The sequence below is a fragment of the Triticum urartu genome, chromosome 4, assembly GCF_003073215.2.
Source record: "Triticum urartu cultivar G1812 chromosome 4, Tu2.1, whole genome shotgun sequence".
Classification (NCBI taxonomy): Eukaryota; Viridiplantae; Streptophyta; class Magnoliopsida; order Poales; family Poaceae; genus Triticum; species Triticum urartu.
Window position 1 is genome coordinate 48,501,746 of NC_053025.1, and position 72,089 is coordinate 48,573,834.

Consider the following 72,089-nt stretch of genomic DNA (forward strand, 5'->3'; position numbering starts at 1 on the left):
CAAGGATGATTGTGGAATACTAAGACACAAAGACACAAATAATACAAGACGCTCCAAGCAAAACACATATCATGTTGGTGAATAAAAATATAGCTCCAAGTAAATTACCGATGGAAGTGGACGAAAGAGGGGATGCCTTCCGGGGCATCCCCAAGCTTTGACTTTTTGGTGTCCTTGGATTATCTTGGGGGTTCCATGGTCATCCCCAAGCTTAGGCTCTTTCCACTCCTTGTTCCATGATCCATCAAAAGAATTCACCCAAAACTTGAAAACTTCACAACACAAAACTCAAAATAGAAAACTCGTGAGCTCCGTTAGCGAAAGAAAACAAAAGACCACTTCAAGGTACTGTAATGAACTCATTATTTATTTATATTGGTGTTAAACCTAATGTATTCCAACTTCTCTATGTATTATAAACTATTTTACTAGCCATAGATTCATCAAAATAAGCAAACAACACACGAAAAACAGAATCTGTCAAAAACAGAACAGTCTGTAGTAATCTGTATCTAGCGCAAGATCTGGAACCCCAAAAATTCTAAAATAAATTTCTGGACGTGAGGAATTTATCTATTAATCATATGAAAAAAGAATTAACTAAATATCGCTCTTCAAATAAAAATGACAGCAGTTCCTGTGAGCGCTAAAGTTTCTGTCTTTTACAGCAAGTTCAACAAGACTTTCCCCAAGTCTTCCCAACGGTTCTACTTGGCACAAACACTAATTAAACACAAAAAAACACAACCAAAACAGAGGATAAATAATTTATTTATTAAATAACAGCAAGGAAAAATATTGGGTTGTCTCCCAACAAGCGCTTTTCTTTAAAGCCTTATAGCTAGTCATTGATAATTTTAATGATGCTCACATGAAAGACAAGAATTGAAGCACAAAAGGAGCATCATAAAGCATGTGACAAACACATCTAAGTCTAACATACTTTCTATGCATAAGAATATTATAGGCAAACAAATTATCAAGGTAAGCAAAAACTAGCATATGCAAGGAAACGGAAAGAAACAATAGCAATCTCAACATAACGAGAGGTAATTTAGTAACATGAAAATTTCTACAACCATATTTTCCTCTCTCATAGTAATTACATGTAGGATCATAAGCAAATTCAACAATATAGCTATCACGTAAAATATTCTCAACATGATCCACATGCATGCAAAGTTGGCACTTTTCCGAAATAGTGGGATTAACATTAACTAAAGTCATGACCTTTCCAAACGCACTTTTATCAAAAACTTCATAAGATTGAAAATTCTCCAAATATGTGGGATCTAAAGTTGACATTCTTCCAAACCACTTTCAATATTATTGCAAACATTATAATCAATCTCATATTCATCATGGGGCTTAAATAAATTTTCAAGATCACAAGAAGAATCACCCCAATCATGGTCATTGCAACAAGTAGAGGACATAGCAAAACTAGCATCCCCAAGCTTAGGGTTTTGCATATTATTAGCACAATTTATATTAATAGAATTTATACTATCATCATTACAATCATGCTTTTTATTAAAAGATCTATCGTGAATCGCTTCACACTTTTCAGATTCACAAATTTCAAGCAAAACCTCATAAAGATAATCTAGTGCACAAAACTCACTAGCAATTGGTTCAACATAACTGGATCTTTTAAAAAGATTAGCAAGCGGATGAGGATCCATAGATCTTTATGTTCTCTGTTTAGTAATAAATAAATGACTATTCCAACCATACGAGCAAACAAGAAACGGGCAAAAGAGGCAAATAGAGAGGGAGGATAGAGAGAGAGAGAGAGGGCAAATAAAATGGCAAGGGTGAATTGGGGGGAGAGGAAAACGAGAGGCAAATGGCAAATAATGTAATGCGGGAGATAGGGATTGTGATGGGTACTTGGTATGTTGACTTTTGCGTAGACTCCCCGCCAACGGCGCCAGAAATCCTTCTTGCTACGTATTGAGCTTGCGTTGGTTTTCCCCGAAGAGGAAGGGATGATGCAGCAGAGTAGCATAAGTATTTCCCTCAGTTTTTGAGAACCAAGGTATCAATCCAGTAGGAGCCCACGCTCAAGTCCCTCGTACCTGCACAAAGCGATAGCTACTCGCAACCAACGCGATTAGGGGTTGTCAAGCCCTTCACGGTCACTTACGAGAGTGAGATCTGATAGATATAATATTTTTGGTATTTTTGGTATAAAAGATGCAAAGTAAAAAGTAAAAGCAAAGTAAAAACAAAGCAAGATTAAAGTGATGGAGATTGATATGATGACAATAGACCCGGGGGCCATAGGTTTCACTAGTGGCTTCTCTCAAGAGCATAAGTATTCTATGGTGGGTGAACAAACTACTGTTGAGCAATTGACAGAATTGAGCATAGTTATGAGAATATCTAGGCATGATCATGTATATAGGCATCACGTCCGTGACAATTAGATCGAAACAATTCTGCATCTACTACTATTACTCCACTCATCGACCACTATCCAGCATGCATCTAGAGTATTAATTTAAAAACAGAGTAACGCCTTAAGCAAGATGACATGATGTAGAGAGATAAATTCATGCAATATGAAATAAACCCCATCTTGTTATCCTCGAAGGCAAAGATACAATACGTGCCTTGCTGCCCCTTCTGTCACTGGGTAAGGACACCGCAAGATCGAACCCAAAGCTAAGCACTTCTCCCATGGCAAGAACTACCAATCTAGTTGGCCAAACCAAACGGATAATTCGAAGAGACTTGCAAAGATAACCAATCATACATAAAAGAATTCAGAGAAGATTCAAATATTATTCATAGATAGACTTGATCATAAACCCACAATTCATCGGTCTCAACAAACACACCGCAAAAAGAAGATTACATCAAATAGATCTCCACAAGAGAGGGGGAGAACTTTGTATTGAGATTCAAAGAGAGAGAAGAAGCCATCTAGCTACTAACTATGGACCCGAAGGTCTGAGGTAAACTACTCACACTTCATCGGAGAGGCTATGATGATGTAGAAGCCCTCCGTGATGACGGCCCTCTTCTGGCGGAGCTCCGGAACAGGCCCCAAGATGGGATCTCGTGGATACAGAAAGTTGCGGTGGTGGAATTAGGTTTTTGGCTCCTGTTCTGATCGTTTGGGGTACGTGTGTATATATAGGAGGAAGAAGTACGCCGGAGGAGCAACGAGGGGCCCACGGGGCAGGGGCGTGCCCTAGGGGGGAGCCCCCCCCCCACCCTCGTGACCGCCTCTTTTGTTCCTTGGAGCAGGGTCCAAGTCTCCTGGATCACGTTCGGTGAGAAAATCATGTTCCCGAAGATTTTATTCCGTTTGGACTCCGTTTGATATTCCGTTTCTTCGAAACACTGAAATAGGCAAAAAAACAGCAATTCTGGGTTGGGCCTCCGGTTAATAGGTTAGTCCCAAAAATAATATAAAAGTGGAAAATAAAGCCCAATATAGTCCAAAACAGTAGATAATATAGCATGGAGCAATCAAATATTATAGATACGTTGGAGACGTATCACCTTGTCGTCCACCCGCTCCATCTTGCTCTGCACATAGCGCGAGCTGAAGCGCAAATTTTTCTCAGTGACTAGGGGAGGAGTAGGGATCACCTCAACACCAACAGTCAACTCTGGGGACTCCACAATGTAATCGTTGGTCTTCTTGATTCCAGCATCTTGTGAATCACTTGCCTCCAACACCTGATGGGATATTCTCACAGCATCAGAGTAGGTTTTCTTTTTATTTTCACTAGAAAGGAGTATCTCATCAGGGTTCAGATCTGATCTACTTACTTTGCCCTCACAGGCCATATGATCGAACACCATGGTCTCAATCAGGAGCGAATTACGCAGTGAGCCATCAGATTCCATGCTCTCTTGCGACTCCTGAATGGGGCCAGACGCCTCCCCCCGGGGAATGCAGAGAGATTTCCCCCCAAGCCCGGAAGAGGAGCTGCCCATCTGAGCTCCAGGAGTTGTATGCACCCCCTTATCTCTAGGATTTTATTTTCCAGGCTTAGGAGACACCTGAACTGTTTTTTTCTCTTTCTGGATCTCTCACAACAACTTGTTCCACTTCATACAGAATATTGTAGAAGTGTCCACCCAGGACAGCTTCAGCAATCACAGGAATCTCGTCCACATTACGGCATCCCAACTTAACCCTAGTAGAAGCCGGACGATGAAGAGTAGCAGCATCAATTTCAAGCGGTACCCCTGTTGGCGAATGTAGTAATTTCAAAAAAAATCCTACACACACGCAAGATCATGGTGATGCATAGCAACGAGAGGGGAGAGTATGTCTAAGTACCCTCATAGACCGAAAGCGGAAGCGTTTATCAACGCGGTTGATGTAGTTGTACACCTTCATGATCCGTCCCGATCAAGTACCGAACGTACGGCACCTCCGCTTCAGCACACGTTCATCTTGTTGACGTCCTCTCCTTCTCGATCCAGCAAGAGGGGCGAAGTAGTAGATGAGTTCCGGCAGCACGACGGCGTGGTCACGGTGTTGGTGAAGAACAATCTTCGCAGGGCTTCGCCTAAGCACTATGAAAACTATGACGGAGGATAAACTAGAGGGGACGGGGTAGCCGGCACATGGCTTGGTGTTTCTTGATGTGTCTTGGGTGCTAGCCCTACCCCTCTATTTATATGTTGAGCCTTGGGGTCGAAACTTGGAGTAAAAGCCTCCACGAAGTCGGTTTCACCTGAAAGGCAAGAGTCCTTCTCGGACTCCAGGGCCAGACGCCAGGGTTACCAGCATCTGGACCCAGACGCCAGGGACCCTGGCGTCTGGCCCCTGGACTCCGTAAAACTTCCTTTTGCGCTCTCCAAAAACCTTGTGGTCTTTCCCCTTTGGCCCAAATAAAGTGTTCTCGTACCCAAACATTTCGGGAAACATCCGGAACACCTTCCGGTGAATTCCGGAACCCTTCCGGAGACCAAACACTATTATCCCATATATCAAACTTTATCTCCGGACCATTCCGGAGTTCCTTGTCATGTCCGTGAACTTATCCGGAACTCCGAACAACATTCAGTTACCAACATACATAACTCATAAATACTATATCGTCAACGAACGTTAAGCGTGCGGACCCTACGGGTTCGAGAACTATGTAGACATGACCGAGACACTTCTCTGGTCAATAACCAATAGCGGAACCTGGATGCCAATATTGTCTCCTACATATTCTACGAAGATCTTTATCGGTCGAACCACATAACAACATACGTTGTTCCCTTTGTCATCGGTATGTTACTTGCCCGAGATTCGATCATCGGTATCTCAATACCTAGTTCAATATCGTTACCGGCAAGTCTCTTTACTCGTTCCGTAATACATCATCCCGCAACTAACTCATTAGTTACAATGCTTGCAAGGCTTATAGTGATGTGCATTACTGAGTGGGCCCAGAGATACCTCTCCGACAATCGGAGTGACAAATCCTAATCTCGAAATACACCAACTCAACAAGTACCTTCGGAGACACCTGTAGAGCACCTTTATAATCACCCAGTTACGTTGTGATGTTTGGTAGCACACAAAGTGTTCCTCCGGTAAACGAGAGTTGCATAATCTCATAGTCATAGGAACATGTATAAGTCATGAAGAAAGCAATAGCAACATTTAAACGATCAAATGCTAAGCTAACGGAATGGGTCAAGTCAATCACATCATTCTCCTAATGATGTGGTCCCGTTAATCAAATGACAACTCATGTCTATGGTTAGGAAACATAACCATCTTTGATAAACGAGCTAGTCAAGTAGAGGCATACTAGTGACATTCTATTTGTCTATGTATTCACACATGTATTATGTTTCCGGTTAATACAATTCTAGCATGAATAATAAACATTTATCATGATATAAGGAAATAAATAATAACTTTATTATTGCCTCTAGGGCATATTTCCTTCAGTCTCCCACTTGCACTAGAGTCAATAATCTAGATTACACATTAATGATTCTAACACCCATGGAGCCTTGGTGCTGATCATGTTTGCTCGTGGAAGAGGCTTAGTCAACGGGTCTGCAACATTCAGATCCGTATGTATCTTGCAAATCTCTATGTCTCCCACTTGGACTTGATCCCGGATGGAGTTGAAGCGTCTCTTGATGTGCTTGGTTCTCTTGTGAAATCTGGATTCCTTTGCCAAGGCAATTGCACCAGTATTGTCACAAAAGATTTTCATTGGACCCGATGCACTAGGTACGACACCTAGATCGGATATGAACTCCTTCATCCAGACTCCTTCATTCGCTGCTTCCGAAGCAGCAATGTACTCCACTTCACATGTAGATCCTACCATGACACTCTGTTTAGAACTGCTCCAACTGACAGCTCCATCGTTCAATATAAACATGTATCCGGTTTGCGATTTAGAATCGTCCGGATTAGTGTCATAGCTTGCATCAATGTAACCATTTACGATGAGCTCTTTGTCACCTTCATAAGCGAGAAACATATCCTTAGTCCTTTTCAGGTATTTCAGGATGTTCTTGACCGCTGTCCAGTGATCCACTCCGGGATTACTTTGGCACCTCCCTGCTAAACTAATAGCAAGGCACACATCAGGTCTGGTACATAGCATTGCATACATGATAGAGCCTATGGCTGAAGTATTGGGAACATCTTTCATTTTCTCTCTATCTTCTGCAGTGGTCGGGCGTTGAGTCTTACTCAACTTCACACCTTGTAACACAGGAAAGAACCCTTTCTTTGCCTGATCCATTTTGAACTTCTTCAAAATTTTGTCAAGGTATGTGCTTTGTGAAAGTCCAATTAACAGTCTTGATCTATCTCTATAGATCTTGATGCCTAATATGTAAGTATCTTCACCGAGGTCTTTCATTGAAAAACTCTTATTCAAGTATCCTTTTATGCTATCGAGAAATTATATATCATTTCCAATCAACAATATGTCATCCACATATAATATTAGAAATGCTACAAGGCTCCCACTCACTTATTGTAAATACAGGCTTCTCCAAAAGTCTGTATAAAACCATATGCTTTGATCACACTATCAAAACGTTTATTCCAACTCCGAGAGGCTTGCACCAGTCCATAAATGGATCGCTGGAGCTTGCACACTTTCTTAGCACCTTTTGGATCGATAAAACCTTCAGGTTTCATCATATACAACTCTTGTTCTAGAAATCCATTCAGGAATGCAGTCTTTACATCCATTTGCCAAATTTCATAATCATAAAATGCGGCAATAGCTAACATGATTAGGACGGACTTAAGCATCGCTACTAGTGAGAAGGTCTTATCGTAGTCAACTCCTTGAACTTGTCGAAAACCTTTCGCAACAAGTCGAGCTTTGTAGACAGTAACATTACCATCAGTGTATGTCTTCTTCTTGAAGATCCATTTATTTTCGATGGCCTGCCGATCATCGGGCAAGTCAACCAAAGTCCACACTTTGTTCTCATACATGGATCCCATCTCAGATTTCATGGCCTCAAGCCATTTTGCGGAATGTGGGCTCATCATCGCTTCCTCATAGTTCGTAGGTTCATCATGGTCAAGTAACATGACCTCCAGAACAGGATTACCGTACCACTCTGGTGTGGATCTTGCTCTGGTTGACCTACGAGGTTCGGTAGTAACTTGATCTGAAGTTTCATGATCATCATCATTAGCTTCCTCACTAATTGGTGTAGCTGTCACAGGAACCGGTTTCTGTGATGAAATACTTTCCAATAAGGGAGCAGGTACAGTTACTGTCGTGGTTTTGTCACGACAGATGTCCTAGAGAAAGGACTTAGTCATGGAGCCATCGTGACGGGTTAGCTTGAAGGGGTTAAAGCGGACACAGGGACGCAAGAGAGTTTATACTAGTTCGGCCCCTTCGATGAAGGTAAAATCCTACGTCTAGTTGTGATGGGATTGATGGGGTTTCGATGACTAGGGAGCAAACAAGCTTCGCCTACGTCTCGAGTTGTTGTCTCTTGTCTGAACCGCCGCCGGGTCGTCCCCTTATATACACGGGTGACGCCCGTCGGTTCACAGATTCCCAATACCGGCTCATAGATGTGTCCGGTTTGGTCTCTACTTATTCCTAACTTACAATACAAGTTACATGCCAACGCCGGTTTACGGCTACAGGCCTTGAACCGACTATGGGCCTTGAGCCCTCATCTGCCTTCTTGGGTTTCAACATAGTTAACTACTGAAGAAGTTAACCCGGCCCAGATAGGCCGGTTTACGCCCAGTAGTGATATCCTCAACATTAGGCCCCAGATTGATTTGAACAGTTTCATGTCAATCCTTAGCAAAAATCTTCATCTTCAACACCTTCTTGTAGTTTGTTGAATCGCCGTGATGTCATCTTCTCTGGTCGTTGTAAATCGGCATGACGTCACCTGTTATAAAGAAACTTATCCATGATACCTTTTTTGTTTAATAGGTCTGCGACAATCGAGGCGACAGCTCCGTTTCCAGACCCACGGTTCCTTGATTTCCGCGCCTGACACATGCCCCTTGCCTTATAAATAAGACCGAAGGGTCATTTCTTTTTTTCCCTTCGTGCCCTTCTGCTTCGTCTTCCCCGCGTCGTCCAGCTTCGGAGCTCCACCGCCGTCGACAACTTCTGCTCCAACCTTGGCCGCTGCATCACCCTGATTGTACCAGAGCATCGCGGCGACCTTCTGTTTCTTCCTCGGCTCCGGTGAGTTCTTCACCTTTTCCTCCATAGATCCGTTCTAGGGTTTCCAAGTTCTTCAGTGTTCATCGTCTGCTTCGTACTCATATGATAGATCCTAGATGAACATGTGAACCTTTGCTCTGTGTAGCGGTAGTTCTTAGCATCCGCCTTTACTTATATGCCTCAAGACCATAGATCTACCTGTATCTCTGCCCATTGATTCGGTACTGTTCTTTTTTGAACCTTGAATATTTTCCTTCTTTTCTGAACTTGCTTCAGATCCGTCGCTCTAGAGAAATCTTGTGAAATCTGTTTCTATACACTTATCTATCCGCAATCTCAACTGTTTCAATGCTTAGATCCGGCGGTTTAACTTTGTAGAAAAATTGCCAAACCGCTATATACCATTAGTCCCCTTGTTGAACCGCCAGATGTTGTTGCTTCATAAACTCCGGTTTAGATAGAGCTGTCTCCGGTTTAACATTGTACATACCAGTGCACTTTAATAAATGCATTCTTGAACCGGAATTACCTATCTTGTAGATTTCATCATGGCCAAGCAAGTATATGAGTGCAACTGGGTTCCTTCTCGCGTCACAGAGACTCAACTGAATAATTTAGTCCTGATCGGCGCTTTAGGCAGCAAAAACACCATCCATTGGAGAGCTCCTGGCAAAGAATGCCCTCCCACACCTCAAGAAGGAGAGGTCGTCGTTTTCGTAGATCACTTAGTGCGGGGCTTTAAGCTGCCCGGTTATAAATTTTATCGGGTCGTTTTAGCCGATTTTCAACTCCACCCACAAGACACTGGTCCCAACTCTGTTACAAACATGTGTCACTTCCAAGTGCTCTGTGAGGTTTTTTTTCAAGAGGAGCCCACAGTGGAATTGTTCAGAGACTGTTTCCATCTAAACCGCCGTACTGAGTTTTCTGACGGTTCCAATACGGAATTGGGCGGTGTGGCGATTCAGAAAAGGAAAGAGGTCACATACCCTCACGTCAAGCTGCACAGCCACCCCAAAGAGTGGAATCAAACATGGTTCTATTGCAGAGACACATCCCCTGCTGGTGAAAATCCTTTGCCTAGCTTTCGTCCGGAGCGGCTTAGCAATACACACCCCTTTCCGCAAAGGTTGACTGCCAAGGAGAGAAGCAAATACGCTCCTCAACTGTCCAAGATCAGAGCCTTCATGGCCAATGGTTTAACAGGAGTTGATCTCGCTCGCTGTTGGATATCGTGGAGCATAATGCCCCTTAGTCAGCGCTCCGGTTTGATGTGCGAGTATACTGGCAGTGTTGATGACCCATTGCGACATGCTAACATCCAACTTACCGACGAAGAAATCACAGAGGTTGTGAATAAAATGCTGAATGAACCGGAACACGTCTGTGCTCGAACCGGCCTGCTTCCCTTCTGTGCCACCAACAAACCGCCAGCTGTAAGAGTTTGATTGTTCTTTTTTATGAACCTGTTATTGATATATCTGGTCATTGTTTAATATCAATGCCTGTTTAAACATGGCAATGATCCGTTTTGGAGCAAGAAACTGCCGCAGGAGAAACCAGAAAAACTAGACAAACCGGAAAGATCAATCCGGCAAAAGACTAAAGTTGTGAAGAAGACTACCCATAGGAAAAGAACCACTGTATCCTCTGATCCGGCCGATGATGACGATGTGGGTAACCCGGACCTTGAGGTAGAACTTGATTCACTTGGCTTATTTCTCACGCGCCTTCTTGATGATGATATTTGTCAGGATGATGCTGAAGCCAGTCATGCTGATGTTGCAGAGGTAATTATTCTTTCCTCCGACTCAGATCCTTTGCCTTCACTAAAAATCCGTCAGGAAAACCGGAAGGTTAAATTTTCTCATCCTCTTGCTTACGTGGATCCCAAATTTTTTATGAAGACCCAACAGCACGAAGCTCGCCGCACGACCCGGCATAGTGGCCAGGTGGTTACCTCCGCCGGTTTACCGAATAGTCCGGTTCGGAAACGCCATTCAGAGGTCTCTAATTTGCCTATCAGTGCTTGTCCTAAAATGGGCTGTTTTCGTCAACCTCTTAATCTGTCTGACTCCGATTATCAGGTCACTTCCCATTCATCATCTGGCGAGTCATTAGCTACCCAGCTGCCGTCGCTCAAAACGGTGCTTGGGTAAGCCATACTTATCATAACGCTTCTGGTGTATTACTTTGTAGCATATACTGTACTGACCTTTGTTACTCCTTTCAGGGCCAAGCCTAAGCCAAGCAAGAAGGCTTGCCTAGATAAAGCGGCTGAAGAAGATGCTATTCCTGAACCAGACAGAGTACTCAACCCTGAAGCAGCCATCCGTGAGGATGTGCCAAACGACCCACCACCACAAGATGATGAATTTATTACTGAAGAGAGACCTGTTGATACCTCCGGTCCTGTTGACCAGCCCAGAAGCCCCATCCGGATTGAGAAATCCACCAGTCCATCCAAGTCTACTGATAAACTGACGGCCCCAATGCAAACCGGCGACGCCAAGGATGATGAAGTTGTTATTACTGGCATTGGCCATACAGAGCCAAGCAATCATGTCGCTTTGTCTAAACATACTGCCAAGGAAGAATTTGCTGCCTTTGGCAAGGGCAAGTGGAATGTTGATCTGGCGACTTACGCTGCTCTGAACGCCCAAGACATCCATTCCGGCTATCTGAACCGGCTGTATACCAGTCGTGACTATGAAGCCGGTCTGGTTAACATGATGAAAGATAAATATGAGGTAACTTCCATATGCTCTTTCCTGCTTGTATGCTTCAATTCTTGCTGACTCGCCTAGCCCCCAAGAACCGGTTTGTAATCTTCTTTCAAACCGGGACTTACTAATATAAATCTTAATGCCTCGAAATTCGCTAATGTATCCCCCAAGGGCCGGTTCAACTTAGTGTAGTTAAACCAGGACTTAAGTAATTAATATCGCCGCATCAGAACTTATTTGAACAAATAGCCTTTAGCCCCCAAGTGCCAAGTTGAATACTTGTATTGAGCTTGGGACTTTATAATCAAGTGAAATATGAAGATCAAATAGGCATTAGCCCCCAAGCGCCAAGTGCATAACTTGTTATGTGGTTGGTGCTTCAATTCTTGCATTGCTTTCTGAATCATATAACTGTCTGTATGCAGGCTGAGCTAAAGACAAAAGAGACCCAAATCGCCGATCTCCAAGAAAATCTGAAGTCCCAACAGACTGAAACCTCAAAAGCAAAAGAGGAGTTGACCAGCGCCTTAAGCGTCATGGAACAGCTTAAGAAGGATTTCAAGAAGGAGCGGGCGGATTGGGCTACTAAAAATCCGCTTTAACCAAACGAGCAGAAGACGCCGAGGCTGCACTAAAACCGGTGGTGGATGAACTGACCAGCATAAAGCGGCACGTGCATGCCATGACCGCTGCTATCTTTGGTAAGCCGGTTTGATTTCTGAATTGATTTTGATGTCTTACAGAGCTGCCGGTTTGTTAACCCTTTGTGATATTTCAGGGACACGCATTGGTCATTTGGGGTCAGATGTGCGGAAGAAATTGAAAGCCGCCTATACATTGATCGAACAACTGTACATTAGTGCACAGCGGATCATCTGTACTGCATCCCACAACAAGCCGGCGCCCACTTTGATTCAGGACACTCTGCAGAAACTGTCGGTGCTTCCTGCCCGGGTGGAAGAGCTGAAGAAATCTGTTGCTCGAACCGGTGCGATCAATGCCTTAATCCAGGCAAAAGCTTGGGTGCCGGATTTTGATCCTATTGAAGCGGTTCAGGGCTATCCCAGCTTGAAGGAAGACGGGTCAGAGTTTAGTGAAGCGGATCTGCAAGCAATAAATCGGGAGGTGCGTCCGCTAGCTTGTCAATTGGCTGAAGAAGCAGACTTGTCTCATTATCAAGCCCAATATGACAATCAAAACAAGCGAGTAGCTGCACCAATTCATGAAGCGGAAAATCTTATCCCTCCAATCCGTAAGCATACTTACGCTCCCGATATTGAACCGTCGTTGCTGATCCATGATGAAGCTGTCTTTCAAGCATCAATGGGAATCGACTGGACAACTGTTGATTTCCAGCCGCTAGGTAGAGAAACTGAAGTTGAAGCGGCGCGGGATGACCCACAACCATCAGGCCAGGCTGGTGACCAAGCTTGAACCGTAAGCCGGTTTAAACTGCTTCTCCTTTGAAAAACAATGATCTTGTTTTGGGCACCGTGTTGCCTTGTAATAGGCTAGCCGATACTCTTGATTTTGATATGCCTTCGTGCATAATTACTGCAACTTGTTCTTCCTTTGGGTGATGAACTTTCCAAAGTATTTTTTTCAATATAAAAATCTTAAAGTGCCACCGCGGTTGTACCGTCAGACGGAGTATGATGTCTGCATATGTGAAATCAAAATATCTGAAATGTAAGCATATGATCAAATCTTTGAGATACATGATACCTGCCATCGTTGGGCATGAAGTTGGCTTAGCCAATCTTGAAATGGAGGAATAGCATCTCCTGTATATATAATGCCGGTTTACCAGTAAACCGTGCCGGGTTATAATAAAGCACCGTGTTACTCCGTAATAGGATGTTAACAAAAAATCAAACCGGGCAAATAGTCTCCGGATTAAAAATGAACCGTGTTCCGTCAATTGACAGTGTGAACCGGTTTTAAAATTTTGTCGGTTTAAAAAACGCAACAAAAAGAAAGAAATATCTATCAAAGAAAATTGTGAAACAAAGGCAATGATAAAACCATTTGCAAAAAGAGCCTTATTTGAGCCAATCAGATGGCGTTACCATGGTCGGACATGACCAAGCTCCCGATAGGTGTAGCTATGGTTCAAGTCAGCCAGGTCCCCAAATGAAACCGTGGCATTTATGCCGATCAAGAGGCGTGGCAATGGTTCGGGTTCGACCAAGCCCCCAAGTGATTCTGTGGCCTTAGGCCGATCAAGAGGCGTGACTGGTTCAGACGTGACCAAGTCCCCAAGTGATCTGGTGGCTCTCGCCTATCAAGAGGTGTTGCATTGGTTCGGACACGACCAAGCCCCCAAGTGATATAACATGATGCTTTTGAAAAGCTAACTCAAGGGGTAAACCGGAGGTCTCTTTAGAACAACTCCGTGTAACCACACATGATGTAAAAGAACAGATACCCCGCTTTAGCTGAGGTTCCGGTTTATTATATTTAATCATAATATATACATCGTCGTAATATGTACATAAGTAGAGCCAATGGCTCAGGTATAGTAAGGCCGAAGATGAGCTATGTTCCACGGCCTGTTGGTCTCCTCCTCTGATGTACGTGAGTCTTTATGCTCTCGAATATCGATCAGATAGTATGACCCGTTGTGCAGATTCTTGCTGACCACGAAAGGTCCCTCCCAAGGTGGGGATAGCTTATGCATATCAGTCTGATCTTGGATGAGCCGAAGCACCAAATCTCCTTCCTGAAAGGCTCTGGTTCTGACTCGGCGACTGTGATAACGACGAAGATCCTGTTGGTAAATCGCCGAGCGGGCGGCTGCTATGTCACGTTCTTCATCCAACAGGTCCAAAGCGTCTTGCCGTGCTGTCTCGTTGTCCGCTTCAACATAAGCCGCCACACGAGGTGAGTCATGACGGATATCACTGGGAGAACCGCCTCCGCTCCGTAAGACCATGAAGAACGGCGTGTATCCTGTTGATCTGTTGGGTGTAGTATTGATGCTCCATAACACAGATGGTAACTCTTCTACCCAACAACCCGGCGTTCTCTGCAAAGGAACCATAAGCCGGGGCTTGATGCCTCTCAAGATCTCTTGATTAGCCCTTTCTTCTTGACCATTGGACTGTGGGTGTGCCACTAATGAAACGTCAAGCCGGATGTGCTCCCGTTCGTAGAACTCCTTCATGGCACCCTTGGATAAATTGGTACCATTATCCGTGATGATACTGTGTGGAAAGCCAAACCGGAAAATCACTTTTTTGATGAACTGAACCGCCGTGGCCGCATCACACTTGCTAACAGGTTCTGCCTCCACCCACTTTGTAAACTTGTCAACCGCCACCAGGAGGTGGGTCTTCTTATCTTTGGACCATTTGAAAGGCCCAACCATATCCAGCCCCCAAGTCGCAAACGGCCAAGTAATTGGAATCATTCTCAATTCTTGAGCCGGCACATGAGCACGTCTTGAAAACTTTTGGCAACCGTCACATCGTCTGACCAGATCCTCCGCATCAGCATGAGCAGTTAACCAATAGAAGCCATGGCGAAACGCTTTAGCTACCAAAGATTTTGAACCGGCGTGGTGACCACAATCTCCTTCGTGGATCTCACGCAAAATTTCACAGCCTTCTTCAGGAGACACACGGCGTTGAAACGCCCCTGATACACTACAATGATGCAACTCGCCATTGACAATAGTCATGGACTTGGACCGCCGGATTATCTGTCGGGCCAGAATCTCATCCTCTGGTAACTCGCCCCGGTTCATGTACGCCAGGTAAGGAAGCGTCCAATCCGGAATGACATGAAGAGCTGCCACCAATTGAGACTCCGGATCAGGAATAGCCAAATTCGCTTCACCAGGGAGCTTGACCGACGGGTTGTGCAGCACATCCAGAAAAACATTGGGCGGGACCGGTTTGCACTGAGAGCCCAGCCGGCTTAAAGCGTCCGCCGCTTCATTCTTCCGTCGGTCCACGTGGTCCACCTAATAGCCTTTAAAGTGACCTGCAACAATATCCACCTCACGACGATATGCTGTCATGAGTGGGTCCTTGGAGTCCCAAGTGCCAGATACTTGTTGAGCCACAAGGTCCGAGTCACCGAAGCACTTAACACGACTTAGGTTCATCTCCTTAGCCATCCGGAGACCATGGAGCAAGGCTTCATACTCAGCTGCATTGTTAGTACAAGGGAACATTAAATGGAGAACGTAACAAAACTTATCACCTCGTGGGGAAGTTAATACGACTCCAGGCCCCAAGCCTTCCAATTTGCATGGATCCGTCAAAATGGATGGTCCAATATGTGTGATCCGGCTTTTCTTCAGGTGCTTGCATTTCCGTCCAATCATTGATGAAATCAACAAGTGCTTGAGACTTAACCGCCGTCCGAGGCACATACTTCAATCCGTGCGGCCCAAGCTCTATAGCCCACTTGGCAATCCGGCCAGTCGCTTCCCGGTTCTGGATGATATCCCCCAAAGGAGCAGAACTGACCACCGTTATTGGGTGCCCTTGGAAGTATTGCTTAAGCTTCCGGCTTGCCATAAAAACTCCGTACACCAGCTTCTGCCAATGCGGATACCTTTGCTTGGACTCAATGAGTACCTCGCTGATATAATAGACCGGACGTTGAATCGGATGCTCCTTACCTGCCTCCTTTCGCTCCACCACAATAGCCACGCTGACCGCACGAGCATTAGCAGCAACATATAGCAGTAACGGCTCCTTGTCAATGGGAGCGGCGAGCACAGGCGGATTGGCCAATTGCCTCTTTAAGTCCTCAAATGCTTCATCAGCAGCGGAACTCCAGACGAACTGATCCGTCTTCTTCAACATCTGATACAAAGGGATTGCCTTCTCACCAAGGCGGCTGATAAACTGGCTTAATGCGGCAATCCGGCCTGCCAGGCATTGAACATCATTGATACACTTCGGTTTAGCCAGGGAGGTGATGGTTGTGATCTTCTCCGGATTAGCCTCAATTCCCCTGTTGGACACCAGAAAACCCAATAACTTGCCTGCCGGTACACCAAAGACACACTTGGCCGGATTAAGCATCATCTTGTACGTCCTCAGGTTATCAAAGGTTTCCTTCAAATCGTCAACCAGAGTCTCCTTCTCCCTGGACTTAACCACGATATCATCCACGTAAGCATGTACATTACGGCCAATCTGCTTGTGAAGACAATTTTGTACACACCGTTGATAAGTTGCCTGGGCACTCTTGAGCCCAAAGGGCATAGACACATAGCAGAAGGCTCCAAAGGGAGTTATGAATGCCGTCTTCTCCTGGTCCTTAAATGCCATTTTGATCTGATGGTAGCCAGAATATGCATCCAAAAAACTTAAACGCTCACAACCCGCCGTAGCATCAATAATTTGATCAATACGGGGGAGGGCAAAAGGATCTGCTGGAAAAGCCTTATTAAGATCTGTGTAATCCACACACATGCGCCAGGTGTCGTTTTTCTTAAGGACTAGCACCGGATTGGCAAGCCACTCAGGGTGAAAAACTTCAACAATAAAGCCAGCTGCTAAGAGCCTGGCTACCTCTTCTCCAATCGCCTTGCGTCTTTCTTTGTTAAACCGGCGGAGGAACTGTTTCACCGGTTTGTATTTAGGATCCACATTAAGGGTGTGCTCAGCGAGTTGCCTCGGTAAACCTGGCATGTCAGAGGGCTTCCATGCAAAAATGTCCCGATTCTCACGGATGAACTCGATGAGCGCGCTTTCCTATTTCGGATCCAAGTTGGTACTGATGTTGAACTGCTTGGACGAATCGCCAGGTACGAAGTCAACAAGCTTAGTTTCTGCTGCCGATTTGAACTTCAGGGCCGGATCATGCTCCGTAGTTGGCTTCTTTAATGGAGTCATGTCCGCCGGATCAACATTGTCCTTATAATACTTCAGCTCCTCGGTGGCACAAACCGACTCTGCGTAGGCCGCATCTCCTTCCTCGCACTCCAAAGCAATTTTACGGCTTCCGTGAACCATTATTGTCCCCTTGTGACCCGGCATTTTGAGTTGCAAATACACATAACAGGGCCGTGCCATAAACTTGGCGTAGGCCGGTCGCCCAAACAGGGCGTGATATGGACTTTGGATTTTCGCCACTTCAAACGTCAATGTTTCCGACCTGGAATCATGATCATCTCCAAAGGCCACTTCCAGAGCTATCTTACCAACAAGATATGTTGACTTGCCAGGTACCACACCGTGGAACACCGTATTAGACTGTTTGAGATTTTTATCTGTTAGTCCCATACGACGGAAGGTCTCATAGTACAAGATATTAATGCTGCTCCCTCCATCCATGAGCACCTTGGTGAACTTGTAACCTTCCACCTGAGGCGCCACCACCAGAGCCAACTGACCCAGATTATCAACCTGGGGAGGGTGATCCTCTCTGCTCCATATGATTCGCTGTTCAGACCAGCGTAAATAACGGGGCATGGCCGGTTCAACAGAGTTGACTGCCCGCCTCTGAACCTTCCGGTCTCGCTTGTCCAAGCTAGTGGTGAAGACATGGTACTGCCCACTATTCAACTGCTTTGGGTTGCTCTGGTAGCCTGACTGTTGCTGCTGCTGGTTGTAACCACCCTGGTTGTTCTGATTATTTTGATTATTATGTCCGCCCGGATTACCATTAAATCCTGAACCGGAATTTCCTCCACCGTAACCCGGCCCGGATCCTGAGCCACCGCCGGAGCCGTGATCATACCGGAAGGCATTGGAATTCTTGAACTCCTACATAATGAAGCAATCCTTCCAAAGGTGGTTTGCCGGCACCTCCTTCGTCCCATGTCTTGGACAAGGCTGGCTCAGTAGATAATTTAGGCGGTCCGGGTTAGGGTTGGGTGCCCCACTGCGATTTGGCGATTTACCCCTGTGTCGCTGGCCCTTGTCCTGCGCGTTGGTATTAGCCACAAAGTCCATGTTACCATCTGCTTTACGCTTGCCTCCGCCACCATTGTCTGCCAAGTGATGCTGCTGACCTTTGGAGTTGTTGTTCCTCTTTCCCTTCCCTGCCTTGTCATCATCAGATTCGGGATCCTTGGTACTATCAGAATCAGCATACTTTACCAAAGCCGCCATGAGGGTCCCCATGTCAGTGCAATGGCGCTTCATCCGTCCCAACTTCAGTTTTAGGGGCCCAAACCGGCAGTTGCCTTCTAGGGTTAAGACTGCAGTGTCAGCATTGATGCGGTCTGATGAATGCAACACTTGTGAGACCCGGCGCACCCAATGAGTCATCGATTCTCCTTCCTCCTGGACACAGGCAGCTAAGTCCACTATCGACATAGGCTGCTTACATGTATCCTTGAAATTACTGATAAACCGGGCTCGCAATTGGGCCCATGAACTGATAGAGTTGGCCGGTAAGCTTTTTAACCAAGTGCAGGCCATTCCTTCAAGCATCATGGTGAAGTACTTCGCACATGCCGCATCATCCACATCAAGCATCTCCATGGCCATCTCATAGCTCTCCACCCATGTCTCTGGGGGTTGATCCGCCGTGTAATTTGGGACCTTGCGCGGGCCCTTGAAATCCTTGGGCAGGCGCACATTGCGTAAAGCGGGGACAAGGCAAGGCACCCCCAAAGAGCTAGAAGTAACACCGGGTTTGACCGAAATAGTTGGACGAACCAGTGTAAGCTGCCGAGCCTGATATTGTGCGGCTAACTCGGCCTCCCTGCGCGCTCGGGCCCGGTCCACCACTTCCTGAGCGTTATCAGCACCACCCGCCGGGTTGTTGCCGCAGGGTGCTCCGCGTCGTTCATTACTTGATACTGCTGGTTCATCCATACGCCTGCTATAGCTCCGGCTTGGACGAGGGGTCGAGTGGATCCGGTCGCGACTGTACGAGTATGCTTCCTGTTGGACCAAAGCTATCCTAAGAAGCTCTTTGACCCGTCGTGTCTCTACCGCCTGCGGCGAGTCACCTTCAATTGGAATGGCCTCCAGCCGTGCAGCAGCGGCAACGAGATTGTCCATTGGGTTGGAGTAGTGACCCGGAGGTGTTGAAACAGCCTGAGGTATAACAGTGTTTTGACGAGGCGGATTCATCAGACGGGGCTGAACCGGCGCACCGGCCCCCGGAGCTTCCGGCTGGTTTCCCTCCAGCGGATTACTAGTTCCTGCTCCTGGGGTGTTGAAAAGGTCTCTGGCCTCGAAAACCGAAGGCAAACGGGATCGGTACTTCCTCTTCATGACTTCATGCGACGCGTTCTGGTCCAACATGAGCCTGTAGGCCTGTGCGTCTAAAGCGGCCCGCTCTGTGGTCATCCTGGCATTCTCAGCTGCCAGGTCCGCCTTGGCCTGGGTGATCTATTCATTCACCTTTGCAATCTCCGCGTTGTGGACTTACTGATCCGCCGGATTAGCTTCTGCCATAAGCACAGCCAATGCATCAAATAGATCTGATAGAACTTGAGCCGGCGGGCGTGCGGAGCTTCCTGCCCCGGCAGCTGTCGCCGCTGCTGAACCGGAGGTTATTGGCGCGGCGGTTGAAGAATGAAGCGTTGCTTGTGTGCCGGCCATGAATATTCCAACTCGGTTGGGTAGATCAGAGGGGTCCGGAATACTGTCGCCGTCGGAACAGCCCCCAATCCGGCCATCTTGTAGCTGATATAGAGATTCGGTTTCTCCGGTTGATGACTCGTCGCCGGAATAAACGACGGTCTCGCCGCGAGATTCCGATCCATCCTCGTAACTTGCTCCATGGATGACTCCCACGAAGGCACGCTTCACGGCCGGTTTAACCCGGGCGGACCGCGCACGCTGAGCCGTTTCGACGAGGTCGGTGCAGATGTTCGGCTCAGGGCCCGGTTCACCGATCTTGCCGATGAAAACGTGTATGCCACCAAAGGGGACCCGGTACCCGTACTCAACTAAGCCGGCCTTGGGGCCCCAGCCTGCATCATCGATGTAGAGCTTGCCGTGACGACTCTTAGTCATCCGGCCCACAGCGTAGCCCTCGAGTCCTTCAAAGCGGCCCTCCAAGAACTTGAAACCATCGTGCGATAGCCCCACGGTGGGCGCCAACTGTCTGGTTTTATCACGACAGTTGTCCTAGAGAAAGGACTTAGTCGTGGAGCCATCGCGACGAGTTAGCTTGAAGGGGTTAAAGCGGACACAGGGACGCAAGAGAGTTTATACTAGTTCGGCCCCTTCGATGAAGGTAAAAGCCTACGTCTAGTTGTGATGGGATTGATGGGGTTTCGATGACTAGGGAGCAAACAAGCTTCGCCTATGTCTCGAGTTGTTGTCTCTTGTCTGAACCGCCGCCGGGTCGTCCCCTTATATACACGGGTGACGCCCGTCGGTTCACAGATTCCCAATACTGGCTCATAGATGTGTCCGGTTTGGTCTCTACTTATTCCTAACTTACAATACAAGTTACATACCAACGCCGGTTTACGGCTACAGGCCTTGAACCGACTATGGGCCTTGAGCCCTCATCTGCCTTCTTGGGTTTCAACATAGTTAACTACTGAAGAAGTTAACCCGGCCCAGATAGGCCGGTTTACGCCCAGTAGTGATATCCTCAACAGTTACCTCATCAAGTTCTACTTTCCTCCCACTCACTTCTTTTGAGAGAAACTCCTTCTCTAGAAAGGATCCATTCTTAGAAACGAATGTCTTGCCTTCGGATCTGTGATAGAAGGTGTACCCAACAGTTTCCTTTGGGTATCCTATGAGGACACATTTCTCCGATTTGGGTTCGAGCTTATCAGGTTGAAGCTTTTTCACATAAGCATCGCAGCCCCAAACTTTAAGAAATGACAACTTTGGTTTCTTGCCAAACCATAGTTCATAAGGTGTCGTCTCAACGGATTTTGATGGTGCCCTATTTAACGTGAATGCAGCCGTCTCTAAAGCATAACCCCAAAACGATAGCGGTAAATCAGTAAGAGACATCATAGATCGCACCATATCTAGTAAAGTGCGATTACGATGTTCGGACACACCATTACGCTGTGGTGTTCCGGGTGGCGTGAGTTGCAAAACTATTCTGCATTGTTTTAAATGTAGACCAAACTCATAACTCAAATATTCTCCTCCACGATCAGATCGTAGAAACTTTATTTTCTTGTTACGATGATTTTCCACTTCACTCTGAAATTCTTTGAACGTTTCAAATGTTTTAGACTTATGTTTCATTAAGTAGATATACCCATATCTGCTCAAATCATTTGTGAAGGTGAGAAAATAATGATACCCGCCACGAGCCTCAATATTCATCAGACCACATACATCAGTATGTATGATTTCCAACAAATCTGTTGCTCGCTCCATAGTTCCGGAGAACGACGTTTTAGTCATCTTGCCCATAAGGCATGGTTCGCAAGTACCAAGTGATTCATAATCAAGTGATTCCAAAAGTCCATCAGTATGGAGTTTCTTCATGCGCTTTATACCAATATGATCCAAACGACAGTGCCACAAATAAGTTGCACTATCATTATCAACTCTGCATCTTTTGGCTTCAACATTATGAATATGTGTATCACTATTATCGAGATTCAACAAAAATAGACCACTCTTCAAGAGTGCATGACCATAAAAGATATTACTCATATAAATAGAACAACCATTATTCTTAGATTTAAATGAATAACCGTCTCACATCAAACAAGATCCAGATATAATGTTCATGCTTAACGCTGGCACCAAATAACAATTATTTAGGTCTAAAACTAATCCCGAAGGTAGATGTAGAGGTAGCGTGCCAACGGCGATCACATCGACTTTGAAACCATTTCGCACGCGCATCGTCACCTCGTCCTTAGCCAGTCTTCGCTTAATCCGTAGTCCCTATTTCAAGTTGCAAATATTAGCAACAGAACCAGTATCAAATACCCAGGTGCTACTGCAAGCTCTGATAAGGTACACATCAATAACATGTATATCACATATACCTTTGTTCACCTTGTCATCCTTCTTATCCGCCAAATACTTGGGGCAGTTCCGCTTCCAGTGACCAGTCTGTTTGCAGTAGAAGCACTCAGTCTCAGGCTTAGGTCCAGACTTGAGTTTCTTCTCCTGAGTAGCAAATTGTTTGTTGTTGTTCTTGAAGTTCCCCTTCTTCTTCCCTTTGCCCTTTTTCTTGAAACTGGTGGTCTTGTTGACCATCAACACTTGATGCTCCTTCTTGATTTCTACCTCCGCTGCCTTTAGCATTGCGAAGAGCTCGGGAATTGTCTTGTTCATCCCTTGCATATTATAGTTCATCATGAAGCTTTTGTAGCTTGGTGGCAGTGATTGAAGAACTCTGTCAATGACACTATCAACAGGAAGATTAACTCCCAGTTGAGTCAAGTGATTATGATACCCAGACATTTTGAGTATATGTTCACTGACAGAACTATTCTCCTCCATCTTGCAGCTATAGAACTTATTGGAGACTTCATATCTCTCAATCCGGGCATTTGCTTGAAATATTAACTTCAACTCCTGGAACATCTCATATGCTCCATGACGTTCAAAACGCCGTTGAAGTCCCGGTTCTAAGCCGTAAAGCATGGCACACTGAACTATCGAGTAGTCATCAGCTTTACTCTGCCAGATGTTCTTAACGTCATTAGCGGCATCTGCAGCAGGCCTGGCACCCAGCGGTGCTTCCAGGACGTAATTCTTCTGTGCAGCAATGAGGATAATCCTCAAGTTACGGACCAAGTCCGTGTAATTGCTACCACCATCTTTCAACTTTGCTTTCTCAAGGAACGCATTAAAATTCAACGGAACAACAGCACGGGCCATCTATCTACAATCAGCATAGACAAGCAAAATACTATCAGGTACTAAGTTCATGATAAATTTAAGTTCAATTAATCATATTACTTAAGAACTCCCACTTAGATAGACATCCCTCTGACCATCTAAGTGATCACATGATCCAAATCAACTAAACCATGTCCGATCATCACGTGAGATGGAGTAGTTTTCAATGGTGAACATCACTATGTTGATCATATCTACTATATGATTCACGCTCGACCTTTCGGTCTCAGTGTTCTGAGGCCATATCTGCATATGCTAGGCTCGTCAAGTTTAATCTGGGTATTCTACGTGTGCAAAACTGGCTTGCACCCGTTGTAGATGAACGTAGAGCTTATCACACCCGATCATCACATGGTGTCTCGACACGACAAACTTTGGCAACGGTGCATACTCAGGGAGAACACTTTTACCTTGAAATTTAGTGAGAGATCATCTTATAATGCTACCGTCAAACAAAGCAGAATAAGATGCATAAAGGATAAACATCACATGCAATCAATATAAGTGATATGATATGGCCATCATCATCTTGTGCTTGTGATCTCCATCTCCGAAGCACCGTCATGATCACCATCGTCACAGGCGCGACACCTTGATCTCCATCGTAGCATCGTTGTCGTCTCGCCAACTATTGCTTCTATGACTATTGCTACCGCTTAGTGATAAAGTAAAGCAATTACAGGGTGATTGCATTGCATACAATAAAGCGACAACCATATGGCTCCTGCCAGATGCCGATAACTCGGCTACAAAACATGATCATCTCATACAAAAAAATATAGCATCACGTCTTGACCATATCACATCACAACATGCCCTGCAAAAACAAGTTAGACGTCCTCTACTTTGTTGTTGCAAGTTTTACGTGGCTGCTACGGGCTGAGCAAGAACCGTTCTTACCTACGCATCAAAACCACAATGATAGTTCGTCAAGTTAGTGTTGTTTTAACCTTCGCAAGGACCGGGCGTAGCCACACTTGGTTCAACTAAAGTTGGAGAAACTGACACCCACCAGCCACCTGTGTGCAAAGCACGTCGGTAGAACCAGTCTCGCGTAAGCATACGCGTAATGTCGGTCCGGGCCGCTTCATCCAACAATACCGCCGAACCAAAGTATGACATGCTGGTAAGCAGTATGACTTGTATCGCACACAACTCACTTGTGTTCTACTCGTGCATATAACATCTGCGCATAAAACCTGGCTTGGATGCCACTGTTGGGGAACGTAGTAATTTTAAAAAAATTCCTACGCACACGCAAGATCATGGTGATTCATAGCAACGAGAGGGGAGAGTATGTCTACGTACCCTCGTAGACCGAAAGCAGAAGCGTTTATCAACGCGGTTGATGTAGTCGTACACCTTCATGATCCGTCCCGATCAAGTACCAAACGTACGGCACCTCCGCGTTCAACACACGTTCAGCTCGATGACGTCCTCGCCTTCTCGATCCAGCAAAAGGGGCAAAGTAGTAGATGAGTTCCGGCAGCACGACGGCGTGGTGACGGTGTTGGTGAAGAACAATCTCCGCAGGGCTTCGCCTAAGCACTACGAAAACTATGACGGAGGATAAACTAGAGGCGACGGGGTAGCCGGCACATGGCTTGGTGTTTTTTGATGTGTCTTGGGTGCTAGCCCTACCCCTCTATTTATATGTTGATCCTTGGGGTCGAAACTTGGAGTAAAAGCCTCCACAAAGTCGGTTTCACACGAAAGGCAAGAGTCCTTCTCGGACTCCAGGGCCAGATGCCAGGGTTCCCAGCGTCTGGCCCCTGGACTCCGCAAAACTTCCTTTTGCGCTCTCGAAAAACCTTGTGGGCTTTCCCCTTTGGCCCAAATAAAGTGTTCTCGTACCCAAACATTTCGGGAAACATCCGGAACCCCTTCCGGTGAATTCCGGAACCCTTCCGGAGACCAAACACTATTATCCCATATATCAAACTTTATCTCCGGACCATTCCGGAGTTCCTCGTCATGTCCGTGATCTTATCCGGAACTCCGAACAACATTTGGTTACCAACATACATAACTCATAAATACTATATCGTCAACGAACGTTAAGCGTGCGAACCCTACGGGTTCGAGAACTATGTAGACATGACCGAGACACTTCTCTGGTCAATAACCAATAGCGGAACCTGGTGTAACACCCTCGATGCGACTATAGCTCCCACGTGTCGAGGCACGACTTAGAGACATAATCGCATTGAAGGCATATGTCGCAAGTTAGGCAATCTTCACAACATACCATGTAATATAAATAATAAAGGGGAGATAACAATAGTTGGCTTACACTCGCCACGTCAATCAAGTACATAAATAACATTACATCATCCAAACACTCATGGCCCGACTACGGCGCCAAAATAAAAGAAAACCCAACATGCGACAACGGTCCCGTTCACCCCCAACTGGGCACCACTACTGATCATCGGGAAAGGAAACATAGTAACGTTGAGAGTCTTCGTCGAACTCCCACTTGAGCTCAGACGCGTCTCCTGGAGCGGAATCATCAGGCCCTGCATCTGGTGTAATAGTAATCTGTGAGCCACAGGGACTCAGCAATCTCGCACCCTCGCGATCAAGACTATTTAAGCTTATAGGTAAGGCAAGGTAAATATATGTGGAGCTGCAGCAAGCGACTAGCAAGTATGGTGGCTAACTTATTCGCAAAAGAGAGCGAGAAGAGGAGGCAAAGCGCGAGCGTGAAACTAGAGAGCAACCTGCGCAAACATTACTCCAACACCGTGTCCGCTTCCCGGACTCCGCCGAGAAGAGGCCATCACGGTAACACACTCAGTTGATTCATTTTAGTTAAGTTAAGGTTCAAGTTATCTACAACCGGACATTAACAAATTCCCATCTGCCCATAACCGCGGGCACGGCTTTCGAAAGTTCAAATCCCTGCAGGGGAGTCCCAACTTAGCCCATGACAAGCTCTCACGGTCAACGAAGGAATAGACCTCCTCCCAAGACGTTCCGATCAGACTCGGTATCTCGGTAATTCAAGACACTTCGACAGGTTAAAACAAGACCAGCAACACCGCCCGAATGTGCCGACAAATCCCGATAGGAGCTGCACATATCTCTTTCTCAGGGCACACTCAGATTGTCTTAGGTACGGGTAGGCCAGCCCAGAGTTGCCCCTGGTGGCCATCGGCAGCTGACAGGTGGACCAACACTCAGAGGAGCACTGGCCCGGGGGGGTTAAAATAAAGATGACCCTTGAGTCTGCAGAACCCAAGGGAAAAAAAGGCTAGGTGGCGAATGGTAAAACCAATGTTGGGCATTGCTGGAAAAGCTTTAATCAAGGCGAAATATCAAGGGGTTCCCATTATAACCCAACCGCGTAAGGAACGCAAAATCCGGGAACATAACACCGATATGACGGAAACTAGGGCGGCAAGAGTGGAACAAAACACTAGGCGAGAGGCCGAGACTTCCACCCTTTACCAAGTATATAGATGCATTAAGATAACACAGCAATATAATGATATCCCAACAATTAAATAAAATTTCCCACAAGGAACGCCTTCAATCTTCACCTGCAACTAGCAACGCTATAAGAGGGGCTGAGCAAAGCGGTAACATAGCCAATCAACGGTTTGCTAGGACAAGGTGGGTTAGAGGTTTTACATGGCAATATGGGAGGCTTGAAAACAAGTGGTAGGCATCATAGCAATGGCATAGCAAAAGAGCGAGCAAACTAGCATAGCGAAGATAGTAGTGATTTCGAGGGTATGATCATCTTGCCTGCACAGTTGTCAGAGTTGACTGGATCCTCGAAAGCAAACTCAACGGGCTCCTCGTTAGCAAACTCGTCTCTCGGCTCTACCCAAACAAGACAAACAAGCAACAAGGATACAATCAACCACGTGCAAGGATCAAGCAATATGATGAAATGATGATATGCTATGCGGGATGCGATGCGGGATGCAAAATGCAAGATATGATAGGAAATGCATGAACCTGGCCTCAACTTGGAAATCCAAGTGTGCCACTGGAAATATGAGATGAAATCGCTTGAAAACGATATAAAGAACGTCGGAATCGGAGTTACGGTTTGGAAATGGCAAGCGATTCAAAAATGGCACCGGTCTGCGATTTACAGCAAGTAGGCATCTAAATGCAATGAAATGAACATGATACAGCACCCAAACATAACAACAAAATATATGGCATGGATTCACACAAGATGCTTAACAAAAGTCTAGCACTGAGCTACGGCCAATTCATCCATTAACAGGTTTAAACAAGCATGGCAAAAATGCATATGGAAAACAGATCTCAGACTTAGTGAAATTAACACTTGTCTGCATTTCAGATCAGGTAGCCCTCTTCGGAGCAACAAAACTACATGCTACAGGATCTGAACATGGCAAAGTAAAGCATGGAATGGAGCTACTCAAAGAGCTTAACAAAAGTCCCTTAGTGACCTTGAGCCAAAAGGGATCAGAAAATACAATTGCAAGCACGTGAACATGGCAAAAACATAATCAGATCACAGACTTAGTGAAAACTGGCACATGCTGAAATATAACTCAAGTATGCATGTTTACGAGCTCGATGCACTCACTACAGTGCAAGTCATGGCAAGACAAGCATACACCCATCAAGAAGGCACAAAAGGAAAGCTAGACATGGCAAGAACAATAGCATGGCATACACGGATCAACTACAACATCATCGGCAAAATTGCAAACAAGTTGACAATCTGCCCAGATTCACAAAGTAGCAAAAGTAGAGCTCGATTGACTTAAGCTAGGGTGCTCCATAATTGCAAACAAAGGCATGGATGGATAGAGTACTACAACATTAACAAAACATCCTTACTGATCATCCTCAAAAGAGGCACGGATCACTAGGAAACAACATGAACATATGGCATCATGAGATAAACAGATCCAGGACTTGGTGATATTACTAAGTCCCTGAAAACAGAATTAGCAAGTGCACCACTTTGCAAGCTTGCACAAGACACCACACACATCACAAAAATACATGGGTTGCACCTCTGGAAAGATGACAAAACCCTTAACAAAACACATGTAGAGCATCAGGGCATAACATGCACACATTAATCATGGCAAAAATGACAAAAACCTAAATGGAGGAGCAGATCTGACAATTAACTCAAGTAGCCCTCTTCTAACAGCATTTCGGGCATCAAGATGAGCTCAAATGAAAATGATGCAATGGAATGAAATGATGTACTCTCTGAGATGAACATTTTGATATGCTATATGCATGAATCGGAGCTACGGATGCAAAGTTACGGGGCTGTGAACAGGGCAACATGGATCTGGAATTCTGAGACTTAGACGAAAAAAACACCTCCGGATCTAGGGTTTGACCCGGCATGCGAACCGAGGTCGGATCCGGCGAGCACTGTTCACCGGCGAGCTCGTGGTGGCCGGGGCCGGTGAGGAGGCCGGGGAGTGGCCGGAGCGACGAGGAGGCGGCGGCGGCGAGCTTGCGCGGCGGGGCGGTGCGGCCGGGCGGCGGGGCGGCGCGGCCGGGCGGCGGGGCGGCGATCGGGCGGCGCGGTGGCGGCGACCGGGCGGCCGCGCGCGGCGGCGCCGGACGCGAGGCAGGGCGGCGCGGCGAGGCGCCCTGGAGGAGGAGGCGCGGCCCGGGCGCGGGACGGAGGGGGCCGGCCTTGGGCCCGGCGGGCCGGCGGGTGTGGCGGCAGCGGGAGGCCACGTGGCAGCGTGGGAGTGGGCGCGGGCGGTGGAGCGGACGCGTCTGGCCGGGGCGGACGTGTCCGACCGGCGCGGATCTGGGATTTAGGGTTTGAGGACGAGGGGGATCCGGATTTCGGGGAAGGGGTCTATTTATAGCCATAGAGGGAGCTAGGAGAGTCCAAATGAGGTGCGGCTTTCGGCCACGCGATCGTGATCGAACGATCTAGATGATGGAGAAGACTTAGGTGGGTTTTGGGCCCAATTGGAGGGGTGTTGGGCTGCAACACACACGAGGCCTTTTCGGTCCCTCGGTTAACCGTTGGAGTATCAAACGAAGTCCAAATGGTACGAAACTTGACAGGTGGTCTACCGGTAGTAAACCAAGGCCGCTTGGCAAGTCTCGGTCCAATCCGGAAATGTTTAATCCCCACACACTAAAGAAAGGTAGAAATGACCACCGGAGGAGAACAAAGCGCCGGAATGCAAAACGGACAACGGGGAAAATGCTCGAATGCATGAGACGAACACGTATGCAAATGCAATGCACATGATGACATGATATGAGATGCATGGCAGCGATAACAACGCACGGAGACAAAGACCCGAACCCGAGAATATAAATTAACTTAACGCCGGAAACGGCAAGAGTTGGAGTACAAATTGGGAAAGTTACATCCGGGGTGTTACACCTGGATGCCCATATTGGCTCCTACATATTCTACGAAGATCTTTATCGGTCGAACCGCATAACAACATACATTGTTCCCTTTTTCATCGGTATGTTACTTGCTCGAGATTCGATCGTCGGTATCTCAATACCTAGTTCAATCTCGTTACCGGTAAGTCTCTTTACTCGTTCCATAATACATCATCCCGCAACTAACTCATTAGTTACAATGCTTGCAAGGCTTATAGTGATGTGCATTACCGAGTGGGCCCAGAGATACCTCTCCGACGATCGGAGTGACAAATCCTAATCTCGAAATACGCCAACTCAACAAGTACCTTCGGAGACACCTGTAGAGCACCTTTATAATCACCCAGTTACATTGTGACGTTTGGTAGCACACAAAGTGTTCCTCTGGTAAACGGGAGTTGCATAATCTCATAGTCATAGGAACATGTATAAGCCATGAAGAAAGCAATAGCAACATACTAAACGATCAAATGCTAAGCTAACGGAATGGGTCAAGTCAATCACATCATTCTCCTAATGATGTGATCCCGTTAATCAAATGACAACTCATGTCTATGGTTAGGAAACATAACCATCTTTGATAAACGAGCTAGTCAAGTAGAGGCATACTAGTGACATTCTGTTTGTCTATGTATTCACACATGTATTATGTTTCCGGTTAATACAATTCTAGCATGAATAATAAACATTTGTCACGATATAAGGAAATAAATAATAACTTTATTATTGCCTCTAGGGCATATTTCCTTCAACCCCAACTAGAGATGCCACATAAGCAAGATTCCTCTCACTTCTCTTATCTAAAGGAATGTTACTGATTTTAACCCAGGCGACTTCCATAACCCCTTTTGATCCCACAGCAGATGACCAAGGGGAGGCATGAATCACAACCCCAGTGGTTTTGAGGGTTACCCTCCCCACATAGCAGATTTGAGCAACCGAGCGAGGGTTAGGAAAACGAACCACAAAGACACCAGGGCCAATGGCATGGGCAGAACAGCGCCATCCAGTGGCCAGATAGTTAGTGAGATCAATCTCCATTTGGCGAGTAGAGGTTTCTCCCTCAACAATGGTGACTACCACACTGTTAGATCTTTCTCTGAGCTGATTGGCAATACAGGAATCATGAATATAGTAGAACCCATGCCCTTTGGATTGAAATGCGCACATCGAGGCAATGCATTCCCAAGGGAGAAAAGTCATGCAAACAGAAGCAAGGTGGCCTAAGGTATTGCAACGCTCACAGAAAGCTTGTGGGCATCGAACAGGAAGATGTTCATGAGATTTGCAAATAGGGCAGGGTTCAAGGTTTTTGGTAGGAGGCACCTGACGAGGATTTTTCCCCTGAGGACGACGAGGTGGTGGGGACAGATCTTGTCCTCCTCCATTGCCCCCTGAGCTCGAAGATCTCTGGTGCTTCTCCACCCAAACGCCTCCCTCCTTGGAGTCGCGGCGCATCGGTGCCGTCGCCGCCGCCTCCCACCTTGAGGTGTTGCCCGAGCCCGAAGCCACGTTGGACGACTACGAGATGGTGCGGTCGTCGTCGTCATCGCGCTTCCAGGAGTACTTGCTCCGCTCTCCTCCTTGGCCATTTCCCCGGCCCGAGCTCCGCCCCGCTCCGCGACCTGCTCCCGCGCCTCCGTGCCGACCCCCATCGAATCCACGCCCCGCGTCCATGGGAGGTGGTGGGGGGAGACCGCAACCGCAGCGAACGAGCGCGGATCTCCTCTCACCTTGCCCTTCCACCACCCGTAGGAGATCGGGGAACTCGATCTAGGGTTTCTCTCCGCCGTCCAGAAGTGGGAGAAGGCAGTTTCTAGGTCAAGGACTGGGCTCGGCTTGGGTTTTATACTCTCACTTCGAATCCGTGGCTGGGAATGGAGGACTGGATGCGCCCCCACGTGTCGCACATCCTCCATGGATGGGTAGGTGGGCGAGCTTGGGCCCGCATCAGACCGCGTCGGTCCGCCCGCATGTCGTCCCGTGTACCGCCCGTGTGCCGGATCCTTGACGACCGATGCACTCGTCGGCGTCGGCACCGGCCTCGTCGGCGGTAATCGATCTCGAACCCTCACAAAATGGCAAGGAAAGGATACGATGTCTCTGATGTCAACAGACTCACTAGCCCGTAGGAAATGTGCATCGATCGTGACGCCGCGTGCATCCACCAGCACTAGGCGAAGAGCCTCTCGTCGGAGGAGAAGAATCCCGTCGGAGAAGGCGAGCTTGCCTGTCACGAGGTCGGCAGCGTAGGAGACTCGCCATCGCACGTCGTTCGCCCCGCCGTTCGCCATCGGGGTTGTCTTGGGCGCTCGTCAATTGTCGCGTCAAAAAGAGGAGCTATCATCTACATGGGCTGAAATGAAAAGCAAACGGTCCAATCCCATGAGGTCTCGTGCAGGCACCCATGATGTCCTAGCTACTCATCGCCATCGTACTACTCAGTCCAGAAGCATCACGTTTCTGGTTGGACTCCTGGCTTGGCTCTTCTCCTCTATGGCATAGTCACCCAACAATTTTTCAAGTTGCCTCTAACACGGAGTTGATGGTTGGCGAGGCTCTCCGGACCTTGCGGCCTTCGGTTAGCTTCCTTAGAACCCTCCTCCCGAACGAGGAAAATGAATGGAATGAGGTGAAGGCCTTGATTGGCCAATGAACAGTCAGTACGGGTGTTGACGAGGTTTCTTGGAAGCTCTCCTCTTCTGGTTCGTTCTCGGTTAAGTCGTTGTATAGCAAACTAACTGAGGGCGTTGTGCTGGACATAGCTCGAGGGCTATGGAAGGCCGGCCTACCACTGAAGATAAAAATCTTCATCTGGCAGATGTTCCAAAATCGCTTACTGACGGCGGAAAACGTTGCAAAACGTAATGGACCTTCCGACGGATCGTGTGTGCTGTGCGGAAACATCGAAGATGCTAACCACACCTTCTTCCATTGTCACTTAGCCAGGTTTGCCTGGAGCGCGGTTAGAGCCGCTTTCCAGCAAAACTGGAACCCTTCATCGAGTGTTGATCTTTTAGATATTATACATACGCAAAAGGGGGCTAGTGCACGGATTGTTTGGCGTTGTGTAGGGGCGCTACTTTGGTCTTTATGGACTGTGCGCAATAAGATGACCATTGAGAAGAAGTTCCCTTCTCACCCGGCTGATATCTTGTTCAAATGCCACTTATTCTTGCATACCTGGACACCGTTGGGGAAACCGCGTGATGAGGAGCGCATGATCGAGACGATGGTGAGGATCCGTAGCATTCAGATGGAAGCGCGCCAAGTTGCTGCCCAAGATTGACATCTTTTGCATCAAGTTACTTATGTTGTCTGTCGATGATATGCCAGCCTGCGTGCTCATGTTGGTGAACCTTGTTTTTATTTTCGCTGTTCTCTGTAATGCTTAAGCTTGACTGTCGTCTTTCCAGACTTTGTGAACGCTGCCCTGTTGGCTTTATTAATTTAAAGCCGGACGCCTTTGGCGTCTTCGTTCCAAAAAAAAGAAGCATCAGCGTGGAAATAATCCTCTGTAGTGGATTATTGTTTACAGCAAAGATGAGCACATGACATACTTAGTAAGACTTCAGCGGATCTATACTACTTATGCAACATTGTCAAAGAAGGGGGATGTGGTTTAGGGCAAGCACTAACATTCCAGGGATAAATCTATTCGAATAAGGGCAAGCACTAAGCTCTTAGTCGTCCATAACCGTGGATGCGGTGCATGAGGGGCAACGCGCGCAATGGCGCATGCGGGCAGGTGCAACAAAAATCATCCCAAAAAGGTGCCCCTGAGCGCGCCTACAGCCCACATGTCATGGACCCCCAAGGAAACGGATTGGTTGTGGGGTGCCTGCAAAGATCGGACGGTCGGGCATGCATCAGGAGGCACCAGCATGAGGTGTGCGTGAAACAGATGGCACGGACTCACAAATATCGATGCCCCGGAAAGCGGGTACTTCAGCTCCTTTATAGGAGTAATATGTGAGTTAATGCATCGTGAAGTCCGAGCGCGAAGCCCGCATCCGAGCCACCGCTGGCCAAGGAGATACCGGGCGGTTCCTCCGTTGATGCCGGAGGCCGCCCGACCGCCTTCAAGCTCCACCTCAACTTTTGTCGCCCATTTAGCGCTTGTTTTTAAGCTAGGTTTAATGAAGTACTATGTTTAGTTACTTCTATGTTATGTATAATTAAAATATTGTGGGGCTTTGATGAATGTGGTAGGTACAATTAACCAAGGATGCTTTTGGATGCTTGGATTTGAATGAATTTTGATGCTTTTGTTTGCTTGAGTTTGGATGAAGGTCCAGACATTTGGTGCATCCCCTTGGGTATCACCAAAATTTCGGATAAGTTGGAAATGTTGCCCTTAGAGCATCTACAATCACATATGGCAAATCCGGCCCCTCAAACGTCCGCGGACGTGTCCGGACACACCTCAAATTTCATTTGTTGCATCTGGTCATCTCATACTCGATTTTTATATCCATACAAAGACATGCAAAAGAAAAGAGCCTACGTACTACGTCGATCATAGCTACTCCTCGTCGGAGATCACCACGATCTTCGTGCCTAGCTCCGGCAGCATGGGCGGTAGCTGCAGCTCCGGCTCCTATGGCGCCTCCAGCTGCTCCGCTCCGGCCTCCTCCGTCTCTATCTCCGTGTCGAGCTCGTCGAAGAGCGCGTCGGTCTCTGCCTGTTGCCGCCGGAGGAACACCCGGTTGGCCTCCACATAGGCCTCATCCTGGATGGACTCTAGGATGGGCTGCTGCTCGGCCATCTTGTCGGACTGGGCGACAGCAAACTCCGTCTCCGGCCTCCTCCACCTCCATCGGAGCCATCTCCTCCTCCTCCTCTTCCCCCGGTTGCTCCTCCTCCTACTCCGGCTCCGGCGAGCCCGGAGACAGCCCGGCAACGGTGCAGGCGGCGCGCGCGGCTTCCCTCGCCCAGATCTGCTGCTGGATCTCGTAGCGGCGCTCTGGCGTCAGCATGGCATAGTACGTGATCTTGCTCCGGACCATGGTGGAGTGCCCGAGTGTGGACAAAGCGCCGGAGTGGGAGAGAGAGGAGGTGGATGGGCTCGGACTGGCGGCACCGAGAGGGGGGAGGGGGGAGGGGGTTGGGTTAGGGTTGTGGGACTCCGGCCGGCTTAAATAGCCGGATTTCGTCTTGGGCGGCGAGCTGAAGCGGCGCCACGCAGCGTTCACACTGCGGCGACGGACGCGACATCAGTCGGGCCGCCAGGTTTTCGGACGTTTCTATGTGGGGCCACGCCATCAGGCCAACATGGCGGGCATGTGGGGCCACGCCATCAGGCCGACGTGGCGGGCATGTCCGGGCGCCCCATATTTGGATTGGATATAAAAGGTGCCGGTCAGCCCGGGCGTTTGGAGGCCGTTTGAGAGGCCCGTCTAGGTCAAAGAATCATGACCGGGCAGTGACCGGTCGGCGTATGAAGCGGGTTTGAGAGGTCCGGTTGTAGATGCTTTTACGCACCTAGGATTACATAGCTGCATTGTCAACGGCGCATTGAACACCGCCTGCTCAACGGGGCTGGACAGCAGGGAACAGCGCTTGTGGAGTCGTGGTTGGGACACAATTTGGCAGGAACTTCATCAGAAAGATAATGTCCCTACATGAGCTCACGAACCGCTCAAGATCTCAAAGCCGAATCATATGTGTTATCCAACGGAGCACATGGAGAAATGCGTGTAAGTAAATGTTTATCCAAGAAGGATGGCGGTTCATATAGCATACAGCGAAGCATCTTACAGTACGTGCCTGCAATAAGAAACTATTGACAAAGTTCCCATATTCTGTAAAATGCTTGGATTCATATGGTGGCGCTTCATCATGCATCTATTGTTTACATGGACTTGTACTCAGTTGTGCTTCCTGGTTGCTTCCTGCAAGAAAAAAAAATCGAAAGCAGAATGTCTGTGATTAAGCAAAGAGGTACGGGTGATGGGCAAAAAAACCTATTCCAGATGTAAGCTTGGTGCAAGATCTAAAACAGCAAACAACCCAGGACTGGAGCAAACAAGACAGTCAAGGGGATTCCTTCTCCTGATAACAACTGAATTGATATATCGTATGTGTTTCTTAAGGACTGAAGGAGATAATTTGTTTCTGAGGGCACACCTTGCTGTTGAAACATAGCAGTTCTTAGTTCTTGTACTTCATGGTCTCTTTCTCGAATCCAATTGTTGGGAATTGTTTCGCATATTCCTCCACATCGTGGCGAAGCTTTGCAATTTCAGCTTGGATGTTGCTGTCGGATTGCAAAGTGGCAACGAAGTCCTTCAGTTTGGTACCTAAATTGAAAGAGAAACAACAGTATCAATAATATGATCCCTGTGGTAGGTAAGGGCATACACAAGGAATGTGGTTCTGGACTCTGGAGAGCAACAGAAAAAAGTTCAAATAAGTTCTATCACTTCTAATACCTGCTGCTGCAGCTTTAACCTTCAAAGCCAAGTTCACTGCCGAATCGAAGAAGTCGGCAACCTTGGCGAAGTCCTCCTCAACAAATCCTCTTGATGTAAGCGCGGGGGTTCCTGCAAGATCACGGAACAGGCAATCAGATTTTGCTAACTTAATCTAAAGAAAATTAAGAACAACCATTATATGAGTGCATGCTTTACCCATCCTGATGCCTCCAGGTACCATAGCTGAAACATCACCAGGAACTGTGTTCTTGTTTGCTGCAATATGCACATTTTCTAAAACCTTCTCCACTCGTGAACCATCTATTCCCTAGACATGAAATTTGAAAGGGATGATAAGTGTCCTGACATGACATAATATTCTGAAAATAACTAAGTTTTGCTGTAATTAGTACATCTAGCTATGGTGTATAAAGAAACAGTAAGTTTCAGGTCAGATGGATATCAAGCAACATTCCGGTCAAAAGAATCACAAAAATAACTACTATCTTACCTTTTTCTTGAGGTTCACCAAAACTAAATGGTTATCAGTCCCACCAGAGACAATGTCGTAGCCTTTTGAAGTTAAGCTCTGGAAATGAGAATATTGCCATCAAATAAGGACATCATGCTAGTGTAATAGATATTTGCATTTCCACATCCTGTTTGCAATTAATTAATGTTGATACTCAGCACTCATATTCCAACAAAGCAATTTGAAGTAAGTTATACAAGCTGCCACTTAATGCTGGCATGAGACAAAATATACGGTAAATATAACCTAATTAGATTTTCTACAAGCTGCTACTAACATAACCATAAAGAGGTTACTCTTCATACTGACTGACAGGTATCATAGGTCCAGTTTTCATGGGTAAATGTTTCTAGCAAATTCTAACCACAAAATACCTCAGCAAATCTAGCAGAGTTACTCATAACTTGCTCTTGATAAGCTCTGTACTCCTGAGTAGTTGCCTGAAATTTAAACGGCACATTAGGGCATTAATTACACAGAACGGCAAACTGTATAAAATATAAAATAATGTAGAATATTAAGGAACAGAAGTGCTGCAGACCTGCTTAAGCGCAACGGCCAGGCCAGTAATAGTATGGTTATGGGGTCCACCTTGCAGACCTGGGAAGACAGCTGCATTGATTTTGTCCTCAAAATCATACTTAACCTATATCAAAATAGATTGTTAGGCCTTTGCATTCTGCAGGTAATATGAGTACTGCAGGTTAAGCTCAGTAGAGAACAAACATCTTCAACACTCTATGCTACTATCATTTTATTGTATTTCTCTGGCAATACCTCCTTCCCTTGTTTGTTTATTTCTTTCACCCCCTTCCGGAAAAAGATCATGGCTCCACGTGGACCACGGAGTGACTTGTGGGTAGTGGTAGTCACCACATCTGCATACTCAAAAGGAGACGGAATGACACCAGCAGCAACTAGCCCACTGATATGTGCCATGTCTGCGAGAAGAACTGCCTTCTGCTTGTCACAGATCTGCCATTGCACAATAGAAATTGAAGTTAATCACTGATTAGGAGGGGGGGGGGGGGGGGATTCATTATTCATCACTGAAGAAAATGAACTTGCCTTCCGCATGCGGTTATAATCATAAAGGCGGGCATATGCACTAGCACCAGCAACAATCAACTTTGGCCTAAACAGAACGGCACTTTTCTCCAACTGTTCAGAAGTAGCAAATGAAGCTTAGCAACATATGAAGGAGTTAAGATAATTCATCTTGAAATAATTTGACTACTGAGGGAGACATATAACAATGAAAATATCCTAGACAATGCAGTAAGAAACCATTTCTTTTAGCTGAAGTAAGAAACCACTTCACGAAACATGCATAAGTAATGTTAAAATTGATCGGTAGATCCAAAACTTCCATGACATGAAATGAATAAATAATGAGTTCACCTGGTCATAATCAATCAAGCCAGTGCTTTCATCCAGTCTGTAAGGCATTGTCTCAAAGAATATTGAAACTGCTGAGATTTTCTTTGTGTCAGTCTGCAAACAACAAGAAAAGAACCATTGAGCCATAGAAGTTTCTCGAGCATCATATGTAAACATAATTGAGAATTATGAGCTTATTAGTATGTATTTTACATTACAGTATGAAGTGCTTAACTAATACTAGACATAAAAAACAAAAGAAACAGCAAACTACACAGAAAGATGGCAACAAGCAAGCAATGGCTGATCATGCTTGCATCCCATCAGAGAAATAAAAAACAATAGGTTGATAATAAAGAAGCAGATAGATGTACCTGGTAACCATGGGAAAGATGTCCACCGTGAGGAAGATCCAGAGCCATAATTCTGTCATGTGGCTTCAGCAGAGCAGTGTATACATGGAAGTTGGCAGGTGAACCCGATAGAGGTTGCACATTCACTGCAGAGGCAGAAATCGGTCATCCAGTTAACTCGCCCCCAATTTGGTGGAAGGACAATTATCACTCCAAGAACATAGGGGTTAGCAATGCAACCTAAATATTAAAATATACAAATAGTGTCTAATCCCAGCTGTGTACCATATGTAAGCTTTGGAATTAACCAGCATATTTTGTTTTGTAAATAGTGTATGCACATATGCCAACAGAAATTTCTTAAGCAAATTAAGAACCTACTGTTGACTTGACCCGTTTACTTTACGACTAGACTACTTTAGAAGATTACCCTATTTCCCATCAAGTAAAACTTTGCCAACTGTGGAGCATAATAAGATTGGCTCGAATCAGAGCATCTTATTTATTTTCATTCTGCTCTCTCATTTGCATCACCAAAAGCACTAGGAAAAAAAAGACTAATGACCCTATGTCCACATAAAGGATACCGTAGAATTTATAGAAAAACATCCTGCAGAGTCATTAGTTATACCGGACACGAGAGAACCTGATAAGAAAATCAAGAATAAAACCATCAGCAAGATTTTACCTCCCCACTTCTCCGGGTCCAAATTGAAGGCCTCCAAAGCACGTTTCTGACACAGCGTCTCGGCCATATCAATGTATCTGCGGGCAAGCAAGGCCAAAACGACCACACCAGTTCAAATTATTGACCCCCACATCCATTTAATTTCTGCTCCAAGCATTCTTCAGATATAAACACAGAGGAGGAAGGAACAGGGCCTTACTCGTTTCCACCGTAGTATCTCGCGCCGGGGTACCCCTCGCTGTACTTGTTTGTCATGACGGATCCCACCGCCTGCATCACCGAGAGGGAGGTGAAGTTCTCCGACGGGATGAGCTCCAGCCCCTGCAAACCACCAGACAGAATGACGCGATTCAGCAAATGTCCTGGAGAAAGCACCCGAGCACAATACAGCGAATCATGGTGGCAGTGATGACCTTCCATTGGCGGGCCTTCTCGAGCTCGATGATGTCGGCAATCTCGGGGTCGACCTCCTCCAGCGGCGCGTTCAACTGCTTCGGCCACTGCACCAAACAAACAAGATAAGCACGGGCAACAAACAAACAGACAGACAAACGGACAGGGAGCAATGGGCGCATCGAACATACGGTGACTGCGGATCTCTCCTCCGTCGCCGGCAGGGACGCCTGCGAAGCCAAATCAAAAAAGGAAGAAAAAAATGGATGACCGTGATTGTTTCGGCAAGAGCAGGAGCGGGCGCCGATAAAGCAGAGGACCGCCGCCAAGAATGATTTATAAGAAGAAGAAGGAAAGGGGAAGAGCGGAGGGCGGCGTAGCGTACCATGGAGTAGAGCGGCGTGAGGCGGGAGAGGGGCTGGCCGCGGGCGGAGAGCTTGCGGAGCGCCGTCGCCATGGCCATGGTGGGTGGTGGTGGTGGGCGGCCTCCTGGTGGTGCTCCTCCTCTCGGTAGGGGTTGGAGTGTCGGGTTTGGGAGGTAGTGGATCGCATGGCCGAGCGTCCTTTATTTTAACTGGAGGCAGCAGATGTGGGCTGAGTGATCAGCATCCACCAGACGCATCGCCCTCACCAACCCCTCAATCCAAACGCATTCCTTCATTCATTTTCCCTCGGTTTCAGAAAAGAGAAAAATGGGAGATTTCGTTTTCTTGTTATTTTTTGGGGTTGTTAATTTATGAGTTTTTAAAAAAGTTCTTTCAGGGATTTCAATAGGATTTTATCTGGTTACCTCGTTTTCCTTTTTTCTTTGCAAGAGATTAATTTAGCTGGTTATCGTTGGAACTTAGCCTGCACTAGCAAGATGCTCTTCATTTTGCGTTTTGCCTTTTTGCTAGATTATAATTGAAGTGAACTACTCCATGCAAACAGAAAACATGTTTCGAATCGGAGGCATTCAGATGCTGTTAACGGACCAGGGACGTTGATCCCATAAGCCGGGCATCCCTACAATTTCACACTAGTTTATGCGAGTGTGTTAGCTTAAAGTATTCTTAAGCTTTCCCCATCACCACCAACCACAGCAGGCAAGATTCTTCACTGAGAAAATTGTATTGAACCAAACAAAATCTTGTGTCCAGAGGCCCAGAGGTTGCACATATAAAAGTGATGTGGCTAACTGCTAATCAGAGAGCAGGACACCAAATCGCAAAGGAAATAGCACCAGCATTGTCATCCATCACCTAACAAATGGAAAGCGACACCCAATTTCTTCTTCAAAAAGAAGGAAATGTAACCACAACTGAATTTTGTTCTCATGGAAATTTACTATATTTTTTCAAAATGATGCACACGCCTATATACTAGATATTTACCGAGCGCATACTTTTATTGCCATACAAAAAGCACGAGAAAAATAACTGCGTAAAATAACAGCACGCCAGAAAAAAAAATGGAGGGCAAGGCCAGGGTGTTGCTGCATCGCTTACGTGCATACAGGCCACCCGAGCCCTATCTTTCCCATGACCACAAGCCGTGCGTTCGTACTCGGATGTAGATAAAGCCATCAATCTCCGACTCAAATAATAACAATAATAAGAGAACAGGAATTGAGTGATCATGATAAGCAGCTTCCTTTTTTCCTCCTGTCACGAACTCGCCAGTAACGTGTCACTTTGCAAGGCTATGCTTAGGATTTCCAATCAATCTGCACCTGCACAAAAAAACAAAAACAAAAAAAAACAGAAAGCAACAAGAGTGGACATAAGTTACTGCAAGGATCTCATCTGGGAGATAACGGATACGTTCCCATTACTAGCATGTGGAATAGCTCTGCACTCGCATTTAACTCCGATCAATATACTGTGATCATGGATCTACACTGAACATTTCTATTTACACCTGATGATCCACGAGGAGTCGTGGAATACAAACGGCATTTTCACAGTTGCATATCCAGCGCCTACGCTTTCCAATATGCTAGTTGGATCATGGAAAGGAGCTTCCAAAATATCAGATGTACAGGGAACATATTATGTACATTTGACAGCTTTACCAATTTCGAATCCCCGTGGGTGAGCGCGCCGCGTGTCCATGCAAATTGCGAATGCTTTGGATATTTCCGTTCATATCATGCTAAGCTTCAGCATTCCACAATGTCATTGTCTGGATCCCAGAATGCATGTGAATGGCAACGTAACATTGTAGATGCAGAGGCCAACAGTACCGAAGTGGTGCCCCTCCTCTGATTGGAAGCATCCGTAGCCGTTCATGCCACATGCTGCAGGGAAGTTGAGCCACACTGTCTTATAAATGACACCTGTAGAGCTGGATCAAATGCAAGCAGCCATATTTAAAAAAATGGTTAAACAGATGACCATAGCCTTGCTTCAGAAACAGTGAAAATAGTAGGTGGGGCCAAACCTCTTTAACTTGGCTCGCCATCATTCATAGCAACCATACAATTGCTTGACATGCTATCCTGCTTTTGCCATGAAATGTCTTCTGCCCGAAACTCTGAAAAAGGGGTAACATGATTTGGGTAAATCACCTGTGTTTTAGAGCTAGTTCTAAAAAACAGAAGTCAAAATTGAAAATGAGCATGAAAGGGAATTTCCCCATGGGTAAACAGAGGTGAAAACATAACAAGGAGAGTGATTCAGTTGCAAGTCAAGCATACCATGTAGCAATTAAAATGTAGCTACGTAAAACACATAGGTCCCTTGCAAAAAAAAAAGTAGTAAAACTGATTGGTACTAACAAAAACTATAGCCAAGCAAAACTATACATTATCTAAAAAAAGTAAACTAAATTATCTAAAAATGGCAAAACCTTCTTTTTTGAGAAAATGCAAAGGAGCTTCATTGCATTGAAAAGGTGGGTGAGAGTACAATCCTGCTAGGAGGTGAGTTTTACAAGGCCACAAGCCCGATCAGTGGACATCCCAGGATGTGGGCAAAACAACCCTGCGCCCTTGAGCCCCTGCTTTTGGTCCCTCAACGATCGGCTGAGTTTAATTTCACCCTAAACTTCAACGCCGTTTATTTTATGTCAATCAACTTCAGAACTGTACATAGCTTGTCCTGAAACTGTTTATGTAAGTGTTTTCTTGATTATGTGTCATTATAGTTTTCAACCCTTAACTATTGCAGAAGTTCACTTTTCAACCTTGAACTCTGAAACCAGTTGTTTTTAACCTTGAACTCTTGGATCAGTTTACTTTACTCCCTTGGCCCTCTCCCAACTGGTTTTCTGCTGACTGAGACAAAATCTGGGAAATGGTTTTCAGCAGTTTTGTTGTAGCTCTATGCCTCTATTTGGCAGTTGTGATGGCTGGCAGCCTTGTGCAGGCTGCCGCAATGTACCAAACGCGGGCATTGGTGTGCAGCCCCAATCAATTGGTGGCAAGCACCTGTACGTAGTTTAAGGTAGGAAGCTGCAAGCCACCCCACTGGTGCCCCTATCTCCATCCTCTTTCACGTTCATATGAAGAGGCAGGGGACTGCCACCTTCTTCCTCAAGCTTGGTGAGCTTCTTTTTAGCAACACTATGAAATTCATTTGATCCATCGACTCTTCTCCAAAATTGATCTTTTTCAGTCTGTTCACCATCATCCTTCTACCTTGCCAACGCTGACTCAGACATGTAGAGTTATAAGACCAGGTCCTTCTGAATACCAGGTCCCAGTTTCAACGCTGACTCGGACATTCCCATGCAGCGCTGCCGCCGCCTCCTTCTGAATAGCCACCTGCTTGGATGGATGCAGCAAGGAGAGATGCAAAGATGAGAAGACAGAGAGGCTGACACATGGGGTCAGCTTGATGATGTGGTAGCCTATGTGGAAGGGTTGATAACTGTTAACTAACATGGCAAAACCACCCACCGAACCAGCTTCGGATAAGATTTGTCTGTTTCTGAGAGTTGGAGTAAAAGGTTCACGGTTAAAATTAAAGTTGGCAATAGCTGAGGGACCAAAAGTAGAGACCTGTTCCTATGCTAAAATGGCCACTGAACTAAAAATGGAATCAGAGATATCAACTTAGATGGTTGGATACTGAGAGCAAAACAGAAAAAATATATCAGAAGACATGTCAATTGAGGCCTCGACTTCAGCTGATCCTTCATGGTGAGAAAAACTGCGGAAATAGTACTTTCTGGTTTTCGATCTACCAACTCATTCTGGTTTTCTAAGATACAATATAAATGTTTTACATCATCCTGAGCAGTTATTGAAACCCTGTTTTTGTCCCCTCGTTGGAATAAATAAGACCCCTGTTGTTGTCCCCTTATTGGATAAGTAAGATGACCACATGTTTGTTCCACCACCATATCAGTACTTAATGGACAAGTTTCCGGACATGACTGGTGCAACATTACATGTTTAGGAACCTGTAGTGTACACTAGGCTTACTGGCAAGTTTCATTACTAGTCAGCCCATTAGGCACTGACTGATCCAGGTTAAAAACTAAAAGGCCGAGCCAGTGCTGAGCACGTCAATTTAGGTTTCATTAGAAATTGCTACTGTTTGAACAGCCCTCTTTCTATCTCAAGGTCACTACTCAGGTTTTGTCAAAGATTTCACTGTTTGAACAGCTCCTTTCTATCTCAAGAAGGTCACCAAACGGATTGCGGAGAAATGAAGACAATTCTTAGCTTGTAACATCTACACTCACCTACATGGAGATCTTGCATTTTAAAAACATACAGATGAACAAAAGAGTTGCTACTACAGGGCTTCAGCAGAATATTCAGCTAGTACCTGGACAGCATACATTGATGAAAGTTGTATCGGTGAAATTTGAATCATATCCAAGGTGTCCAACCCTCGTACATATTACACAAATTGTCGATGCTTGTTGCCTGCTTAAGAAGATAGTCTACTTGCTCTGAAATTTTCAAGGACCTAAAGAGAATGATATGAGAATGAGATCAATAAAACTGGATAACATACAGCAATAGATCTGGATGGCTACTAAAACTCTTCCCTCTTATTTGCTCACCTGGTACCATCTATATCTCGTCCATGTAACTTATGTTCCACTTGCTTCAGGATAGACAGAGCAAAAGGATTTTTACCTGTGGAGCAGAAACATATCAATATAAATCTGTCTCAGCTTCAGAATTCTTAAAGGCCTAATATTTCATGAAAATTTCACACAGAGCTAGGAAAATAGGAAGGCTTATGATGATCTGTAATATTCAATAATATTCAATCTAACGTAGCAATGGTGCAATTTGAAAATATTAAATTTATCCATTTCGTGCATCAGTATTTTTTGTACAGATGAGAAGTAAGATTAAGTACTCCCTCCGTCCCAAAATTCTTGTCTTAGATTTGTGTAGATACGGAAGTATCTAATACTAAAACGTGACTTGATACATCCGTATCTAGACAAATCTAAGACAAGAATTTTGGGACGGAGGGGGTATTAAACAGAAACGTTGAGAAAGTAAAAGTTGTGCTGAAAATATTTTCTGCAGCGTGTATAATTCGAAGAAAAATTATATGCAGTGTTAAAATGGTTCTGACAGAGCACTTACAATTTAATCAAAGTTCAATGCTCTGAGGGGTGTTGGATGCTATATACTCCCTCCGTTCCTAAATACTCCCTCCGTCCCAAAATTCTTGTCTTAGATTTGTCTAGATGCGGATGTATCTAATACTAAAACATGACTTGATACATCCGTATCTAGACAAATCTAAGACAAGAATTTTGGGACGGAGGGAGTATAAGTCTTTTTACAGATTCCAATGGACTAAATACGGAACAAAATGAGTGAATCTACACTCTAAAATACATCTATATACATCCGTATGTAGTTCATATTGAAATCTCTAAAAAGACTTATATTTAGGAACGGAGGGAGTACACTGCTACAAGAAGTTGAAGAGCAACCTTGAACCTACTTGATCTCAAATAGAAATAATAAAATATAAATGGCAACGACGATATCTTACCTCTGGTCATTCGAGTATCTGAATAGGATTTATTGTCACTGCTGTCACATTCTTGTCCTCTAACCTGTTTGAAGGTTCCAGTGTTATCCTCAGTTTCAATTCTTCCCTCCTCCGCAAAAGAAGTTCCAGCCACATGAATATTGCTAGCTTGTGTGACATTGTTTGAAAACACCTGCTTATTGCTACTTGAGTCTGATTCTGAATCAGTTCTACCATCTCTTGATTGCTGACTATTAGCAGCAGGACCCTCTATTCCAGGCCCGCTGTCCAAAAGGGCATCTATTTTCTCCAAATTCTCAGGAGTAAGCTGGGTCAACAATGTTGTACATCCTGAACTGCTAGTATATGAGTGCTCTGGTGGAGAAATCCAACATTCATCTTGTAGAGAACCATCAGTATCAATAATCAAATCCTGAGAGACACCTTCCCTGCTCCCAGAAGAGCTTTTATCCTTCTCAACTGACGAATCACTTTGCAGAAGATCTGGACGTGCAGAGGGCATATCCTGTGATCTCCCAGTTTCACTTTCTTCAAGAACTTCTAAAGCCTATGAATAAGAGAAACGCGGAGTGAAATTACATGTACCAAGAGACATGTGAAAATTTCAGGTCAAGCATCAAAACATAAAAATAAATAAAAAGATTAAGCATCTGTGACACAAGAATACATGTCCTAGCTAAGTACCTTATGAAGATTCCCTGCATGAAGACTTGAAAGGCGTCCAAGCTTAATCACCATGGAGTGCAGCTCCTTCACGTATTCAGTTAATAGGGGCACCACAGGCTCTATGTTTTTGCAAGCTTCCCTTACTCTAGTGATGTAAGATTGGTATAATGCCTTTCCATGACTAAGAGGCATACTGGTGTTATTCTTCTCTCTTTCCTTTGAGATCGCTTCAGACATAACAGCCACATCAGCAGACAACAAAGCTTCAAGTGGAAGTAAGATCGTATTTGCCTGCAAAGTATCAAAACAAAGCTTTTTCATTAGAGAGAAAAAATGTCATATTCTACCAAATACACTAAAGGTGCCATGTATTCCTGAGTCCTAGGCATAAAGCCTAGCATTTCTCTGGACTGCTTCTAAGAGCCAAAAATATCATCACCATGTCAGTACCGAATTATTAAAATCTCAATCAAAGTCATCAAACAGCATGCAGGTGTGATGTACAAGATAAATATTACCATGAGTAACCAGGTGCAAGTATTTATATTGATCTTGAAGGGAGGAAATTTAATAGAAAAAATTCATGACAAACCTTGGAAATATTTGCCGTAAGGGAACTGTGCAATGCAGCAGCTTCCTTTCCCAAAGTGTAGACATCATGCAACCCCTCTGCTATAGCCAAAACCTGTAAATAATTTGTCAGGAAATCAAGAGCAAGTTTTCGAATAATAATTGCCAATAACTAGAAAGGATATGCATACTGTAGATGAGATATCTATCTAACTGCCAAGTTTTACTTAACTGAAGAATATATTTCTTTTTATCATCAAAGCATTTCAGATATGAAGCTGAATAATATTAGTTCCTCAACTGCAGACTAAATCTCTTAAAAGTTCTTGACCGTTTAAACTTGCAAACCTTAAAGCATACAACCGAATTCACAGCTAGGAGTTCCCATGCAGTCAAAGTAGAGATATGTCAACAAAATGAGATTAAATCATGTACGGATTTACCTCCTCGAGCAAGGAGCCACATTCAGCAGTCAAGGCAGTGCGTTCCTGTGAAATATGTTTGAATCCAGATAATGATACACTGACTTCGCAAGCACGTTCATACATGTCTACCAGAGTATCCTGCAGATCAACTGGGACAAGATATACATGGCATTATTCTACAAGAATTAAAATAAAAGGAATCTTACACAACAATTCCAGAAGTGGGAGAGGACGGACCTAAAGCAGATTTTGCCTTGACAGAGACTACAGAAAGTTGATTGGTAGCTGAATACAAGCCTTTTCCAGCAGTTTCCATGTTGAGCTGGCCACGTTTCCAGTCTTGTTCTGCACCTGCTTGCAACAAAGAACAAATGGAAAAACAATTAAACAGAAGAACTCATACTATCAGGCAGGGGGGACTATTGCATCAGAAATTCAAAATTATGTAGAACTTCTGACTAGGCATTGGTGACCTCATGACAAGTAAACACGTTCACAGTTCTGAGCATGTATGTAATGGAAGTACAAACAGAAAGTAATCGACTTACATGTAAAGGAATTGTATGCTGCATCTAAACGTGTCAGTAAATTCACGAAAGTTTGCTGCCAGGCCCTGCCCTTATCAGTAGATTGTCCAGAAGATTTATCCTCAGAAACAAAGTAAAGCCCATCTCTAGATGCTTCAAACTCTAAAACGGATGTGCAAGACTTAACAAGGTCAGATGCCTGTTCTTGAATGCCCCCAAGCAATTTCCTCCTTTTCGATAGATGATCATGAAACTCGGGGGGGATTCCTGAACCCTTTGCAGTTGAACTGCCTGCTCCAGAAGTATTTGGACCGGCGCAGGCCCATCCCATTGCTCTCTCAAGTTGGCCTTCAGCTGAAACAGAAGTGCTTTCACAAGCTTGCAGACACTCAATTGATCTTGTTATCAATGACATCGAAGACTGGATCTTATCTAACAAGTTCCTTCTGCTCAGATTTAAAAGCACGGACATGAACTTATCATCACCAAGAATATTTTGTGAGAAAATCTTGGCCTTCTGTGCATGAGGCGATGAAAAATCATGCAGCCATTCAACCTGAACTATTTCCAAAATTATTTTGCGTAAAGCCTCGGTGAGGTCATTTAATTGCCTTTGCTTTAGAGAAACTGCAGTCCGGGCAGCTCTAGCTGTCTCATGAGCATTACAGTACTCCTCAAGCATTAATGCAACCCTTCCTGCAGCCGCAGTAGGTTGACCTGATTCTCTTCTTCCTTGACTCGTTTCTAGCAAATCACAAATTTCTTTGTCTAAATGTAGGATCAGTGCAGGAGCAATCCTTTTCAGAATATATTGACCAACTTGATTTTCCACATGGATCGCAAGCTTCTTCTTGAGAGTAATGTAAAGCTGGTTGGTAGTACAACTGTGCTCAACAGAAGATGAAATCTCATGCATGCACAAGTCAAGAATTGAATCAAGCAAACCGAGCTTCCAAACAAAAAAAGCATGATCCTTCAATAAGCCAGATAAAGGCCACACAACATCAGATAATGAAGAACTGGCAGCCAAAACTTCTCTTAGATTAGAAACTGGTCCGCTCATGTGGGAAGGGAAGGCGCCACGAGATGATAGCATATGATCAAGAGATTCCAGGTCAGCGAAGGGCTTTGTCAAGATTGAAAGCAGAGCCTTGCTTCTGAAATGAAATTCATTTTCCTGATCAGCACTCACCAAAGATGAGAAGTACTTTTCAGAAGAATGTAAAGAATTCATGACACTGGCTTCTACTTTCAAAACTGATGAAATTCTCATATCTTTCTGGCTCCAAGTTTTCTGAAGTTGTTCCAACTGTGCTCTACAGGCTTCCTCCTGTGAAGCTAGTTCCTCTGCTTCTTCCCAGGATAGATGGTCTCTACCCCTCATGGCAGCTTCTTCAAGAGCTACTTGCTGCTCAGTGATTCGGCCAACTTCCACAAAGTAGCTCTGTTCCAGTTCAGTCAGTGATGTTCTCTCAAGTTCTACCTCAGCCAACTTCTCTAGAGCTGTGTCAACAGAACCACGTATCCGAGAAATTGAACCAAAGGCTTCCATTACCTCCGAATTGTACGAGACGAACGATCTAATAATTTCTGGAAGAAAAACTTCGGTCATTTGCTCAATCATGTTGGTACTTGAGTGCAAAATGGCCTGAAACGTATAAGCCCATTGTCCAGGCCGATGCTTCAGATAATCAGCGTTTATTTCACCTAATTTTGTCCCCATCACTTCATGCACTTCCTTCACAAATCCAGAAAGTAATGCACATTTTTCGATCTGCTGATCAAACAATTGCAGACTCATTCCAGCATCAGCTTGAAGACCAGCTTCATCTGTCCTAAACTTAGTTATCCCAACAGCTTTAGTTGAGAGTTCAGACACTCTGACTCTAATGCCACTGTATAACTGACTCGCAGCGATCCCAAGAACAGATAGAACCTTACTTGCTTTCTCTTTTACATCCTCCTGGGCTGGAGGTTTGACCTCCAAATTATCTGCCAGCGAAGAAGGAACGGTATCCTCATCATTCTTTTGTGATGACAATTGAACAGAGTTTATGAATGCAGAAAGTATCCGATCTTTAGACTGTGCTTCGTTATCCGATCCAACAGAACTCATCAATTCAGAACATTCCCTCATAATTCTTTCCACACATGCAACATAACTTTCCATTTGATTTAAGAGATCCCGGTATCTTTGCTGTACTAGATTACTACCTTCGCCCTGAACCTTAGCAATGACTTCTGCAGCCTGCCTTTTGGCAAGAGCAAGCATGTCTTGTGATGCACTGGTTACAGATAGCTGCAAAGCTTGTGCCCAACCAGTAATTGGACTGGTTGTGATGTAGTTAACTGGAAGAACTTGCTGCAAGATTAAAGCATACTCACCAAGTGCCTGTAAAGCAGAGGACCGCCCATCATGCAACTCAGTAATTAGTTCAGAGACCTCCCTATCCAACTCATAGCAATGTTCTCTAGTTGGCTCTGGTACAACCGTAAGGGGGACCCCAGATACAAGGACAGCTGAAATAAGGCTCAAGGCCTCATCCTTGCTGTCTAGTTTCATTAATAGTTCCGAACCTGTAATCGAATTGTCCCGTATGGCCTCAAGAACCCTTCCATGTTTTTCCACCCATATTGCAAGCGTGTTAGCTTCGTCAACTGTCGATGTTTTCGCTTCTGCTAATTCATGAGCATGAAGCTCAAAAGAAGTGCGGGATTTTTCAGCAACTGAAGTGGCCTCGGCAAGGATTGACTTTGCTGACGTTTCATTATGTAAAGCACTGGACCTCTCTTTCTCAGCATGATAAAATATAGCAGACTTAACCTCATACTGATCTAGAGTATCCAAGAATGTCTGCATATAGTGAGAATAAAACAAAAATCAGGTGGTTCAAATATGTTATATGAGATATTTCCACTTTGTGGTTACAAAGTTAAAAAAGAATTACCTTTAGAACAGATACTGTAGCTGGCAAGTTAGTCACGAAAAGATCCTGATGCTCCTGAACATCACAAACAGTTCAATTAGACCGGGAATAAATTATATCCGTACAAACTCGGAACTCATTGATTTAACAGAGGCTAGAACTGCAAATATGCCTGACGCATCATTCTAAAATATTGCTGCCAAGAGGCAAAAGAAAATTTCCAACTCCAAGAGACAATTACCTGCAACGGAACACGACTTTCTTGAATCCTAGAAGAGAACAAGCTTAAACTAACTGCTAATTCCATTCCTTTCTTCTCTTCACCAGCTATTCCAGCTTCATCTTGCATATTTCCGCGTGTCCACTCAATCAATGGGTCCCAAACAAATACTTCCATTAACATTAAGATGATATCTTTGTTCTTCAAGAGGGCACCCATAACTGCCTCACAGGTAGCTCTAAAGACACCTTCAACTCCAGACAATCCCAAGGCTGATTCAATAGTTTGAGTAAGACGGAATGGAACGATTTCTGGAATCTTCAACCTTTTCCCTTTATCAAAGCATATATTGTAATCTATGTGAACCACATCACCATTGCTAAAGTCCATAAGGATATTGTCTAAATGCCTATCTCCAAGGCCCAGGATATGGCCAACCATGCTCATAGCCGCTAGACTGCTAGAGAATCTGCAACAGGAAAAAGATTGATAGCTAAGCACTTCACGGATAATAAAAACTTCTGTCGAAAATAATAGAGAAAGGAATCTTCAGTTACTACTCTTATAAGATGTAATGTAGAGCTCTATTTGCAAAACTAAGATATCTTGATGAATGTGTTATGGTGAACAAACTACTCCCTCCGTCCCATAATATAAGAGCGTTTTTGACACTAGTGTAGTGTCAAAAACGCTCTTATATTATGGGACGGAGGGAGTAGTTACTAAAATAGCCTCAAGGCACTCTTGGTTTCCTGATGTTTCAGTTGCCATTTATGTATGTTTGATAAATAATTTGTGGTGCACGTGTTGCTTCACAAATCACTACTTATACTAGTACAAAACATATGTATCATAGTTCCCGCCAAAATGACAATCTGAAAATCCATAATTAACATACAAGAACAAAGTTACATGAATGACACATCAGAGGTGATTCCAGGAATAAAACTGAGGTGGGGCTCAACTTGACGGATTGAGTCGCTAGGCTAAAAAATCTTCCTCTAATCTCTGCATATGCCACTGCCTGCTTGCTGCTGGGTGTTTACCCCGGCGATGGAGGTTGGACTCAAGCCCTGTCTAACCCCACCGCTAGAATCTACATCATGGAAACTATGTAGCATGTACATTATTAAACTCATAGGGAAGCTTGTCAACAGCGATAGCACCTTGAAGAGCTTGTCTCAGCCTCCCCAGATCCCAATTCACTAGGGACTTGCACAATTATTTAACTCGGCATAACTTTTATGTGGTTCCCTCTGGAAAAGAGTAGTGGTTTCCCTCTTCTTTCATTTTTTTGTAAGGAAGGAGTCATTAGGGCTTAAGAGCAATGACTTAACTGACAACACAATTTTCAGTTTCAAATATGCCATCTATGCTCAAAGTGGGCATATTCTTCATGAGAATGACAACCAGCAGAAAAGCTTGGACAGACTTTTAGTAGTACAATAAAAGTAAAAACTCTCAAATTCATACTTTTATTTTGCCTAGCAATGGAAACAAAGGACACTTGGTAAATGTAAATAGAGTGCTCAATGCAGAAGTACCATGCACCATACATACCTCTTTACTTTGGAGTTGAAGTTTTTGAAGCCCTCACTTGAACACCACATTTCTTGCCACAAAATCTGCTTTGGAGTCTCCTTCATAAGCTCCAACAGAACTTTTTTCTTAACGTCTAGTGGCCAATCTCTTCGTGAGATTACTCTTTTGATCCCTTTTTCTTTCAGTGCTGGTATTATTTTTCCATAGAACATATCACTCGGACGGGGAACATGAGGTACTGAGTTGTGAATGTTACCAGTGCTAACTGAAGAAAGCTGTGCCTGTGCCTGTGCCACCTGAGTACGTTTTTGCCATGACTTGTACACATTGTATATGCTGCTTACATTTTCTACCCACTGGATTAGCCCAGCTCGTCCACTAATTGGTGTAACAGAATAAAATCGAATTGCAATATTTCGACTTCGAGTGTCAGAAGATGAATGCAAGAAGCTATTTATCGCCTCCAGAAGCTGCATGATCCGAGAATCAAGACGTAGATCCTCCCGTCCCTTGAGAAGATAAATATACTTCTGTCCGTCTGATCCTTGCAAGGCGAGCTTCTTAGGTCTTGTCTTTGTAGAAAGTATTGTAACTTCTTTGCAGAAAGAAGAGACTGTAACCGTGCCATGATTTCCAGCAAAAAAAGATTCTGAGGAATCAAGTATCTGCTTCTCAAAACCAGGCATTGGAATGTCAGAGGTTGACAAAGTTGCTAGCTGTGGAGCAATTTCACTTAACAATACGCATGACTTTCTTTGATGACTGACTAAAGAAGCTGCAATTGAATCAAAAGGCCGCCAAATCTCTCCTAATGCTGCTGGAGATCCAGGGGGCACCTTAAGGCTTGTGATTGCAGATCTCAGCTGAGCGTTATATTCCTTATGGAACCACGTCTCATGGGGTGTTCTTGGTTCACGAGATGTGGACGCTAAACGACGTTCCAAGGCTACAACAATTGGAGTCATAATAGCAGAATATTTTGCAGCATTGATCTTGTTCTTTTCAGCTGAAGTCAGTGTAGAATTTGCAGCAACCCTTGCAGCTTCCTCCTTAAGTATATTGATTCTCCTTAAGACATCTACATAGCAACATAAAAAATGTACCATCAATAACTCAACAAACTAATGCTCAAAGTATATTAGATATAAAATATGTGGTTACTGGTTATTTGGTCATAAAGTTTCTAAATGCAGGTTTGTACAAACAAGTAAACAAAAGCATATACCAGACATGAACCATTGTACAGACAGATTAAATTTAATGCAACAGTCAGAGTAGACTACCTCCAACCTAACTTCTAGAATGGTACATTGCAAGTGAGGAGGAAATGTCATTTGCCGTGCAAGCAAGCATTCTTACAGTATTGAAACTTAGTAAGCTAAAGGATCTCATAAAAACTCAAGAGAGGCACCATTCTAGAGATCCTATGCAACAATATTTTTCAGGATTTGTATTGCAATCTAGTTAACGAGAGGATTTTGTAATTAACTCTACAGGAACACTTAATTCAAAAATCAGAGCAAGAAAAAATAATTGTTACTAACTGGGGCTTAGACCTTACAGTGCATTTGGAATTGCAGCGGCTTTGAAGAAAAGAAAACTGTGTTTTACTTCTTATATAACCAACATCTTTCTTACGGCACGGAAGTATTTTACTTGGTTCGGTAAAGGCTCCCTTTAACTAACTAGATTCTGTAGTAAGCACAACAATGTCAAGCTGGAGCATAAGCTAATTCTTATGTAGGTGTGTCCATTTTCCATGGAAGCCTGCCTCTGGTCTGATTTCACAGAACTGCAGCAGTCGAGGGGAGGCTTACCTGAATGGAGATCTTGTAAGGTACTCAGCCATTGTTCCTCCCACAGAACGGTTATCATTCCTAGCTCATCAATTACAAGCTTAACATCCTTAATTAATTTGGGGTACAGCTTAACCTATGAAAGAAAAACAGAGAGTGTTCAAAATATAGAAGTAGCATGCATATATCATCATAGCCTAAAGCAGATAATCATAGTATAAGTACCAAACGAAACATCATACCAGAAAGTTCAATATTCGCTGAAGCTCCTCAGAAGGTTCTCCTTCACAGGCATTGATATCAACTAATGTAGGATATACTATAGAATAAGGAGAAAGTTTCCCTAGCTTCACCAATATGCTCTCCAACTGTTTCCTTACTATCTTCTCTGGGTGGGAACTCAAGCGAGCAAAAAGTTGTGGTATAATCTCCTGCATGGATCCAAACATATAATTATACACTAACCTTATCATAATTATAGAATAGATGCGCCACTATCATCATTTACCTGCCATGGCAACAAAGGAACTGTTGAAAGCCCACTTTCAAGTGTTTCCTTCAGCTCCACCCCATAGTTCAAAATTATATGGAGGAGATACAACAATGCTCTCAAAGTGTAGCCCCTAGTTTTCCCTTTTAAGGCATCACGCTGATATGAAGGTTGAAGCTCACTTGATGAATGAGAAAGGTACTGAAAATAAGCAGTTGCAGCATGCCCAAAGAGTGATACCCTCCTTTTCCTTAAAGACCACCAAATTTCAGTGAGATTATTAATCAAAGGCATAGCACTGTCCATTGTAGAATCGCATTTACCAAAGAGAACGTTAAGCCCTGATGATAGCAGTGCATAGGCACCTTCACCATCACTGGCCTCAAAACCTGGTGCTCCGGCTGCAGTTTCTAACAGTTGAGTTGCCTGTTCAATTATCATGGTCATGGGATACTCCTGCTCAGAATTGTTGCTAGACCCTGTTGTCGCTAAGGAATTGTGATCGACACAATTTGCAGATTTATCAGCATAGAAACTTCTTATTGTTTGCTCCACCTCAGACTTCTCATTATCTGTCAAGTGAAATCTGTCTGGAGAAAGTTCAGATTGGAGAATGGAGGACAAACTGTTCTGCACATTTGAATCGGATCCAGACAGAGAGTGATTGGCATGAGTAAAGCACCAAGATGCATAAGAAAGCCACGCCTTGCCCATACTGGGACAAAGTTGCCAGGATATCTTTCGAGCACTGCCTATGATTTCTTGGGCAAGCACATGACAGTTTGCAGTACAAACTAACCCACTGTCACCAGACAAAAGTTTCTCTGACCCATTTTGAAAGCCATCAAAATCACTAAAATCTTTTACCACCTTTGGAACGATCATATTCAGAGTGGAAGTTGAACTCTCCTCCATCCAGGTCGAGAGTTTCAGACACGCCTTAGCAATAAGTGAATCGCCAATACCAGATGAATCACTAACTGAAGAAAGAATATTAGCACGAACCAGTGACCACAGATCAGTTAAAGCCTCCTCATTGTTTCCTTCGCAATGCTTCAGCAAGGCACCTTCATACTTAATGTTCAAAGTAAGCATTCCCTTGTCCGTCTCATCAGATGATTCCAAAGGATGGTTTATGAGGTACTGGTTTAAGCGGCCAGCTAACATAAAGTTGGTCTGCTTTCTAGCAAGACTAGCAAGCTTGCGACATAGAAGAAGAGTGGGTAATGAAGATGGATGTGCAGTACGATACACTTTAAAGACCTTCAGCCACATGCTGCAATCTTGATGGATCCTGTCAATAGGATCCTGCAATAGTCTCAGTAAATAATCCATGAGCGCTGGTGGTTGATTAGGTCCATCTTGGCACGTCAACCCAGTGGCCTCTTCAAATGCAAAGATGCAATGAAGCTGGCCAGCACATGCTGCAGCATCAGTCAATCCATTGAGAGGGGCCACAGAGAGTGCTTCATCCAACATCAATTTAGCCTTATCAAGATCCTCTCTTGCCTTGTCAGGCTTGCTGTCAGATTGAAGCATTCCACGCAGGAGCATTAATTCACTTCTCTCAACTGCAACCTTGGGATCGAGGGTAAGCTCGCTGCTGCTTTTAGGAGTCAAATCAAGATAACTCCAAGCTGAATGGAAGTCACCCTCATCAAAGCATGCCATTGCATGAATAGCATTAAGCTCATTGCCAGCACTCGTTAAAGCACCTGAATAAGGTTTGCCAGCATGTACAGCACGGAGCTCTTGTAACTCTGCAAGCCAACCCTCCAAGCATTTCCAGTCAGACAGAGCTGTGTAGCACTCAATAACACGTGCTATGATGTACTGGATGACATCAGAATCCATGGAGGTAAGGGCTTCCTCAGACTGCAAGAGATGAGAATAATGTGCAGCAGCCTTTTCATACTGCCCCTGGGATTGATAAATGAGTCCTGACATCCAGGAAAAGTGCTTGTGGGTATCAGATGCACCCCGTGTTAGTTGCTTTTCCTGCTCAAAGTATGTATAGAATGTTGACACAGCCCACCTCTGGAGTCCAACTAAGGCATCTGTTTCATGACACCTGCACAATGCCAGAGAAGCATGTCGCAAAACCTTCAGAATATCCATTTCTAACCTCTCTCTAAAAGCATGATTACTTTCAGTAGCTCCTCCCATGCGGCTGTTGTCCTTGAGGGATGATGCAGCAATGTTTCTGAGATCTAGTAACCGAGATGAGCAGTACTGAATGACTGCATCGCTGCACTGCAAAGCTAGTCCTGCCTTCAGCATTGGATCACAGATTCGAGAAAACCACTCTTCACAGACTCGTTTGTTCGCTCGGAAAAACAAGGAACTTGCCTTTGGAGGGGCTGGTAGAACAAAGGAACCTTCATACGCATTATAAACATATTTCTTTAATGCCTCAACAAAATCCAATAGCAGGCGCATAGGCAATAGGGATATGTCAGATGGTCCTATATACCTGCCTTCACCTTCGTTAGTTTCCAGTGCCAATAAATTTGGTACATCCAAAAGCATGCGTTCTAAAGCAGCAAATGTCTGTGTGGGGCCACCGAGATGAGTTCGAAGCCGAAGGTTTATGCAGTGCCGAGCAGCTTCATGGATGCCCCACCAAACTGCAGCAAGATTGTTCACTGAATATATCCTGTCAATAATAGTTATGTCCACATCGGGCCCTTTGAATAATTCATTCCAATCAGTATCTCCAGAGACATCAATTTGACCAGAAAACATATCTTTCTTGCCACGGTAACTAAAGACCAGTCGTTGAACCCAAGAAGAAAGAGGCAACTTCAATCTGAGGGAAAGGTAACTCAGAATAGAAACAAGCTGCTGCCAGTGAAGTTTCCTAGGCTGTTGTTTCACAGCAAGCACATGCCTCAAACTCATGCAGTGCTTGGTAATGTTAGAAATACCTAGGCAATTCTGATAACTATATCCATCCTCAAGGAAGCCAAATGTGTATGTTGTAATAGGCAAAGCAATTGAAAATAACCTCAGAAATCCATTTTTTACAGCATTGTCTGGATCACTGAGCTTGTCAAGAAGAACCTGTGAGACAACTGAGAAGCTCATAGGATTGATGAGCCTACCAAGAAAGAGTGCTTCCAAGGATAACGCAACATGGCATCTTACTTTAGTCTCCCTATCATAAGTGCAATCCAAGATAGTGAAGAGAATAGTATTCGGAAGGGTAGCATCCCCAAACTCATAAGAGAGACTGGTCTTGTTCAGATCCCTTTCCATGGCAAGAACCAGTTTCGCGAAAGAATCTATCCAATCTAAAGCGTCTAATTTCAGTGTCATGGATGATGATGCACTAAGGCCACGCATTATGTGTTTTCCATATTTATGCATGAACTTCATTTTACAGTCACAAAAAGACTTCCTTGATTCAGTATTTATCTGAGTTTGACTGCCTGAATCACCAGAGCCTCTTTCAAATTCTTCAGATGTTTCAATATTAATTGACAGTTCCACACTGCTCAGTCTGTGAAGTGTAGAGAAAATCTGAAACTGCATCTCAAGGAAATTATGAAACGGGGTGCCAAATGGGTCAAGCTTCTCTGAAATGAATGATGTCAGCCTAGGTACTCTCCTGTTGATCTTTTCAGAATCAGCTGAAACAGTGGCCAGTAGAATCTTCAAATCGAATTTCATTAAAGAAAGCAACTGATGCTCTGAATACCCTACTGGAGTGTTGTTCTCTAAGGAGTGACTCTGGATACCAGTGCAGCTTACTTGCATGTTCTCAAGCAGAAATTTCAATAGTTCCAACTCTTTCATCAATGATGCAATTGCTTGCTCAGCTACATCTTCCAATCCATGCTGCAGACAAAAAAGATAAGTGGATGCTGAATTTACAACCACGTTGTGGCTTGGGTGAAGACGCAGCCGAGATAAAAGTGAGCTGAATTCAAGCAAGTGCTCCACAGCAGCCGAATGGAGCCCCAAATTTTGAAGTGACAACACTTGCAGGTTAGTCTTAAGTGCTACCACCAACTGTTGTGACGACGCATTATCCAAACTCTGTGTCAACACATCCACAAACATAGCATAGAACTCAGCGAACCTTTCCTGCAGAATCTCTGCGAGCAAGACCAAACATCTGGATGCTTCTTCCATCCTCTCAGACCAGCCAATCTTGGAAGCTATCACTGATGCACACCTTAAAAGCTGAGGAGCCAACGCCTCAAGTGGCCCTACTACAAGTTCTCTCAGATTATTTCTCTCTGCCACACCAGATGCCATGATCTGCAACACCGTCGAGAAGCAAGCAAAGAGCGGACGAAGCCGGCCAGAGTTATGGCTGGCCGCAAGGTTGGGATCATGCACAAGGACCTCCATATCAGCCAAGAACTTGGGCAACAGTCCAAGGGAGAACTGCAGATTACCGAGCCAGTGCCACTGGAACTGCGAGAAACTATCCACGATGGTGCGGCAATCGGTTTCGGCAAGGTCTGGGACGAACACCCACCCAAGGAGCAAGTCAACCATATCGACGAATTGCGGCCGGAAGCAGTGGGGGAACTTGGCGGCGACGAGCGTGAGCAGGCCGAGCAGGCACCTGAGCACAGCGAGCGAGGTCCGCTCATCCTCGAGCACGTCACGGCAGGCGGCGAGGAGTGGTGGCACGAAACGCTCGACGGCGTGCGCATCCCCGGTGGCCAGGAGCTCCCTGAGCCCCTCGGCGACGAGGGCGGCCGAGGCGGGCTCCCCCAGGAGCGGCAGCGCCCAGGCGACGAACCCGTCAGGGAGGCCCCCGGGCGCCTCGTGCGCGCACAGCACCGCGCTGAGCGCCGCGTAGGCCGCCACGGCGGCGCGCCGCACGGCGTAGGACCTGCGCAACAGACACGAACGAAGAGGTGAGTAGAATCGCGTTACCTACATACAGATGCGCGAGGGGAGGGGGCAGGGGGCGCTTACGCGTCGTCGGCGAGGAGCACGGAGAGCGGCGGGGCGAGGAAGGGGGCGAGGGAGGGGAGGAGCGGGCGGTTGGGCGGGTGGAGGAGGGAGAGGCGGAGGCTGGAGAGGGCGCCGGCGCGGGAGGCGTCATCGGAGGGGTGCGGGGGGTCGCCGGCCGCGGCGGAGAGGAGGGAGGCGAGGTGCTGCTGGAGCTGGTGGTGGGCGTAGGAGGGGCGAGGGTTTTGCATTGTCAGGCTGTCCGCCGCGCGGCGCTCCGCTCGCTGCCCGAGTGCCCGGCGAAGGCAAAGGGGGAGGGGAACGAAACAGCGGAGCGGAGCCTGGCCACCGGAGTAGAAGAGAGTGCCCGCTCTCCTTTGGCCGTCTTCTCTTTTGAGCCGTCCGATCTCCTCTTTTAGGGAAAAAGCGTTAGACACCCGGATCTCGTGTTTTTTTAGTTTATTTGTTTCGGCTCTTTGAGAGATATGCGTTCACTTGAAAGAGATGTTTTCGTCGACTATGAAAACGTCTATGAGGTAGGATGTCTGTATATGCATTCATAGAAATGAATGTATGCGCGTATGTATGAGATTCTACGTATGTACCTTGAGAAATCCCTCTCTGGATTGGTTTAGGCAGCACTTCTCGGCTAGGCTTCGGGATGATGGCAAATGGATATAAGCATAGACAACACTCGGTGTCCCTGTCCAACTTATTGCTTTGCGTCTTTTATTTTCTTTGCCAGTGTCAGGAATCGATAGGATGGTGGTACGGCAAGCCAGACGCGATAGAGATGATAGTCCTATCTTCCATCGAATTTTCCTTCTGCAAGTGTATCTTTTTTTTGCGAAATAACTCTTTATTACTCAAAAATTAGAGAGTACAATCTCGTAGAGCAACATTAAGGACTTCATCTGGGTCAGACCTTAGCCAAACCATAGTTCGACCATTAGCCCTACCAAAGTTTGCCATAGAATGACTAGCACTATTGCCACTACGACGTATATGAGTAACAGAAGAGTCACGTTCTTCCGTACTTTGCTTGATCTCTCTGGTAATAAAAGAATACTTTGATAGATTTGTTTCACTACTCTTTATCATAACCACCGCCTCCAAACAAGCCTGATTCAATATCAATGGGTAAATTACTTCACTGCAAAGCCAGTGAAATCCCTTCCTGCAGTGCAAAAATTTCTGTTTCCAAAATATCCTCACTTTCTCCCAAAAAATCTGCATGAGCTAAAAATAATAACACCAAGGTGACCCCGAAGAAGCATACACATCCCGCAATTCCATTGAGGACCGAACCATCCATATTAAGCTTAACACGCCCAAGAACGGGAGGGATCCAGGATGTTTTAGGCATAACTACATTATTATTGCATGTGTGTTGCACCAATGGGTAACAAGGGTTGGCCACCATCTTTCCTTTCACAAAATTTGCATTTGGATCCATCTTAAGTGAAGTTAGTGAATCAAGATAACTTGATAAAATCTGACTAAAACATCAGTAGGTCGTGCCGGCTTGTCATGCACTAACTCATTTCTAATATGGCATAGTCTCCAAAAAAGCATCAGTACGCGAACTCACATAGCCTCATCTACATCACAAATAAGCTGCAGTAACCAATCATCGCGGTGCATAATTGTGGTAACATCAGGAAGGGCCCAAAGTTGAGACATAGCTCGCCACAGCTAACATGCATTATCACAAGCACATAAGACATGAAAAATGTCTTCATCTTCTCTCCCACAAAGCTGGGCATGTACCCCGAGTCTCCAAAGTTCTCTGATTTTTTTTTCATGTTGCTAAAGAATTCGTCGCAGCATGCCAAGCAAAAGAAAGAACTTTAGGCGGGGTTGGGCACTAAAATCAAGATTAGCCTCGTGCCGTATCTCTTGTACTTCAGGATCATGTAGTATCATGTTCTATTCAACTTACGAACCTCACAACGGAAAGGCATTACTCTTATAAAGGATGGTGGAGTACCTGCCTCCCTGGACTCTGCACGCGGAAGCAAAGCCTCCTGGCCGTCCGTTGCCAGATGGCTAGCTGCGGGAGCCTCCTGGGGCGGCTTCGGGTCGTTCGATCTGCCCGAGCGGCTTGACCCGGGCGATCCGGCTGAAAGGTCCATGACGGGTGGATGCCCGATTTGTTTTTCTCCTTTTTTTTGCTCGTGTTGCATCTTGGTCCAGTGACGGCCCATCTTGCTAGCCCGTCTCTCTTGGTTGTGGAATCGTAGAGCGGCACAGGTATGCGCATGCTTATATATCGCTCCATGCGAGTTGGAAGAGGCGCTCACCTGAACCGTACATCACATAGGCCCAGTCCAAAAACGCCAGCAGCTCCCACACTCGTGACTCGCCCACCTCAAAGGCGTAGCTAAATCCAAGTCAACACATGTATACACCAGGTGTGCAACTACATGATAGTGTTTTTTTTTCTTTTGTCATATTTTTAAGATTTTAAAATTAATTAAAATAAATAAAAACGTGAATTTGAATAAAAAATTAACACAGATTCAAAAAGTTCAAATATATATATTTTGGAAACAAATGTTAATCATTCATTTGGAAAAATGTTAAACATGTATATAAAAATGTTTCTGATGTATACGAAAAATGTATAGCATATATGAAAAAGTAGACATCAAAAAATATATTTGGAAAAACATATCATGTATTTAAAAATGTTAATGCAATGTAAAAAAATGTTAGGATAGTTTAACAAATCTTAATGTCTTTCAAAAATATATTCCAGCATGAATTTGAAAAAATGTATAAACACATTCAAACCAAACTTCAAAGATATTTGTTTGAAACAAATGTTAATCATGTATTTGAAAATATTTAATATGCATAAAAAATGTTTCAGGTGTATATGAAACATGTACAATGTATATGAAAAAAGTAGACATAAATCATACGTTCAAAGACATGTTAAACATGCATTTGAAAAATGTTAAAATTGTATAAAAAATAGTTGATATGTACAAAATATGTATGAAAAAGTAGAAACCATGACATATATTCGAAACATGTATTTTAAAAATAATAAAACTTGTATAATTTTTTTCTTATGTATACAAAAAATGTATACATGTGTTAAAAATAGTAGACTTCAAAAAATATATTTGGGAAAAATTATCATGTATATTAATTTTTTTAATGCAATGTAAAAAAATGTTAGGATAATTTAACAAATCTTAATGTCATTCAAAAATATATTCGAACATGAATTAGAAAAAGAATGTATACACATATTCAAACCAAACTTCAAAAATATGTGTTTGAAAAAAGTGTTAATCATGTATTTGTAAATATTTAATATGCATAAAAAAATGTTTCAGGTGTATATGAAACATGTACAATGTATATGAAAAAAGTAGACATCAGATCATACATTCAAAGACCTGTTAAACATGCATTCGAAAAAATGTTAAAATTGTATAAAAATGGTTTGATATGTATACAAAAATGTACAAAATATGTATGAAAAAGTAGAAACCATAACATATATTTGAAACGTGTATTATAAAAATGCTAAAACTTTTATATATTTTTCTTATGTATACAAAAAATGTATGATGTGTAAAAAATGTAAACATGTGTTAAAAATAATAGACATCAAAACATAATTTTTTAAAAGATATTAATCATGTATTTTAAAAATGTTAAACATGTATAAATAAATGTCCATGATGTATACCAAAACTGTACAATATGTATTAAAAATGTAGCCATGTGTCAAAGAAAAAAAAAGGGGAAAACAAAGTAAGCCGGTGAAAACTGAAGAAACTGAAAAAAGAAACACCTAAAAAAATGAAGAAAAAAAATACGAAGAAAACTGTTAAAATCCATTAGAAAAACTTTAAATCAGAGAAATCGGTGAAGAAACAAAGATAAACAGAAAAAAATGATGAAGAAATAAAAAAACAAAAGAACCAAAGAACACCAGGGAAAACATTTGTTTGAAGAAAAATGTTAATCATGTATTGAAAAATATTTAATGTGCATAAAAATGTTTCCGGTGCATATGGAACATGTAAAATGTATATGAAAAAACTAGAAATCAGAACGTACGTTCCAAAGACCAGTTAAACATGCATTTGAAAAATGTTAAAATTACATAAAAATGGTTGATATTTACTTAAAAAATGTACAAAAATGTATTCAAAAGTAGAAACAATATAATATGTTTGGAACATGTATTTTTAAAAGGATAATTTTTTATAATTTTTTCTTAGGTATACATAAAATATATAATGTGTAAAAAATGTATACATGTGTTAGTAGACATCAAACATATATTTTAAAAAATATTAATGAGTATTTAAAAAAAATAAACATGTATAAATAAATGTCCATGATGTATACCTACAATATGTATTAAAAGTTTAGCCATGTGTCAAAAGAAAAAGGGAAAAACAAAAAAAAGGTGAAAACCGAAGAAACTGAACAAAGAAACACCTAGAAAATGAAGGAAACAAAAAAACGAAGAAAACAGTTAAAATCGATCAGAAAACAAAAAACTAACAAAAATCCAAAACCAGAGAAATCGATGAAGAAACGAAGAAAAAAAGCACAAAAACCGCTGAAAAAACAAAGAAAAACAAGAAAACCAAAGAACACCAGGGAAAACATGTAATAAAATGAAAAATAACAAGGAAAACCGGACTAGTCCAGGTCCGGCCACCCTAGAGTGACCGAACCAGCGAGCACATGTTTAAATATATGGTGAATGATTTTCAATACAGTGAACGTTTTTGTAATGTACGGTGAACACTTTGAAAATATGCTTTGAACCTTTTTGTAAAATACACAGAAGAATTTTTAGGTGTACGCTGAGCATTTTCAAAATGCATATTGAACTTTTTTTGTAGAATATGTTGAAGGATTTTTTAGCACACGATGAACATTTTATGGTGCACATGATTTTTTTTTAATATACACTGTACGTTTTGTTAATATACGGTAAACATTTTCGTAACACATGGTGAACTTTTTGTATAATTAAGAAATAAAATAAAATAAAAAATGAAAAATGAAAGGAAAAGGAAACGATAAAAAAAGAGAAACCGATCAAACAGCCAATCAGACATGGGCCGGCCCAAGTACGGGCGGCAAATAGGATTGGCCGCGGATAAGCCTGACGCGCGTACCGTATAACGAAGTCGTATTCGACGCGTAATTTATACGGCATAAGGAAGTCGTATTTAGCTTGTATTGTACGCAAGAGGCGTATTTCAGATCGATAAATCCCAAATCCCTGCCCTAATCCCCTTTCCCTCGCTCTTTCTTCCTCCCGCGCCCTTTGCTGCTCCAAAGATCCACTTTTGATTTCGATTTCGCCGATTCATCCGCCGGTGCCGGATATGGCGTGCATCGACGTCCATGGCATGAGCGTGACGCTCACGATGCCCGACCAGCTGTCGCACGCCGGGAAGAAGAGATCCGCCGACGAGGATCTCGTCCTCGCCGACGAGTCCGAGGCCCGTGGATGGTCCTCGGCGGTCTCGGACCGCAGGCTCGCCCTGCGCCGCCGGCGAGGTCCGGCTTCCTCTTCCTGCCGCCGCGGCTGCATAGTGGTGACGGAGGCGCCGGACTGCCGTGCCGAGGAGGCGGTCGAAGGCGCCCAACTAGCTGCACCGGAGAGCAAGGCTTCCTCTGTTGAGGAGCTGGTCTGCTGGACAGTACTCTAGTACAACAATCCAACCATCCAAAATCGCCAGGCCTGCTTGTGCAAATGTCTGAAAAAGGTTCGATGTTTCTGCTCCCGTTGTGTCCATCTATTGTAGAGTCCTTTCTTTCTAGACCATATGAATAACCTCTTTTCTCTTCTTTTTTATGTCAATGTCGGAGCACCTTGGGGTTTCAAGGAGGCGACGCTACAAGAAGTTGAGGAGGCGTCATATGAAGTAATCAAATTACAAGTCAAGTGCTGGAATGTCAGTTTAGCTAGGATGTGCTGGAATGTCAGTTTAGCTAGCATGGTCATGTCAGTTAGTACTCCCTTTGATAGTTAATGATCTAAACTATCTTATACTTCCTCCGTTCCAAAATAGATGACTCAACCTTGTACTAACTTTAGTACAAGGTTGAGTCATCTATTTTGGAACGGAGGGAGTAGAAGTTAGTTAATGATCTAAACTATCTTATAGAAGTTTACAAAGGGAGTACTTAGTACTAGCTGTTTCCTGTAATATCGTGGCTCACGGCAGTATGTACGCCGGAGAGTGGGTGGAGGGCGGCACGATATGAATAAAACTATAAATTTCCCTATCTTGCATTGTTTCCTTAGCTTTATGTTTTCTGCTCTCATCTTTGCGCCTTGGCATGATATGAACAGTTCATTGGCAGACCGAAAAACCTCTCCTTTCGCCTTGTTCGCTCTGTAAACACCAGATCCTTCGCTCGACTCTTGCTAAATCACACATGGAAGGCAAAGCCAGGAGCTGAACATGAGGTGCTGATGGCCAGGAGCTCTTCTACCTCGCTGTCAGCTACTTGAATCTTCCAAGTCTTGTAGAAAGAATTCATCCTCTCCTCTGTTTATCTTCCGGTTCGAGTTGAATCAGCCCAGAACTATTCCGATGTGTTTATGCCAAGTGACTGGCCATGTTCTTGTAGGACAGAGTCCAATTCATGTATTAAAGTCGATAAGTTAGAATGTAATTGGCTTGTTTGATAAATAAATCGAATATAATCTAAGCTGAGTTGTGAAGTGTACTCACATCGGTCTACTGTTTTGTGGTGTGACTATAAGCGTCTTGCAGCTCAATGGTTTGACAGCATATGATGTATTTCTTCACAACATAAAAGGTTGCCAGAGGTTCAGCCGTTCAGGTTAATGGTGATTTACCAAATGGGTGAATTTTTGCTTCCACAAAGTAGTGTAAGACTGTATTATGATAATAGTTGGCTCTTTTGGGGTTTGGTTGTGACTACTGCTGTACTACAAATATGAAATCCTTAAAAAAGCGAAAAGTACACAAATTTGAGATTTTTTTTCCAGCCAAAAAAATGATTTTGGTGTTTCCAAAACAATTTTGATTCTTAGAAAGCCTTTCTGGAACTACTCTTTTTGGTGTTTGTGCTGTGGCTATTACTGTACTACAAATACAAATTTGGTGTTTGTGCCATTCTTTGTAAATCACACATGGAAGGCAAAGGCAGGGAAGACGAGGTGCTGATTGATGTTGATGGCCAGGAGTTCTTCTACCTTGCTGTAATATACTCGAATCTTCCAAGTCTTGTAGAAAGAGCTCCTCCTCTCCTCTGTTTGTCTTCCAGTTCGAGTCGAATCAGCCCAAGACTATTTCGATGTGTTTATGCCAAGTGACGGGCCCTGTTCTTGTAGGGCAGAGTCCAATTCATGTATTAAAGTCGATAAGTTAGAATGTAATCGGCTTGTTTGATAAATAAATTGAACATGATATAAGCTGAGTTGCGAAGTGTACTTACGTCGGTCTACTGTTTTGTGTTGTGATTATAGGTGTCTTCCAGCTCAATGGTTTGACAGCATATGATGTAGTTCTTCACAACATAAAAGGTTGCAATAGTTTCAGGTAATTGGTGATTTACGGGTTCAGCATATGATGAAATTTTGCTGCGACAAAGTAGTGTGAGACTGAATATTTTGATAACGATTGGCTCTTTTGGTGTTTGGCATTGACTACTGCTGTACTACAAATATGAATCCTTAAAGAGATGAAAAGTACACATCTATTAAGGTTTGAGATATTTTTTTCAGCCAAAAAGAAGATTTTGGTGTTTCCAAAACAATTCTGATTCTTGGAAGGCCTTTCCAGAACTAATCTTTTTGGTGTTTGTGCTGTGACTATTACTGTACTGCAAATAGAAAATTGGATCTGGTCATTGAGGTTTGTTTGTAAGTTAATGAGAGACACTCAACTTATGTTATGTTATGCTATTGTGATATTTATTAGCTTTAGATCAGACTTAAGGTGATCACTTTCATTAGATCAATCTCTGCAGTACTCAAAGGCACACAATGAATGTTGATTTCAAATTGTGTGCGGCGGAATCTGGACACAGAATAATCTAGCAATATGGTGCCAAGTTTTGTGAACTAAACAAAACAAGGATATATTCCCCTCCCCTTTTTGAAGCACCGCCATCTGAACAAATTAGTGATGTGGTGTGGAGGTTTGGCATGCTATAGTTCATCTCTTTTTTGGTTGGGATGCAAGTTTAAGTGATATCTTGGGCTGCGGTTTTTCTTGATATTTTTTCGATGTTCCTTTTCTGTACATAGTGAAGTCATAATAATTCTAATGGCCCCTGATTATTTTTAATGTTCTATCTCGACCAGTTTAACTTTTCTTCCACATAAGCGCTTACTTCATGCGCGCATATACGCCTCTCAGGTCAAGTTGATAGGCATCCTGCATCTCAGAGTTCTGCATGTGAAAACTTAGAAACCGCAATGCTCTACATAATTAGTTTCACAAAAAAAAATTGCTCTACATAATTACAGTAGGTCAGAAGAAATGACTTGAAAATAGACTGCTCAATTTTGAGTTCTCTGATTTTGGAAATAAGTTGTAGTGCAAGTTCAATTGATCAAATTCACGGGGAAAATTAAACTCTCAGAAGTCACTGCTGGATCAAATAAGAAGTCATCAAGGATCAGAACATGTACATAGTATAGTCATAATAACTTTAATGGCCTCATGATTGCTTGTTAAATTCCCGCCTTTGAATTTTTTATTATTTTTTTTGCCCTGAAAATGGTTCATGCCAGCTATTTAGGTTCCAACAGTAAAAACAATATCCTAAGAGAAACCATCCTCATTTTCTTTGCCTACTATGTCCTTCCTGCGGCAAGATATGCACCAATGTTGTCAAGGACCTCGGTGCCCAAGACAGCAGGATCTCGACTACGTAGCTCGTAGTCTCGGTAGATAGGAGCGCTAGGGTTTTTGCCTAACTGCTCAATGGTGCGGGAGATGAGATTAGGAGCAGAGGGAGAGGTAGGAGATAATGATTTATTGCTTGCGTCAAAGGGTGCAGATTACAGGATATATAAAGGCCTTATGGGCTTCTAATAAACTAGGAAACTAACTACTCCTGGACTCTAGGAACCAACGTAGGATCAGGACTCCTTGCCCCGATCATGCCTGGCCAGCTGTGGCCGTCGGCTGCTGCTCCTGGGCGCGTGACCCGCGCCTGTACGCAGCGCCCCACATGACATCTCTCCCCCCCTCGACGAGCAGCTCGTCCTCGAGCTGAAAAGTGGGGTAGCGCTCGATGAAACTGTCAAGATCCTCCCATGTTGCCGACGACGCAGCCTCACCCTTCCAGTGGACAAGGAGCTGGCGAACGCCACGTGCGAGGCGTGAACGAGTCACACGTTCTGGTTCCGGGACAGCCGCACCGTTGTGGATTGGAGGCAAACCCGGCGGTGCAGTTGGAGGCGTGCCGAAGAACTTCTTGAGGAGGCCCACGTGGAACACATCATGGAGGCGCGAGCGCACCGGTAGCTCAAGGCGGTAGGCGACGTCGTTGACAACCTCGGAAATGCGGTACGGCCCGTAGAAGCGTGGCTTGAGCTTGCCCCTGGTCGGCAAGTTGAGAGAAGATGCGGCCCGCTGGCGAAGACGAAGCCACACCCAATCGCCCACTACATGCCTGACGTCGCGATGGCGTCTGTCGTAGTAGGACTTGTAGACCGCCTGCGCCTGCTGTAGTCGATAGCGGACATCAGCGAGTAGCTCGTCTCGCTCCGCCATGCTCTTTGCCACGGCCGCCACCCGCGTGTCGCCTGGCTCGTAAGAGCGAATAGTGGGAGGGTCGCGTCCATACACGAGCTTGAACGGAGTTTCTTGGGTCGCCGTCTGGTAGGCGGTGTTGTAGATGTACTCGGCCCAGGGAAGCCACCGTAGCCACTGTCGCGAACGATCCCCTGTGAGGCAACGCAGGTACATAACAATGATCTTGTTAGCAGCCTCCGTTTGGCCATCCAACTGAGTATGAAACGCCGACGTCATGTGCAGCTTCGTCCCGGTGAGGTGCAGGAGCTCCCGCCAAAACGTCGAGGTAAAGACGGGGTCGCGGTCCGAAACCATGGACTGCGGAACGCCATGGAGGCGCACGATCTCGGTGAAGAACACCTGTGCCACCGACTCTGCCATGTACGGGTGGGCCATCGCCACGAAGTGGCAGTACTTGCTGAAGCGATCCACCACGGTGAGTATGACGGACTTCCCGCCCATGCGAGGGAGCGCTTCCACGAAGTCGATGCCGACGTCAGTCCACACGCCCGTGGGCACCGGCAGCGGCAGCAGCAGACAGGCGGGGTGCAAGTGCTCGGACTTGTACCTCTGGCAAGTACCGCGGGCGCGGACGTACTCTTGCACCGTCTTGCGAAGGTTAGGTGCGTGGAAGTCACGGCAGAGACGATGCAGGGTGCGCAGGACGCCTTCGTGCCCGTCGTCGTGCACTGCGGTGAGGAGCTCCTGGAGTAGCGGGGACGACGGCGGAATGTAGAGGCGGCCGTTAAAAGTGACGAGGCTGTCGGAGAGCGACCACAGCTACTGCCGCGTACCCGCCGTGATATCCTCACGCAGCGGGACGAGCGCCGGGTCGGTTGACGTAGCTTGCCGGAGGCGATCAATGAAGTCGAAGCGAGGACCCGATATCGCCATGACCGACGTCTCCTCCGTGTCGCGGCGGGAAAGGGCGTCCGCCACCGTGTTTGTACTACCGGCCTTGTAGTCCACGGTGAAGTCGAACCCCAGTAGTTTGCCGACCCAATGATGCTACGGAATGGTTGCCAAACGCTGGTCAAGTAGGAATTTAAGACTGTAGTGATCAGTTTTTACCACAAATTGGCGCCCCCAGAGGTATGGTCTCCAATGACGAATAGCGAGCACCAGGCCGATGAGTTCCCGTTCATATGCTGCCAGGGAACGGTGGCGTGGTGCGGCCGGCCGGCTAAAGAAAGCCACCGGGTGCTGGTCCTGAAGAAGGACGGCCCCGAAGCCGTACGTAGAGGCGTCACACTCGACGATGAACGGCCGCGTGAAGTCCGGCAACGCGAGGACGGGAGCCATGGTGACCGCCGTCTTGAGGGCGGTAAAAGCTGTTGCCGCCTCCGGCGACCAGGAGAAACCATCCTTGCGAAGGAGGGCTGTCAGTGGCGCGGCAACCATGCCAAACTCCTTGACAAACTTGCGGTAGTACCCCGCAAGGCCGAGGAACCCCCGGACCGCGCGCGCCGAGCGTGGCTGCGGCCAATCGGCCATGGCCTGCACCTTTTCCGGATCCATGGCCACTCCTGCAGCGGAGACGGTGTGACCCAGGTAGGAGATTGACTCGACGACGAACGCGCATTTGGATCGCTTGACGAAGAGCCGGTGCTGGTGCAGGACGGTGAAGACGGTGCGCACATGTCGGAGATGGTCTGCCCACGTCTCGCTGAAAATGAGGATGTCATCAAAGAAGACGAGAATGAAGCGGCGCAGGTACGGCCGCAACAGATCGTTCATGAGTGCCTGGAACATCGCCGGCGCGTTGCAGAGGCCGAACGACATCACCAGGAACTCGTAGAGGCCGTCGTGGGTACGGAAGGCGGTCTTTGGGATGTCCTCCGCACGCACCCGCACCTGGTGGTAGCCGGAGCGCAAGTCGAGCTTGGTGAAGAAACGAGTGCACCGGAGCTCGTCGAGGAGTTCGTCCACCACCGGGATCGGAAACGCATCCTTGACGGTGATGGCGTTCAGGGCGCGGTAGTCGATGCAGAAGTGCCAGGACCCGTCGGGCTTGCGGACCAGCAGTACCGGCGATGAGAATGCGGAACAACTCGCTCGGATGATGCCCTGGGCGAGCATGGCGGCGCACTGACGCTCCAGCTCGTCCTTGTGCGCGGCCGGGTAGCGATACGGACGGACGGACACCGGGGCGGAACCGGGCAGCAGGGTGATGCTGTGGTCGCGACTGCGGGGTGGTGGCACGCCGGAGGGTTCGGCGAAGATGCCGTCGAACTCGGTGATGATGGCGTCGAGGAAATCGCGGCCATTGCATGATTTCAGGGCTGGCCCGTCCGGTCCTGCAATGCCGCGCCAGCAGACCCGATGGCCCCTCCGCCAGAACGTCATGGAGAGGGCGCGGAAATCCCACAGGATCGGTCCAAGCGTCGCCAGCCACTGCGTGCCCAGGACGACGTCATAGCCCACGAGCAGCAAGGCGAGGAAATCCTCCGAGAACGCCTCTTGGTCGATGCGGAAGGACACGGCGCGGTATGCGCCCTGGCACGGAACGCACTCGCCGTTGGCCACCGTGACACGCATCTTCTCGGTGGTGGGGGATGGCAGTGTAGCCCGAGCAGCCGCCTCCTCGGCGATGAAGTTGTGGGTGGAGCCTGAGTCGATCAGGGCGAGGAGGGAGACACCCCCGAGGGTGATATGCATCTGCATGGTCTCGCTCGTGCGCACGCCGGAGATCACGTGGAGCGAGATCCGAGGGTCGGTCGGCGAGGCATCAGCGGTGGCGGAGGCCGTGTCGTCGTCGTCCGGCGCCAGGTCGAGGAGAAAGATGCGCTGGCACACGCGGTTGTGGCCCCTGCCAAACTTCTCATTACAATTGAAGCATAGGCCCAAGCGACGGCATTCCTCCATCTCTGCCTGTGACATGCGTTTGATTTGGCGCCCGTCCGGCAGACTGGGGGGCTGCTGGGGTGCGGCTGGTGGAGCTGGTGCGGGGGGCGCGAGGCGTGGTACGGGCGTCGGCAGGAT

At 45.3% G+C, this 72,089-nt stretch overlaps 2 protein-coding genes across 3 annotated transcripts; both read right to left on the reverse strand.

Annotated features, from left to right (window-relative positions):
• Positions 1-35,229: 35,229 nt before the first annotated feature.
• On the reverse strand, positions 35,230-39,939 carry LOC125550567 (serine hydroxymethyltransferase 1, mitochondrial). The gene is made up of 16 exons (XM_048713590.1): positions 39,683-39,939; positions 39,489-39,527; positions 39,318-39,404; positions 39,104-39,225; positions 38,905-38,981; positions 38,238-38,362; positions 37,885-37,977; positions 37,552-37,644; positions 37,261-37,458; positions 37,025-37,129; positions 36,858-36,923; positions 36,463-36,540; positions 36,168-36,279; positions 35,970-36,080; positions 35,665-35,837; positions 35,230-35,429 (listed from the first exon to the last, which is right to left on the reverse strand). The coding sequence occupies exons 1-15, from the start codon at positions 39,758-39,760 to the stop codon at positions 35,689-35,691; spliced, it is 1,533 nt and encodes a 510-aa protein (XP_048569547.1). The 5' UTR covers positions 39,761-39,939; the 3' UTR covers positions 35,230-35,429; positions 35,665-35,688.
• Positions 39,940-41,110: 1,171 nt separating this feature from the next.
• LOC125550565 (serine/threonine-protein kinase SMG1-like) lies at positions 41,111-59,697 on the reverse strand. Of its 2 annotated transcripts, none has more exons than XM_048713589.1 (17): positions 59,356-59,697; positions 54,436-59,269; positions 54,170-54,358; positions 53,949-54,063; positions 52,150-53,209; positions 50,611-51,058; positions 50,391-50,444; positions 47,464-50,296; positions 47,153-47,266; positions 46,934-47,064; positions 46,513-46,605; positions 45,939-46,211; positions 45,255-45,801; positions 44,296-44,371; positions 44,068-44,198; positions 41,719-41,811; positions 41,111-41,622 (listed from the first exon to the last, which is right to left on the reverse strand). In XM_048713589.1, the coding sequence occupies exons 1-15, from the start codon at positions 59,580-59,582 to the stop codon at positions 44,099-44,101; spliced, it is 11,094 nt and encodes a 3,697-aa protein (XP_048569546.1). In that variant the 5' UTR covers positions 59,583-59,697; the 3' UTR covers positions 41,111-41,622; positions 41,719-41,811; positions 44,068-44,098. The 2 variants fall into 2 exon arrangements, with proteins under 2 accessions (XP_048569546.1, XP_048569545.1); XM_048713588.1 differs by having other exon boundaries at positions 44,055-44,198.
• Between the last annotated feature and the right edge of the window lie 12,392 nt (positions 59,698-72,089).

What these genes read in the sequence shown, in the direction of transcription:
- LOC125550567 (XM_048713590.1), bottom strand. Translation starts at nt 39,760, where the DNA reads ATGGCCATGGCGACGGCGCTCCGCAAGCTCTCCGCCCGCGGCCAGCCC. An exon ending in TGGCCGTTGCGCTTAAGCAG is followed by an intron (nt 36,924 to 37,024) that starts GTCTGCAGCACT and finishes TTTAAATTTCAG; the next exon opens with GCAACTACTCAGGAGTACAG. An exon ending in ACTCTGCTAGATTTGCTGAG is followed by an intron (nt 36,541 to 36,857) that starts GTATTTTGTGGT and finishes TCTCATTTCCAG; the next exon opens with AGCTTAACTTCAAAAGGCTA.
- LOC125550565 (XM_048713589.1), bottom strand. Translation starts at nt 59,582, where the DNA reads ATGCAAAACCCTCGCCCCTCCTACGCCCACCACCAGCTCCAGCAGCAC. An exon ending in AGCGAATATTGAACTTTCTG is followed by an intron (nt 54,064 to 54,169) that starts GTATGATGTTTC and finishes TTTCTTTCATAG; the next exon opens with GTTAAGCTGTACCCCAAATT. An exon ending in TTCAACTCCAAAGTAAAGAG is followed by an intron (nt 51,059 to 52,149) that starts GTATGTATGGTG and finishes TTCCTGTTGCAG; the next exon opens with ATTCTCTAGCAGTCTAGCGG.